This window comes from Nicotiana tabacum, chromosome 2 (genome assembly GCF_000715075.1).
Source record: "Nicotiana tabacum cultivar K326 chromosome 2, ASM71507v2, whole genome shotgun sequence".
Classification (NCBI taxonomy): Eukaryota; Viridiplantae; Streptophyta; class Magnoliopsida; order Solanales; family Solanaceae; genus Nicotiana; species Nicotiana tabacum.
In genome coordinates this window covers 123,809,185-123,881,273 of record NC_134081.1, presented here as the reverse complement: position 1 = coordinate 123,881,273, position 72,089 = coordinate 123,809,185, and the positions used below count along the sequence as shown (strand labels likewise).

The 72,089-nt window shown below is 36.5% G+C and overlaps 4 protein-coding genes across 6 annotated transcripts; 1 reads left to right on the top strand and 3 right to left on the bottom strand.

Moving 5' to 3' along the window:
• Nucleotides 1-160: 160 nt before the first annotated feature.
• On the bottom strand, nt 161-4,381 carry LOC107789130 (sucrose synthase). Its single transcript, XM_016610900.2, has 11 exons — nt 4,221-4,381; nt 3,529-3,810; nt 3,259-3,442; nt 2,848-3,183; nt 2,647-2,745; nt 2,372-2,545; nt 1,993-2,276; nt 1,391-1,615; nt 746-1,309; nt 508-652; nt 161-413 (listed from the first exon to the last, which is right to left on the bottom strand). The coding sequence occupies exons 1-11, from the start codon at nt 4,304-4,306 to the stop codon at nt 381-383; spliced, it is 2,412 nt and encodes an 803-aa protein (XP_016466386.1). The 5' UTR covers nt 4,307-4,381; the 3' UTR covers nt 161-380.
• Nucleotides 4,382-35,713: 31,332 nt separating this feature from the next.
• Nucleotides 35,714-41,518, bottom strand: LOC107789131 (sucrose synthase). Of its 3 annotated transcripts, none has more exons than XM_016610901.2 (14): nt 41,354-41,518; nt 39,859-39,999; nt 39,329-39,455; nt 39,063-39,214; nt 38,787-38,979; nt 38,352-38,687; nt 38,169-38,264; nt 37,895-38,068; nt 37,667-37,783; nt 37,390-37,556; nt 37,071-37,295; nt 36,420-36,983; nt 36,064-36,202; nt 35,714-35,932 (listed from the first exon to the last, which is right to left on the bottom strand). In XM_016610901.2, exons 2-14 carry the CDS (start codon nt 39,954-39,956, stop codon nt 35,903-35,905), a joined length of 2,418 nt encoding a protein of 805 aa, XP_016466387.1. In that variant the 5' UTR covers nt 39,957-39,999; nt 41,354-41,518; the 3' UTR covers nt 35,714-35,902. The 3 variants fall into 3 exon arrangements, with proteins under 3 accessions (XP_016466387.1, XP_016466390.1, XP_075095016.1); XM_016610904.2 differs by having other exon boundaries at nt 40,968-41,515; XM_075238915.1 differs by lacking the exon at nt 41,354-41,518 and adding an exon at nt 41,299-41,324.
• Nucleotides 41,519-51,912: 10,394 nt separating this feature from the next.
• LOC107789126 (uncharacterized) lies at nt 51,913-52,449 on the bottom strand. Its single transcript, XM_016610894.2, has one exon. The coding sequence runs from the start codon at nt 52,447-52,449 to the stop codon at nt 51,913-51,915; it is 537 nt and encodes a 178-aa protein (XP_016466380.1).
• A 7,215-nt stretch (nt 52,450-59,664) lies between these two features.
• LOC107789132 (kinesin-like protein NACK2) lies at nt 59,665-66,584 on the top strand. The gene is made up of 15 exons (XM_016610905.2): nt 59,665-59,882; nt 60,863-61,131; nt 61,228-61,317; nt 61,391-61,491; nt 61,588-61,701; nt 61,793-61,874; nt 62,038-62,105; nt 62,741-62,800; nt 62,882-63,006; nt 63,302-63,500; nt 63,745-63,882; nt 64,501-64,590; nt 64,694-65,602; nt 65,736-66,040; nt 66,122-66,584. Exons 2-15 carry the CDS (start codon nt 60,882-60,884, stop codon nt 66,450-66,452), a joined length of 2,862 nt encoding a protein of 953 aa, XP_016466391.2. The 5' UTR covers nt 59,665-59,882; nt 60,863-60,881; the 3' UTR covers nt 66,453-66,584.
• The last annotated feature ends 5,505 nt before the right edge of the window (nt 66,585-72,089 follow it).

Sequence of the window (72,089 nt, the reverse complement as noted above, 5' to 3'; positions counted from 1 at the left end):
GTTTTAGAGATTTATATCATTGTAGTTTGTGGTGTTGTGATTCGTCTAAGATATAGAGTTTCTCTAATTCATGGTATTATTGATGCTTTTGGCCAAAACTATAATTACTGGCTTTTTGAGATTAAAAAAAAAAGGAAGGCAGGAAGCAATAATGCATGAATTAAGTAGAAATTTAGACTTTCATTAATCAAAAAAGCACAAGTTGCAACATTGTTCCCCAAAAGTTCAAACAAAACATGAAAGATAAAACCCTCCATTGAAAGGGCATTTAGGACAAGGAATTGCATTCAGAATGCAAAAGATTTAAAAAAAAATTCAAAAACAACAATCTCTCCTTCATTATGTGTTCCATCTTCTTGTTGATGCTTTTGCCTCTTCAACTATTCATCAATAGCCAATGGAACTTTCTCAGCCTGAAATGCACAAGTCAACAAATATAGTACAAATTAGCAGAAGATTGCCAAACTTTACAAACAAGCTCAAACAAAATACAGAAGTGACACTTACTGATTTCTTAAACCCAAATTCATAAAACATTTCAAGATAGCGCTTCTTCGCACTAGCAACTTTGTCATTCTTGGTTGCATATTTCCAGAATCCATAAATCCCAGATAATGTGATCACTTTCTGTGAATAAATTTGCCATGTATACCTAGCAAAAGAAAATAAAAAAAGGGTTAGTTTTAGTTTGTTCATAAGTTAAATCTTGGTTGTACACTTGTGCTAATCAAATGCAAAAGCTTACTTTTCAAGAATACGCTGCAGACCACCCTTGGAAATAGTATCCCAATAACTTGGATCTTCTTTAGATTTTTCGAAGAAATTAACCAACATATCAGCAGCCTTGTCACCTTGATTAGGATCAATATGGAAACCAGATTTTCCATTCACTATAATCTCAAATGGTCCACCATTACAAGTAGCAAAAGTTGGCAAACCACAAGTCATAGACTCAACAACTGTCAAACCAAATGCCTCATAAAATGCTGGTTGAACGAAAGCACCCCTCGTGTCTGCAATGTATCGATAAAGTTCTCCGTTCCTCACACGATTCATTTGGGAAGAAATCCACCTGAATTGGCCATTCAGGTTGTATGTTTCGATAAGATCATACATCTTCTTCATCTCTGCTTGCTCTTCTAAATCTTTGGATTCTTTCCTTCTGTCTCCGCCTACAACCACAAGGTTAACGAGCTCCCTTAGCCTTGCATTCTTTGCATACCATTCCACGAGCCCTGTTAGATTCTTCACGCGATCTAGCCTTGCCATGGTAAAGAGAATTGGCTTGTTCTGGTCCTTCAACACACATCTGTTTACGTTGATAAGAACCAATCAATCAATCTGTTGAAAAAAAAGGTGTAGAAAAATGAATGAAATAAAGAAGACTAACAAGTGGTCCTTATTCTCAACAGGACTGTAGAGGAGTTCTTCAATTTCCGGGTGGAAGTTGGTTAGTCTTTTCTCCTTCTCAGTGTAAGGGAAGTAGATTGACATATCAGCCCCAGGGGAGACAATGTTGAACTTTGGATCAAACGAATTGATTCCATGGACTACTCGATACAATCCAGGCATGGTAAAAGCAGTATGACTCTCATACTGTCCTACAGTGTTCTTGCTGCAAAAATAAAAACATTCGAATATCAATTGGAAGTCGTATAAACAAACAACAACGACTACTTCTACACCTCAGTCCCAAATAAGTTGGGGTCGGTGAACGGAAATAGCATAAACAAACAACAACAACAACAACAACAACAATCTACGGCTCAGTCCCAAAGAAGTTGGGGTCTGAGAATGGAAATAGTATAAACAAACAAACAATAATAACAACAATTATGTCTCAGTCCCAAATAAGTTGGGGTCGGCGAATGGAAATAGTATAAACAAACAACAACTATGGTTCAATCCCAAACAAGTTGGAGTTGACAAATGGAAATAGTATAAACTAGGGTAAAAATATGAAATACTATGATGGTGTGCATTTGCTTTTACCTTCCAGCAATTTCTTGGAAAGTGCTGGTGATAATGAAATCAGTGTGATTCATGGCAAAAAGATCAGCAGTGAACTGACTTGAGAAATGATACTTGTCATCAAACTTCTTCCAATTAAGGTCAGAGTTTGGATACTTAGTTTTTTCCAAGGCATGAGCAATAGTACACTGAGTAGCCCCAAATTTCTTAGCAAGCAATGAGGCAGCAAGATTTCCCTCACTGTAGTTTCCAATTATCAAGTCTGGTTTAGCTTGCAATTCTTTGACAAGTTCTTCTGCAACATCCTGATGATTAATTTAAAAATGAGTCTTTAGTTAGCAAGACATTTTCAAATGCAGAAGAACATTCCAATGATTTTTATTTGTTTTTATGTTCCAACCTCAGTGAAAGTTTCCATGTATGGCCAGACTTCGAATCGTGAGATCCATTTGCGCAACATTCCTTTCTCAGTTCTAAATGGAACACGAATTATATGAGAATGTTCTGCCCCATATACTTTCTCCATCCACTCGCCACAAGTGGTTCCTACAGCATCAGGCAGCAGCCTAGTTACCTGATATAAAACAACAAAAAGATCAATCCAAAAAAGTTAGAAAGCCAGAAAATCAATTTCATTTAGAGGTAAACCAAACCAGGAAAATTAAGGGCACTTACAACAAGGATGCGAGGGATGATATCGTCGAGTCCTTGAAGCTTCATACGATGAAGCATCTCACGCTCCATAGCTGGAACTTGATCAAGAATGTAAACAACCTATTCAACATTTCACAACCAAAAAAAGAATGTTGGTTCAAATGGTATAAAGAACATGATCAAGAATGCAAAATTTCTTGATATGTTATATCGGACACAAACCTGGCCACCAGTGTCAGGATAGCCCAAGACATTATCTTGAGCAAAATAACCATGTGGGGTGAGAATCACAACATTGAAAACCAATGGGATTCTACCAAGGAAATTTTCCAAGGAAGACGCGTTAGGAGCCTCAAGGAGATGCAAAAGATGACTAATGGTGTCTTGCACGCGTTCAGCGGTGTTTCCCCACCCTCTTTCCAAGCCAATCTCTTCAAACTTGGATTCAAATTTGGAGTATGGAGTTTCTGGATTCAGTGTGTGCAAATATTCCTCTGCTTTTTTCAGAACAAGTTGGAAACTCTCCAGGCTTTGAATGCTTTCTTTCACCATCAATGACTGTTTTCAAATTGACATATTTAGAAATACACACATAATCATACAACTTGTTTAAAGAAACACTTTTTTTACTACCTTTCCTTTGTAGTTATGGTTTCTGAGAAAGTCAAGGAGGCACTTGGCAATCTCCTTATCAAGAAACATTTTCGAAGCAATGTGGCGATTAAGAAACTCCAAACCATTGCCAATAGAGTCAGAAAGTGTTTTTGGTGTTGTAACAGTTGTAAATGGCTCAAAATCCAACTCCAAGATGTTTCCACTGGTAACATAATTGATACACAAAACATTAAGAATCAAACAAAAAACTTCAATTTCACAAAGCGAAATCGCAGACTATTACTTTACCTTTCATCAACAGTATTCTCTTTCAATTGAAGGTACTCAGGAATGCTCAATTCAGCCACTTTCTTTGTCTTAAGATTCAGTGACAAGTACTCCCATACACCGGGCCTCGGACGTACAGCTAGTGCTAGTTTTGGTGGTACAATCACAGCTTCTTGGCTGCAACTGAGAACTTCCACAAGTGCACTAGGTACAACATTTACTCCATTTGTTTTACTAGTAACAGAAACCAAATGGTTCAAGAGATCAACTGGTTTCATTACCCCTTTCCCTTCAGTTTCAATCCTGTTCCAAAACCAAAACAATTACAAAACAATGGTACTAATGTATTTAGCACATGAGCTATAGTATTTTCGACATGGGTCATAGATATATATGTGAAAAATCAGTAAAATTCTAACAAGTATTAGATTACAACAACAACAACAACAAACTCAGTAAATTACACAAGTGGAGTCTGGGGAGGGTAGTGTGTACGCATAACTTATTCCTACTTTGAGAGTAGAGAGGTTGTTTCCGATAGAAACTCAGCTCAAGGAAGGATGAACAGAAACTAGTAGCAACAGGCAGTAACAACAGCAAGATAATAAGGAAACAAGCGATAACAAATATTAGATTCTAAACTTATAATTTCAAAAATGTAACAAAATCTTGGATCCGCTTCTAGGTCTTAATATCATTATGCAGTAATGTACCTTGACTTGAGAGCCAAAATTTCATCTGGATGAGCCAAAATGGATTCCTCCAAACTTTCCTTAATGCTAAGACCACTGCCTGCCATTTTTTCTTCCTATGAAACAGAACTTTGATTCTATTCAAGAAAATAGAAAGAACGGATTAAATGAATGGATGAGAAAAATGAAACTCATCTGGCCAAATTTATACTACTATCTTAACCATAGATGGACCAAATGAAAAGGAAAAAAGAAGATACTATTTCAATGATGAGATCTCAAGTTGCACAAAACATATTTCTAAGCAAGCTAGCTATAGCAATTGATTGGTGGAGCACCAAAAAGATGTAACACAACCACCAAACTTTAGTTGAAAGATTAATGATGACATTACACATAATTAACCTACATTAACTTTACATTAAAACAGCAAGAATAAAGAAGAAAAGAAGCATATACTGAAAAAATTTAAACTAATTTTTTTTCATAATATTAGGTTGAGACGGGTTTAAGTGGAACAATATGGACAGTGACGTACGATACACATGCTAACTTGCTTGAGACTGTGGCGTAATGGTTATTATGGTTATACTTTAGAAACTATTAAATTGCATGAAAAAGGTTATAAAGATGGTGAAAGTTGACCTTTATCCCAACAACATGAACTAAAGGAATGCTGAAAACTGAGAAAACAATAATGTGATGAAGGAGCAGCCCGCTGCACTAAGCTTCTGCTATGCGCGGGGTCCGGGGAAGGGCCGGATCATAAGGTATATTGTACGCAGCCTTACTCTGCATTTCTGCAAGAGGTTATTTCCACGACACATGGCTGCAACTTTACCAGCTACACCAAGGCTTCCCTTAATAATGTGATGAAGAAAAAGAAAAAGAAAGCAACCGAAAAAAGGACATACTTCTTTAATTTGTTTGAGGAATTATTAGATAATGGCAGTGGTGGGGATGGGTGGAATTTATAGAGAATAAACCGTTAGTTCTAAAATATTATAAATGGTAAGTGTAATAAATATATTAATAGACTATAAACCAAAAGGGAATTATCCTTTTTCTTTTTCAAGATATTATTTTCCATATGAACTAATTCTTATCCACCAAGAAAGTATCTTGTAACCATTTATGGTTTGCTAAATCTTCTATTTTTAGAGTTGATATTGTTCACTTTTTATTATGCAGGTAAAAGGCGGTGGCCCTTTTACTTTTTGTGTTTTTTTACCACTATTATACCATAGCCAAGCGCAAAATGGAAAATTGAAAAAAGAATAATAAGGGCCAAAGACAAGAGGACGTATATACTTTCGAAAATGCATGTAAGCATGCACGACATATACTCCTAACATATACTCCTAACTAGCAGTATGTACTAAGTAATCTTGCCACGGGAGCAAAGGGGAGAAAATAAAGAAGGAAAGAGAATTTTTATTTTTGTTAAATCAACGTATAGTATACGGTCAAATCCGAATTTGCCCTACGTGTAAGTTGGTCGAGATTGGAACATGATAAACCGAGAGTCGTCATTGTAACATCGGAATAAGAAGCAAAGTCAGATTATCGAGCTCAAGATTCAGGGATCCATCAATATCGAGTTCGAGTCAATATTGAACTCGAATCAATATCGAGTTGTGATATGAAGTAGTGTTATCGAGCTCAAGAGCCAGAGACAGATCAGTACCGAGCCCAGTTAGTATCAAGCTTGAATCAATATCGAGCTCGAGATCCAGAGATCGACCAATACCAGGACCGACCAAGATCGAGCTTAGAGACAAAGAGCCGTTGCAACCGCACTTAGGGAGAGAATCTCGACGGAAATTAAGGAAAAGCTAATTAATTAATCTATCATGGGATCTCCACTATGTATTTTTTTATTATATCCAAAGTAGAATTTTTTCACTATATTAAGAATACGGATCATTTCTGTAAAAGGATGGAACATCTAGTGGAGCAAACATTGATACACTCATATTTCAAAGATTATTACACTGATATATAGCAGGGATTATCCTTTTTGAGCTTTGACATTGATTCATCTTGCTTGTTTATAAATCATTCTCTACTCAATTTGGTTTGTATTTCATTCCTTTTTTACAGTCAATATTCGATATATATTTCTACTTACTTTTTTGATTTGTACCGAGTTACACCACGTATCGTTAGAACTACGTATAAATTTAACTCTATCCATTTTTCGGGTAAACAGTTTGGTGCCCACCGTGGGGCTAAAGATAATAGTGGTTATTTGGTGCGAATCTTTGTGAAACACACTATTTTACACTTTCTCTTGGAAGTATCTTTGATTTCAGGCTGAAAACAACGAATTCACAATTAATGGCCTTACCTATCGACAACGAAGCTAGCCTTCAAGATGAGAACAACAACTTAACGCCCGGGGATGAAAGGCCATTTGTCGATCCCGTTAGAATTCGGGTCGAAGAGCCAATAGATGTTAATTCACATGTGGCTATCGAGGCAAACCAACGTTCCGACCCTGAAAATAACATTCATGGTGGAACTCGATCTGCAGCTCGAAATACCCAAAATGCTGAGAAAAACGGAATCCGCTTGCGTATGATTTTCGAAATATTGCAAGCTCAACAAGTAGTAATAGCCCAGTTGCAGAGCCAAACCCAGGCACCAACCAGGCTCGAGCCCGGTCCACCCCAAGAAGTCACCCATAAAATGGGGCCAACTGTAGTGAGGTCAAATGAGCAAAAATCGGGGACTAATCCCGAAATTGTTAAGATGTTCGAGGAACTGACAAAACGAATAGAGTCACGAGAAAGGAGGATTGAAGAAAATGACAAAAAAGTGAAAACGTATAACTCCAGGGTTGATCAAATCCTGGGGGCACCACCGATATTGAAAGGCTTGGATTCCAAAAAATTCGTACGAAAGCCTTTCCCCCCGAGCGCAGCTCCGAAATCGATCGCCAAGAAGTTCTGCATGCCCGAAATTCCTAAATATAATGGAACGATGACCCCAACAAACACGTTACCTCTTACACATGTGCCATTAAAGGGAATGATCTAGAGGACGACGAGATCGAATCTATATTATTGAAAATATTCAGTGAAACCCCGTCAAAGGGAGCAATGATATGGTATCATAATTTACCGTCTAACTCTATCGACTCTTTTGCTATGCTTGCAGATTCTTTCGTAAAAGCACACGCTGGAGCCATAAAGGTCAAAACCAGGAAGTCGGACCTTTTCAAGGTAAGACAAAAAGATAACGAGATGTTAAGAGAATTCATATCTCGTTTCCAAATGGAACTAATGGACCTACCACCAGTCACAGACGATTGGATTGTTCAAGATTTCACTCAAAGTCTGAACGAATGAAGCTCGATAGCTTCACGACAGTTGAAATAGAACCTGATCGAGTACCCAGCTATTACCTGGGCCGATGTTCACAATCGGTATCAATCGAAGACGACTAGTTGAGTTCTGGGTCCGTTATTAAAAGGGACATCAACGGAAAACAAAGGCCGATCAAGGACCGATATCGGCCGTATAGTGGAGATTATAGGGGTAACGAACCAAGATGTAACCTCGTACAAAGCAATAAAAGAAGTGATCGAGGCTAGGGATCTCGGGTGTTACCCACGTAGTTTTCCCGAGCCCTGGCACAAAACATGAACGCGTGTATAATAACTTATAAGGAGAAATTTCTTCTTTACCGATATTTTAGATCCCAGAAATATTCCTATATTTCGTGATATATTATGCAAACAACCCTAAGGGCTACCTTAATTCAAGTTCGAGTAAACACTCACACGACTACAAAGCCCAAGGGCTACCTTATTTTGAGTTCGAGCAAGTCCTCACTCGACCACTAAGCCTAAGGGCTATTCTTATTTCGAGTTCGAGCAAATCCTCACTCGACTATAAATCCTAAGGGCTACACTAATCGAGTTCGAGCAACCACTCTCACTCGGGGACTATCTATCGAGCCTAAGGTCTACCTTAATTCGAGTACGAGCAAACACTCACTCGACTACAAAACCCAAGGGCTACCTTATTTCGAGTTCGAGCAAGTCCTCACTCGACCACTAAGCCTAAGGGCTACTCTTATTTCGAGTTCGAGTAAATCCTCACTCAACTATAAAGCCTAAGGGCTACACTAATCGAGTTCGAGCAACCATTCTCACTCGGGGACTATCTATCGAGCCTAAGGGCTACCTTAATTCGAGTTCGAGAAAACACTCACTCGACTACAAAGCCCAAGGACTACCTTATTTCGAGTTCGAGCAAGTCCTCACTCGACCACTAAGCCTAACGGCTATTCTTATTTCGAGTTCGAGCAAATCCTCACTCGACTATAAAGCCTAAGGGCTATTCTTATTTCGAGTTCGAGAAGATCCTCACTCGACTATAAAGCCTAAGGGATACCCTAACTCGAGTTCGAGCAACCATTCTCACTCGGGGACTATCTATCGAGCCTAAAGGCTGCCATTAATTCGAGTTCGAGCAAACACTCACTCGACTACAAAGCCCAAGGGCTACCTTATTTCGAGTTCGAGCAAGTCCTCACTCCACCACTAAGCCTAAGGGCTATTCTTATTTTGAGTTTGAGCAAATCCTCACTCGACTACAAAGCCTAAGGGCTACCCTAACTCGAGTTCGAGCAACCATTCTCACTCAGGGACTATCTATCGAGCCCAAGGGCTGCCATTAATTCCAGTTCGAGCAAACACTCAATCGACTGAAAAGCCTAAGGGCTACCTTAATTCGAGTTCGAGCAAACACTCACTCAGCTATTTTTATTTCGAGTTCGAGCAAATCCTCGCTCGACTATAAAGCCTAAGGGCTACCCTAACTTGAGTTTGAGCAATCATTCTCACTCGGGGACTATCTATCGAACCCAAGGGCTGACATTAATTCGAATTCGAGAAAATACTCACTCGACTATAATGCGCAAGGGCTACCTCATTTCGAGTTTGAGCAAACACTCACTCGACTGAAAAGCCTAAAGACTACCTTAGCTCAAATTCGAGCAAATCATTTCACTTGAACTCTATTCGTCGAGTCTAAAAGTTATCTCAGTTCGAACATTCGCTAGGGGACTACCTACAAAGAAAGGTCGAGTTCGAACATTCGCTCGGACCTTCAAGTAATTATCCCGTGCTAAGACAGTTTTTGGCCTTTGGAAAAAATAACAAGAAAGGCAAAAGATTCAGAGGCCTTAAAAGAAAGAATTTTATATATACCAGAAATTATTTACAAAGGCACCATGACCCGACCAAGTTTTTTTTTGCAAAAGACCAAAACGGTCTTAAAAGAAAGAAGAAAAATGCTAAAGGGACTTAGTCCTATACAGGAGCAGCATCTTCACCCCCGAGGCCTCCTTCGCTCTCAGAACCGCTCATACTCCCGATATCATCATCATCGGGAAAGGCCAACACTTTGGCTTCGGCCTCAAGCTCTTTTGCATTCTCGATCTCGACTGAAAGAGCGAAGCCACGAGCGTGAATCTCCTCTAGAGTCTCCCTCCGAGATTGGAATTTAGCATGCTCAGCAACCCAATTTGCTCGAGCTTGAGCAGCCTCGGCAACATCTTTTGCTCGAACCTGGGCAGCTTCAACATCGTACCGATAAACAGCCACCATTGCATCGGCATTAGCCATAGCTATTTCGGCCTCTGATTTTGCAGCTGCCAGTTCTGAGGCCAGTCTCTCTCGATCGGAAGTCATTGAGCCCAACCGAGACTGGAATTCCTCAATATTCTTGGCTTGCACCAAGGTTTTCTCTTTTAAGTTTCGGAGTTGGACCTCAGCCGAAGTCAGTTGTGTTCGGGCGGTCTCTTTCTCTGAGGGGAGGCGGTCCATGTTCTTCTTCCACTCCTCGGCCTCCGATTTCACTACATCCACTTCAGCACGAAGCTGCCTAATCACTTCAAACTTTTGCTCAACCTGCGGGACCGAGTTATTAGCCATCAATTCCGAGTCGATATCATTAAAACCAAAGATTCTTTGTACCTGCTCGGCCAGCTCAGTTTGTTCTTTCTGTGATACTTCCAGCTCGACCTGAAGTCTTTTTACTTCTCCTTCTCTCTGCCTACCGAGAAGATTTAAGGCATCTCTCTCCTCGGTAAGCCTTCGAACTTCGGCCTTGTACCGGCTCAGCTCCCCTCGGGATTGAAGAAATGCCTCATGATGAAGCGCAGAAGCCTACGAAAATAAGAAAGGATTATGCAAGGAAAGGAAAACACAAGTATGAAAGGGAAATATGAACTTACCCGGTTCAGGGCTTGTTGTGCCTCGTTAAAAAGGCAAGGCACTCGCACCTCGCTAGAGCTTTTTTTCGGGGCCTCCGAGTCACCCGAAACGATGATATCTTCTACACCGATAAAATAACCATGGAAAGGATCCTCCCCTCCATGAGCTCTTTCCCCGTGACAAGTTCCGACAGCTTGAGCATCACGTATCATCGATTGGGAGAAAGAAGGAAAAGAGGGGAAATCCCCGATCTCTATCGCCCCGAGTAGAACTTTTGAGGCACCGCCTCCGTCTTCGGGAGTCCAAAGCTCAGTTTGCGCACTGCCATCCACCGCCTCTTCGACGGTCTTTTTACCTCAAGGTAAAAGATCCTCGGTCTCCAAAGGCTCGGGAACTTGGGTCGTAGTCCCCTCCCCGACCTCCTTAAGCCTAGTCGGAGCGGTATCAACTCCCACCGATACCGAAGTATTCTGAGTATCGGTGCTTGCCCGAGCACGAGCTACAAGCCCGAAATCATTTTCTTCTTCTTCTTCTTCTTCTTCATCCCTTAGACTTAGGACCGACTCCATAGTCAAAGGGATTATGTTCACCTTGGGTTTTCGAGCCACTCTCTTTTTGGGTTTCTGACCCTCGGAGTCCGAGGCCCTTTTTCTCTTAAACGCCTTCTCGGGTTTTGAGATAGGCGGTAGAATTTTTTCATCACCTGATGGGGGTCTCATAACCGCTTCTTTTCCAAGACTTACAAAGAAAGGAAAGTGAGAAAAAGTTATGCCCGGAAAAATACTAGAACAGATCAGTGAGCCGAAATAAAAGCTTACCATAGGTACGAGCCTCCCATCGACCCTTCGATAAATCACGCCATGAGCGCTCGACAAATGATGACGTTAAGACCAGGTTTTTGACCCAATTCTCAAGGTGTGGAATCGCACCCGGCATACAAGTAACGGCTACATCGAGAAAGACACTAATAAGAAAGGGTGAAGAAGTAAGACAAACAGAAATTTAAAATGGGATCGTACTTACGTTTCATATTCCATTTCTCAAGAAACGGCATGCTCTCTGCCGGGATTAGGTCCTAGGTCTTCACTCGAACAAATCGGCACATCCAATCCCGATCCTTATCTTCATCTATGCTCGACGTGAACACCTTGGTGGTACGATGTTGAAGCTTTATCAGTCCGCCTCGGTAAAGTCGAGGACTATACAATCTTATAAGGTGGTCGAGGGTGAAGGGGAGCTCATCGATCTTACTCACAAAGAAATGAATTAAGATCACGATCCTCCAGAAAGAAGGATGAATTTGGCCAAGGGTCACCTGATATTTCTTGCAAAAATTAATGATGACCGGATCGAGGGGACCCAGCGTGAAAGGATAAGTATAAACACTCAGGTACCCTTTCACGTAAGTAGTGATCGATTCCTCCGGTGTCGGTATCATGACCTCTTTATTTACCCAATTACAATCTTTCTTCACTACATCAAGGAAACTTACTGGTATCGAGCATATGTATCTCGATACCAGATCGCATCGACCAGCAACCGAAGAGGGTTTATCAACTTTAAAATCAGAATCAATAACACATCTCCCGGAAACGAGTTCTTCAAGGCGTGGTTCCAGCACCAGTTTCTCACCGGCCGGCCGAGATGGGGAAGCAGCCTCTTTTTGAGGAAGGATTTTAGATATCTTGGCCATCTAAATTTTCAAAGAGCAAAGAAGACGAAAAATTGAAATATTTTGGTAGTTGGTGAAGAACAAGCAAGGAAATTTTCGGAACTTGAAAATAGGTAACTTTGCAGAAGACGAAGAACTGTAAAAGTTTAGAATGAGAAGAGTTGAAAGTAAAAGTTTGAGATGACGAAAGAAGGAGGCTATTTATAGGTTGCACAATGACAGTTCAAAACTGGCAGTGGCCGACATCGACTGACACATATTTAATGCCTTGGTAACTGAACTGACGGGACATTTATCAAGTACGTCATGGTCGGGCCCGATGCGGACGTCAGTGTATATCTACTCATATCGTTGGAAAGTCATATCGTTTCTCACCATATTATTTCCGAGAAACGAGGGGACTATTTGTATACGGTCAAATCCGAGTTTGCCCTCCGTGTAAATTGATCGAGATTGGAACATGATAAACTGAGGTTTGTCATTGTAACATTGGGATAAGAAGCAAAGTCAGGTTATCGAGCTCAAGGTTCAGGGACCCATCAATATCAAGCTTGAATCAATATCGAGTTGTGATATGAAAGTGTTATCGAGCTCAAGAACCAGACACAGATCATTACCGAACCCAGTCAGTATCAAGCTCGAATCAATATCGAGCTCGAGATCCAGAGATCGACCAATACCAGGACCGACCAAGATCGAGCTTAGAGACAAAGAGTCTTTGCAGCCGTACTTAGGGAGAGAATCTCGGCAGGAATTAAGAAAAAACTAATTAATTAATCTATTATGGGATCTCCATTATGTATTTTTTATTATATCCAATAATAAAAAATGGAAAGCGCAAAATAGTCGTGGCCCTTTTACTTTTTGTGTTTTTTTACCACTATTATACCATAGCCAAGCGCAAAATGGAAAATTGAAAAAAGAATAATAAGGGCCAAAGACAATAGGACGTATATACTTTCGAAAATGCATGCAAGCATGCACGACATATACTCCTAACTAGCAGTACGTACTAAGTAATCTTGCCACGTGAGCAAAGGGGGGAAAATAAAGAAGGAAAGAGAATTTTTATTTTTGTTAAATCAACTTATAATATACGGTCAAATCCGAGTTTGCCCTGCGTGTAAGTTGGTCGAGATTGGAACATGATAAACCGAGAGTCGTCATTGTAACATCGGAATAAGAAGCAAAGTCAGGTTATCGAGCTCAAGGTTCAGGGATCCATCAATATCGAGTTCGAGTCAATATCGAGCTCGAATCAATATCGAGTTGTGATATAAAGTAGTGTTATCGAGCTCAAGAGCCAGAGACAGATCAGTACCGAGCCCAATTAGTATCAAGCTCGAATCAATATCGAGCTCGAGATCCAGAGATCGACCAATACCAGGACCGACCAAGATCGAGCTTAGAGACAAAGAGCCGTTGCAACCGCACTTAGGGAGAGAATCTCGACGGAAATTAAGGAAAAGCTAATTAATTAATCTATCATTGGATCTCCACTATGTATTTTTTATTATATCCAAAGTAGAATTTTTCTACTATATTAAGAATACGGATCATTTCTGTAAAAGGATGGAACATCTAGTGGAGCAAACATTGATACACTCATATTTCAAAGATTATTACACTGATATATAGCAGGGATTATCCTTTTTGTGCTTTGACATTGATTCATCTTGCTTGTTTATAAATCATTCTCTACTCAATTTGATTTGTATTTCATTCCTTTTTTACAGTCAATATTCGATATATATTTCTACTTACTTTTTTGATTTGTACCGAGTTACACCACGTATCCTTAGAACTACGAATAAATTCAACTCTATCCATTTTTCGGGTAAACAACTATATAGAAAAATTACAAAGACAAAGAAGAATAAGATGAAGTCGGCAAAAGTAACAAAAATAAATGTAAAGAAGATTTTTTTAAAACGGATTAATAAAATGAAGTATGTGCTATCAATTAAATTATTAATACTTCTAATCTTTCAAAAGTATGAAGTTCTAGAAAGAAAATATTTAGTTACTCCTTTGGGAAATAATATATAGTTTCCCGTGCATTTGCATCAAATTCTTGTCAAATAATCCAATGTAAAAATAAAGAGCTTCATTTCCATTTTTATTTATGTTGGTTATATATGCTAGTTTCTTCGGAAACTAATAGTTAGTAAGTACTATTTTCAATAACTCATTAATTTCTTTGCCTAGCTCCTCATAGTATTGATTCAAGTTTTCTAATTTCCACCAGCATAACAACCAAGAATTAAATTTTTTTTTTTACCGTCTATTCTAGCTTAACAGAAACTAAAATCTCCTTGATTTTTTTAGCTTAATCCCATGCATTAGCAGTGTAAAATATATCTACACGGTCCAGGGGCGGCTCTAAGGCTAGGTCAGTGAGGCCGTCGCCTTAGGCCCCAAAATTTGAAGGCCCCAAATTATTATTATTATTAGTAGTATTATATTATATAATTTATATAAATAATTATTATAAATAAAAGTGTCACGGTATTTGTTTTGGTTACTATTTGATTGAGGTTATTTTATAAATTACGATATAAATTATGATATTTTCTTCACTCATTATTAGTATATTTGCTTCACTCTTCAATTTTAAATTTATCCTTTTTATATAGAAATTAAGTTATACATTGACAATATAATGAATTTCTTTTACAATCTTCTTTGAAACCGTATGAACACAAAAGCATTCATGCACCAATTTGTTTTTAGTGTAATTCAACATATTATATTAGGTTATTTATAATTTATTTTAAATATCTCGCTAATGAGTGCTACTTAATTATGAACTGCAATTAATATTTAAATTAATCAGAAGGTGTAAATATTTTTGACACTATTAATGCTCAAAACTTAAACTATTATGCTATGTACATTCATTTCTTTTTCTTGTTTGTGATGATAGCCAAATTAAAATTTTTGCTTTGAGTTCTGGACCTCAATATTTGATAATCAACCACTTTATTCTTTATGCTCTTCTTCCTAATTTTTTTAATTCGCTATTTTGTATCTTAAATGATTAATTTGGTGTTTAGAAAGCAAATTTTTTTGTTAGTGTTTTATAAAATAAATTTGAGGGTCTCTCAATATGGTTTCGCTTTAGGCCACGAGCTTCGTTGAGCCGCCCCTAACACGATCAAGTCACTTATAAGGTTATTACATGAATTTTAATGATAAGTATTAATTGGTAACCTAGCAAAAAGGATAACCTATTGTAATAGGTTTAATTATAACGATAGTGTAATAAAAAAAAATTACACTGTCGACATATATAATTAAATCTTTTTTTTTTCCTTTCTTAAACAAGTTTCCGGCTTCATCAATTCTGTTAAAAGGTATACAAAATTTTACAGTGTCAATATATCCTAGTAGACACCCTTTTAGGGCGAGTGAGAATTAGGCAGTGTGAGTGTTTAAAACACTTGTTTTTACTTAGCTGAGGTGTCGAGATGAAATCCCACGGAATATATAAGAGGATCGGAATATCAAATCGGTATAAGTACGAGCGTTTATTTGGCTATTTGACCTAATCTAAATTATTTTTTTCATAAAATATTAAGTCTTCTCTCCTGATTAATCATGTCAAACATAGACCACTAATGACTGGAAATAATTGGTTTTCATTTTTCTCGATATGACTGTATATAGTATAGTATTATTCATCTTTTCCAATTACTCACCGCACGACATGGAACTATTTTACCAAGATATATGTAGACCCTATTTGCTTTATTTAATGGGCTTCAGTACTTAATGGGTCGTAGCCGAAATGATTCTGGGCCCACAGAGAATCATGCTTTTTGGCCCACTGTAAATAAAATAGTTTCTCCTTTTTCTTAAAAATAATATTTCGGTGGTTAATTTCTTCTTAAATAAATCTATATATTATTAAGAAACCAGTTAAAGCATGTGAACATCATACTGCAATACAGCTATTTAAGTAATATATTTGTTAATAATATTATATACGCAAAACATGATTTAAGAGGAGGGAGATAATAATAGTGTCAATAATATTTATACCTTCTGATTAATTTAAATATTAATTGCAGTTCATAATTAAGTAACACTCATTGGCGAGATATTTAAAATAAATTATAAATAACCTAATATAATATGTTGAATTACACTAAAAATAAATTGGTGCATGAATGATTTTGTGTTCAATAAAACATAGTAAAGACGGAAGGACTCAATAACCCCTCTACACCCTCAGTGTAATCATATTTTATACTAAAAGTGGAAACACTTTTAAGTCAAGTTAATTTGTTAATTTACCCATAAAAAACTAAATGAAGATTTTAACCTTACAAGAAAATACTATTATGACAATATTAGTGCGCAAAGAGGTAAATATATACTATAATGAAGACACAAAAAAAAAAAGATAGAAAGTTAAATCATAAACCTCTCAAAGTATAATTACATGACAATTATAATTGAAAAACCGTTATCAACACTTAATGGACCAGTGTTGAAGTTCTTCAGAAGAAGAAGAAGAAGAAGAGAAGAGCTCTTGCAACAAAGGAGCCAACCTATATCAGTCAAATGGGGTCAATTTATTTATTTTTTAGTAATTCATTTCACTAATTAATTCTCCTTTTATTAGAATAAAACAAATGCACTGTTACCTTGAGAAAGTTAAATTATACTCCCTATGTTCATTTTTCTTTTTCGTACTTTGGGGTCAAGGTACATTCGGGCCAGTTAGCTATGCAACATATATATTTTTAAAGTACTGATTCTTTTATCATTTTACATAGCTGTGTTCGCATTTTTTTCTGTTTATTTTTATAATAATCTATTGCTTTGTACTTAATAAACAAATAACAATTTGATTATTACATTCTTTTAGAAAAATATAATATGCAGGAACAAGTTTTAATTTCTATTTTGTCTTGCATGTTGTTCTACTTTTGTCTTTTTTGAATTCTTCCAGAAAAATGTAATATGCACGACTTTTAGTTTCTATTTTGCTATGCATGCTATTTTGCTTTAATTTCAATTGCTTTGATTTTAATTGACAAAATTTCTATTACAATCTGTTGCTTAAATTCTTCCAGAAAAATATAATATCATAATCGAGTTTTTATTTTATTTTGCATACTAATTACACAATAATAATAAGGTTCAACTTGGGATATTGCTCATAAATTAATCTCAAGTTGTGATTGCATCAATATGTGAAGCAAATATAAGTTATAACAAAATGTTAAACAAGTTCCTTTTTTGAAAAGAAAAAAAACAAAGAAAAGTTGTACTAATTTATAAATGATATTAATAGTGAACTACTACTCCAGGTTATAGTTAGAAAATGGAACATAATTTTTCTTTTTGCAGGATGTAGTCAAAATATAAGCTTGGCAAGCTATTTATTACTCCATTCAGAACATGCCAGCGTGAGTTGAGGCTATCTAAATAGTTTTATACTACATCAAATAATATTACATCTATAAAGAAAACTTAGGTTTTCTATAATCATATTACATATTTGTGTCTCAAATAATTTAATTATAAAACTGTTTACCCTAAAATTCGAGTAACAGTTAAACTTATTTAGTGATTTTAAGGATACGTGATTTAATTCAATACCAATTGATAAACAAGGAATTGAATAGATAATTTGAATAGTAAAATTAATCAAACCGGTGTTCTAGCAGTGCTTTCGACCTCGATTCGGGATGGTCTCGAGATTGGGTAAGAAGAACAATAAAAAATAAAAAATAAAAAATAAACAATGATGAATAGTAATAGATAGTAAGTAAAATAGAGAGCAGCATTTTTGTAAGGAATCCTAATATAACGACCCGACCGGTCATTTTGAGTATTACAACCTTGTTTTCCCATTTACTGCTCAAAATGTACTTTACAGTTGTTGTGTGAATTGCCGGGGTAATTGGTTCGGGTCCGGTGAGGTTTTGAAATGAATTGGAACACTTAGTTCCAAGGTTTAAAGCTTAAGTTAAAATAGTGACCGGATGTTGGCTTATGTGTAAACGACCCCGGAATGGAGTTCTGATGATTCCAATAGCTCCGTATGGTGATTTTGGACTTAAGAGCGTGTCCGAAAAATTATTTGGAGGTCCGTAGTGGAATTAGGCTTGAAATGCCGAAAGATAAATTTTTGGGAAGTTTGACCGGGGGTTGAATTTTTGATATCGAGGTCGGAATTTAATTCTGGAAATTTTAATAGGTCTGTTATGTCAATTATGACTTGTGTGCAAAATTTGAAGTCATTCCGGATTGATTTGATATGTTTCGGCACAAAATATAGAATTTGAAAGTTTAAAGTTCATAGATTTTGATTTGAGGTGCGATTCATCGTTTTGATGTTGTTTGAGGTGATTTGAGGATTCAACTAAGTTCGTATGGTGTTTTAGGACTTGTTGGTATAATTAGTTAAGGTCCCGAGGGGGCTCGGGTGAGTTTCGGATGGTTAATGGATCAAATTCGAACTTAAAAGAAATCTGAAAAATTTCTGTCTTCTGGTATGATCGCACCTGCGAGGAATTGGCCGCAGGTGCGGTGCCGCAGATGCGGCCATTTTTAGGCAGAAGCGGAGCTGGGCTAGCCTGGGTAGGGCACAGGTGCGAAGGAGTTAACCGCATCTGCAAGCCCGCAGGTGCGAGTGAGGCTCCACAGATGCGGAGTTGAGGGAGAGGCAAGTTCGCAGGTGTAAACCTTTTAGCGCAGAAGCGCTACCGCAGGTGCGGTCCTTGGCATCGCAGAAGCGATTATGGCTGGCCAAGCTGTTCTCGCAGAAGCGAAATTTTTCCCGCAGAAGCGAAGGTCACAGATGCGACCTCTTATCCGCGGATGCGGAAATCGCTGGGACAGAACCTTAAATTCGAGGGTTCGACATTTTCACCCATTTTCGGATTTTGGAGCTCGTTTTAGGCAATTTTGGAGAGGAAATTTTTCACACAACATGGGGTAAGTGCTCTTAACTCCCTTGTGATTATATTCCATGAATTAATCTTCATTTTTTGTGTAAGATTATTGAATCTTCAAGAGAAATAGAAGGAAATTTCTATAATGTCACAAAACGAATTTTTCAAGTTTGAATACCGATTTGGAGTCGGATTTGAGTGAAATTAGTATGGTTGAACTTGTAATTGGATGGGTTGTTGTATTTTGAGAGTTTCGTCGGATGTCGAGACATGGGTCCCAGGGGTGATTTTTGGGGGCGTAATTTTGGATTTTTGTGGAAAATATTGGCATTTTGATATGGAATTAATTTCTATAAATTTTGTGGACTGAATCAAATTAATTGTGGCTAGATTCGAGCCGTTCGAGAGTGGATACGTGCATAATGGGATTTCTGGAGCATTGTTTAGCTTGCTCGGCATTGAATTTGGCTTGTTTGAGATAAGTAACTCTTCTAATCTTGGAGTTGAGGGTATGAACCCTGAATATATGTATTTCGTGAATTGTTGGGAGGTGACGCACATGCTAGGTGACGGGCGTGTGAGCGTGCACTATAAAAATTGTGACATAATTATTTCTGTAGAATTTTGTAGTTAAATGATCTTGGCATTTTCCATGCGATTTTATGAGTTAAAGAAATTGAGCTGAAAAGTATATTAAAAATTATGTTGAGGCTATGTGCCAGTATTATTGGGACTCACTGGGGTCATATTGCTGTGAATTATTTGTTTAAATTGAAAATTCATACTCTGTCATATTCACTTCATTGCATATCTTATCTCAGTCTCTGTTGTTATTTATTTATGCATCATATCATCATTTTTGGGCTATTCTCATGACATGGTGAGCCCATGAGAGAGATACTGGAGAGATTGATGACTGAGGGAGGTCGAGGGCCTGATTATGAGGATATTTTGGGATCGGGCTGCACGCCGCAGCATACCATGTTGGTTTTATGTATATTATTACTATTATATGGACCGGGGTTGCCCGCCTGCAGCAGGCCTTATTGGCTTATTATGGCACGTGAGATGTCCGTGCGGATTCTGATATGATTTTATAGCACGTGAGTTGTCCGTGCAGTACGTGACTTGTCCGTGCAGATTATAGCGCTTGGGCTGTAGGAGCCCCTCCGGAGTCTATACACACCCCCAGTGAGCGCAGGTACCTAATGAGTGCGAGTGCCGAGTGCTGAGTGACTGTGAGGCATGAGTGATTGTGAGGTATGCTCGAGTGGCAAGAGTGATTGTGAGGTATGCCCGAGTGGCAAGAGTGACTGTGAGGTATGCCCGAGAGGCATGAGTGACTATGAGGTTTGCCCGAGGGGCTGTATATTAGTGATATTCTGCCCGAGGAGTTGTTTATGATTTTATCACTGAGTTGCATCGTATTAGCATGTACACATGACATACAGGCATAGAGATGTATTTTTCTCATGCTGTACAACATTACATCATTCATGATTTCTTACACTTTTTTTTTTTACAGATGGGCATAGTGATACATTTGTTTTACACGGGTTATCCGAAAGGAAAATGAAATATCTTATTTATTATTGAAAATATTTTGGGAGAAATTATTATTTTCAAACTATTCATATTTTTGGCAACTCCGGCAAACGATTTGGGTTTTCACTGATGTATTTGAAAGGAAGAACTATTATTTTTGAAATCATGATTTGACTGAACATTTTATCTCTGAGTTACTTCTAGTATTATTTGTTTTATGTTGTTATGGATTATTGTGGACTATTAGTTGTGGACCTGACCTTGGTAGAAGCTCGTCAGTACTTTCAACCTACGGCTAGGTTTGTTGCTTACTCAGTACATGGGGTCGGTTGTACTGATACTACACTTCTGCATATTGCGTGCAGATGTTGGCTGTTATTGTTGTTGTGCTCGATGGTTGCGAAATTTGAAGATGTACATGTGTTCCTGTGTTCCTGTTATAGCTGCCTCTTGTTCAGGGTAGCCTTAGATTTATAAAAGCTCTGTTTAAGTATTATTCAAACAGACTATGTATTTATTTTATTTCCGCTTTGTATATTCTATTCTTAGAAGCTCATGATTTGTACTACCAGTTCTTGGAAATTGTATAAGATTAAGAGCTTTATTTACTTAGATTGCTTTAATAATTATTATTGGAATTGGACAGATAATAATTGGCTTACCTAACGGGCTGGGTTAGGTTCCATCACGACTAGTTGGATTTTGGGTCGTGATACCTAAATAAGGTACAATTCTAATAACGGAAACAAATCCCATAATTGGCGTCAATAACCGCTTGATTCGATCCGTTCCGGGATTTTCATCGAGATCTTCGGTCGGTTGCTAATATTTCGCCATTCTGTCATTATGCCTTATTCGAAGTCGGTCATGCTCGGTCTCGATCTTCAGCCAGCACTTCGATCTTCATGCTCCATACTCTGCCATTGAGCTCGAGCCTGGTCTATTACGAGCTTACTCTCGAGGCAGCTCTTCGTGCCTATGAAATCTGACATGCCCGATTTCGACCGTATACAGATAGTCCTCGCGTTTCTTGAAATAAAATGATAAGAAACGGTTTGAGCCTTGATTTTTCGAAACCTCGATCATGACGCCGTCCTTATAACGTAAGTGACGGATGTGATCGAAACATCCCGCCAGTTCAGTTCAGTTTCACAAATCATTAATGCATGTCAGTTAGCGGTCGTCCACTAACGCCACCGAACCATCGCTGTGAACCTATAAATACCCGCTCCTTCATTGAATCCAACTTTACTTTTGCTCTAATCAAACGTCTAAGTATTCTCAGTCTTTTCGTCCCCTACTTTTCGCCGTTTGTAGAGCCACCTTCGTTAGCACCGAAACCACCAGTTTTTCATTTTCCTTCGCTCTTCTTTACTTATACAAATGGCGAAAACCTCAAGGACCGTACCGCAGAAGGAGAAAGCTTCTTGCTCCTCTTCCCGGCTATCCGGCGGCAAGGCGCCGGTGGAGCCGCTTCCCCACGAATATGTTCCCGGCCCGTGTACTCTAAAATACGACTTCAAGGTCGAAAACCCTTCATTGATCCTGGGCCGATGTGAGAATGTGTCGATGTACATGTGCTCGATATCGAAGAGCCACCTCGAGGCCATGAAGAGGGACTGCAACTGGGGTCCCGAGGTCATGGTGCAAATTCCTGCTCCCGAAGAGAGCATCACTGCTTATGTGGAGGGGTTTCTAAGTGTTTACACTTACCCCTTCACATTGGGTCCCCTCGACCCAGTGATTATTGATCTCTATAAAAGATATCAGGTCACCCTCGGCTAAATTCACCCCTTTCTATGGCGCATAGTAATCATGTTGCGCTTCTTCTCTAGCAAGGCCGAGGGGCTAGAGTTTACTCTAATTCACCTCATGCGGTTGTACCGGCCTCGAATTTATCGAGGACTAATCAGGCTCCAACGTCGGGCAACGAAGGCCTTGATCTCGAGCATCGATGAGGACAAGGATCGGGGTTGGATGAGCCGTTTTATACGGGTGAGGACCCGCGACATTATCCCGGAAGAGAAGATGTCGTTCCCTGAGGAGTGGAACTTCGACCGTAAGTGATCTTTTAAACTTTGTTCTTCGTACCTTCTTCGACTTCGCCTGATATACCCTTTCAACATGCAGCTATTCCTTGGATGCCTCAAGCGGTACCTGCCTCGAAGATTGGGTTCGAAAATTAGCCTCAACTTCTATTTATGCCGAACGCGCATGGCATAATTTGGCAAAGGGCAGATGGGAGGCCAAGAACCACGGTAAGGATCTCCTTTTTCATGTTCTGAAACACTTTTTATACTTCATTCGTCACTAATTTTATTTCATGCAAGCCTGACCAAGGATGCCAATTTTAGGCCTTCAATTGGCGAGGAAGAAACCAAGTCCCCGATTCCAAAGCCGGGGGAAGACAAGAAGAGAAAAACTGCCTCGCAGTCCGAGGACCCCAAGCCCAAACCTCAAAGGGTGAGGAGGAAAGTAATCGCTCTCACTCGGTTCAAAAACAGAGAGATGAAGTAGAGGAAGAAGAGGAAAATGCCTCGGCACTGACAGTTTGACCTAGGAAAGCCGTCGAGGTCACCAAACCTTCTGAGACGACGGTGGCTGCTAAAATCAAGCCTCGTGTCGAGGAGGCTTCCAAAAAAAAATTGGGTGAGGATCCCGAATTACCAGAGGTCGAGAGTGTTTCTCGGCCATCTGCAACTACACTAGACAGGGCCAGTTCTGAGACCCCGAAGATCGATCAGAGCATCCCGAGCGACTTGCTCGGGACCATGAAAGCAGGTCACTTGCCTTCTCTTCCGACTTTTTCTGAGGAGGAACTAAGGGAAGCTCTAGAGTTGAAGACCCCTGATATAGGCGGAGGCTCTAGTGTAGGGGATCCCTTTTGGGATTGCTTTACTGGAGTCGATGATGCCTCTGAGATCAGTGACGCTTCTAATCTTTTAGAAGAGGCCCAACGTCTCTTATCTCGAGTAAGAATTAGTTTACTACACTTCTTTTCTTTACTCTTTTTTTTCTTTTTCTCTAAATCTGACTTGTGTTTTCCTTTTTTGTATAGGCCTTCGCCAAGTTTCGAGCTGACCTCAGCCAGTGTGAAACCGAGCTCCAAAAGGTGTCGGAGGAGAGGAACGCTCTGAAGCTTCTTTGCGGCCAAAAAGACGAAACTATAAAGGACCTTCAAGCGAATTTGGCCAAGGCTCGTGAGGAAGAGGCCGAACTAGATAAGCAAGTGAGCATCCTTTTGATAAAGTACGGACTCGACCCAACTGTGGAGGCTAATACTTCATTATCTTAGTTGTAGCAAAAGGTTGAAAGGATCGAGCTGCTTCTGGGAGAAGTCGATCAGGTAAAGGCCGATTGTGATCGGTGGAAGGATAATATGGACCGCCTGGCTGTGGAAAAAGAAACTACCTTGGCCAAACGGTCATCGGCCGAGGTTCAACTTCAGGGCGTCAAAGAGAAAAGTTCGACCCAAGCCAAGAGGATCGAGGATCTTGAAATCGGGCTTGTTGAGGCCAAGGCGGATATCGAGAAGACAATGGTCATGGCGGCCAAGTCCATTGCCATGTACCGGGCCGATGTTGAGGCTGCTCAAATACAGCTAAGGGAGGCTTCTGACTGAGAGCAATGGATCATTGACTCGGCAAAGTGTCAATCCCATAGGGAAACCCTCGAGAAAATCCATACTCGAGGTTTTGACCTCTCCGAGGAGATAGCCCAAGCCAAGGTGCTTGAAGCTGAAGCCAAGCAGCTTGCCTCCTTCGATGACAAAGGTGATGATGAAGAAGGCAGTCGAGGCGGATCCGATGAGGGGCCTGAAGGGGAAGTTGCTCCCGGAGAAGAGGTCAAAACTGATCGTAGTTAGGGCTTAATTTCTCTTTTTGTAAGACCTTGATCGGTCTTTTGTACATAACCTTTTTTACCAATATATAATAGAAAAACTTCTTTTGAATGTCTTCTCGGTTTTATGTTCAAACGTGTTTTGTGCTTTTGCCTTGTGAAAATTTTGTTGTTGTAGTCTCTGTAATCGAGTGAACACTAATTCGAACTTTAGAATAAACCCTTAGGTTTTTTAGATGCGCAAGGGCGAGTCCCCGAGCTCAATAATATGCTCGAGCGTTCGGATGGCTTGATCGATACCATGACTGCACTGTTTTTATAACTAAGTTCGAGTATGTTTCGAACTTAGAATAGAGCAAACCCTTAGGTTTTTTATCAAATAATGGGTAATTTTCGAACTTATAGTAACATACCCCTTAAGGTTTTATGGCGGATCCTTGAGCTAAATTCAAGTCAACTTTATTTGAACTCGGAATAGTGGAACCCTTAGGTCCGAGTTGAGTGAGAACAAAGTCTCGAACTCTAAATGTATTGGCCCTTAGGACCTTTTAGGTTGGGCCCATATGGCCTCTAAAAGACGGCTATTATTTTCCCCTTTCGTCTTAAAAGACTTAGTAAAAATTTCGTTATGCCTTAGCATGTATTTCTTTTTTTTACCCATTGGGTTGTTTGAGGATCTGATGTCGGTTGAAACCCTTTTGCTTTTTGTGCCTTAGCACATTTGTGTTAAAGATAATTTGATACCTCTTAAGGTTTTTCGAGGGCTGATTTTATCGAAGCCCTTTTGATTATTTGCCGAGGGTAACCTTTTTTAACCGGTTTTTCAGAGAATTTGAAGGCCTATCGTTATTGCGGAATTCGGACGTCTCTGATCCACGTTATTTAGGTCGTAGCCTTTAGTTTGGTTGTGGCCTTCGGGTATGTATTTTGGTTGTAGCCTTCGGGTATGCCTCTTGGGCTTATTTCCCAATAACATTTCGAACTAGTTTGAAATGTAAGTCCCCGAGAATGGTTACCTTAGCCTATAGATCGAGGAGTGCCTCTTTGAGGTCTTATGAATTTGAGTTTAGATAACTCGAATATGCCTATCGTCGATGGTAGTCCCCAAGTGTATATTTGCATTTTGGCTCTTGAGCCATTTCTCACAATATCATAAACATGAGGTTTGTATAGTAGAGGATTTTTTTTGAGACACAAAATGTTTAAATGAAGAGAGAATGCTTCTTTGAATAGTTTATACATGCGCACATGTTTTGCCATCGAGGCTCGACTAATTTATATGGACACGGTTCACTTGACCGTTTGGCCCATTACAAAGCTTCCCTATCGAGGCCCTTTGACATGAAGTACTATTCTCGAGAATACAACATCCGAGGGTGATGACCTCCAGTATTCGAGGTTGATTGCAAAGAAGCCTTGGATACTGTTGAATTGTCCTCAGGTAGCACATAATTGTTGCCTCATTAAAAACCTCGCCGGAAAAACCCATTTGGGATAAAAACCGATCTAAGGAAAAAAGAGTGCAACGCGTACTTTAAAACCCGAGGTCTCGATGTCTTTGGTCGAACTCCTGCAATGAGTTAGTGTCGAATATATATAAACGAAAGAAGGGAGAAAGTCATACCTTAACAATAATATCGTTTGAGAAGTGATATGTTCCAGTTGCTTGACAGTGGTTCGCCGTCTATCGTAACGAGTTTATAAGACCCTTTTTCCGACTATATCGAGGACTTGATAGGATCCTTCCCAATTCGGGCCGAGCTTCTCTTTATTAGGATCTCGAGTGTTGATGGTGACCTTCCTTAGGTCTAAGTCCCCGACCCTGAAGTGGCGAAGGTTGGTTCTTCTATTGTAGTACCTTTCGATTCGTTGCTTTTGTACAGCCATTCGAACGAGTGCCGCTTCTTGTTTTTCATCTAATAATTCGAGGCTAGTATTCATAGCCTCATGGTTTGATTCCTCCGTTGCATGTCAAAACCTGGCGCTGGGTTCTTCAACTTCGACTGGAATCAAAGCTTCGGAGCCATATACTAAGGAAATTGGAGTTGCCCCTGTACTGGACTTCGATGTTGTTCGATATGCCCAAAGGACTTCGGGTAGAATTTCTCTCCACTTCCCTTTAGCTTCGTTCAACCTTTTCTTCAGGTTTTAGATGATAGTCTTGTTCGTCGATTCGGCTTGTCCGTTCCCACTTAGGTGATACGGTGTTAACAATATCCTTTTTATTTTATGGTCTTCGAGAAATTTCGTCACTTTAATGCCGATAAATTGTTTACCATTGCCGCATACTATTTCTGCGGGTATCCCAAATCGACACATAATGTGATCCTAGATGAAGTCTATAACCTCTTTTTCTCTCACTTTCTCGAACGCCTGTGCTTCAACCCATTTAGAAAAATAGTCAGTCATAAATAAAATAAATTTAGCTTTACCTGGGGCCGATGGAAGAGGGCCGGCGATATCCATCCCTCATTTCTTGAATGGCCATGAGGATAGGACTGAATGAAGTTGTTCTCCGGGCTGATGGATCATCGGTGCAAACCTTTGACATTTATCGCATTTTCGAACAAACTCCTTAGTATCTTTTTCCATGCTATCCCAGTAGTATCCTTCTCTAATGATTTTGTGAATCAGTGATTCGGCACCGGAGTGGTTCCCACAAGTGCCTTCATGGACCTCTCATAAAACATAATTGGTGCCTCCTGGTCCTAAGCACACTGCCAATGGTCCATCGAATGTTCTTCTGTATAATGTTCCATCTTCAGCCAATGTGAATCGAGCAGCTTTGGTTCGTAGGGTTCTCGACTCTTTAGGGTCCGATGGGAGCTTTCCATTCTTCAAGTATTCAATATACTTATTACTCCAATCCCAGGTTAAGCTTGTAGAGTGTATCTCGACATGACCTTCCTCGATCACAGATCTCGAGAGTTGAACGACAGTCCCCGAGCTGATCTCATCTTCCTCGACCGATAACCCCAAGTTTGCAAGTGCATCAGCCTCACTGTTTGTTCTCGAGATACATGCTGTAAAGTCCATTCCTTGAAACGGTACAAAGTTACCTGCAGCTTGTCCAAATACCTTTGCATTTTATCCTCTAAAACTTTGAAGGTTTTGTTTACTTGGTTCACCACCAGTAAAGAGTCACACTTGGCTTCAATGACTTCTGCCCCCAAGCTTTTAGCTAGCTCGAGACCTGCAATCATGGCCTCGTACTCGGCCTCATTGTTAGTCAACCTAGAAGTTTTGATAGATTTCCTAATAGTGATACCCGTGGGCGGCTTCAAAACGATGCCTAGCCTGGACCCCTTCACATTTGAAGTACCGTCTGTGAAAAGGGTCCATACCCCCGATGACGTACCCGATTTTAACAAGAGTTCCTTTTCAACTTCGGGTACGAGGGTTGGTGCGAAATCGTCCACGAAGTTCGCTAAAATTTGAGACTTGATGGCCGTCCGAGGTGATATTCAATGTCGTACCCACTGAGTTCGACGGCCCATTTGGCCAATCGGCCCGATAGTTCGGGCTTGTGCAAAATATTATGAAGTGGATAAGTGGTTAATACACATATTGGGTGACATTGAAAGTATGGTCTTAACTTTCTAGAGGCGCTTATCAGTGCAAGTGTTAATTTTTCTAAGTGTGGATATCTAGTTTATGCTTCTCCTAAGGTTCGACTTACATAATAAACGAAAATTTCATACCTTGCTCTTCTCGAACTAGGACACCACTTACCATAATTTTCGATACTGCCAAGTACAAGTAAAGCTTCTCATCTGCCTTTGGAGTGTGAAGCAGTGGTGGGCTCGATAGGTATCGCTTCAACTCTTCCAATGCCTTTTGGCATTCTGGGGTCCAGGCGAAATTGTTCTTCTTTTTGAGTAAAGAGAAAAATCTGTGGCTTCGATCCGATGACCTCGAAATAAATCGGCCTAAGGCAGCTATTCGCCCAGTTAGCCTCTGTACGACTTTTACACTATCCACAATGGTGATGTCTTCGATGGCCTTGATTTTATCGGGGTTGATCTCGATTCCCCGAATCGATACCATGAAGCCAAGGAACTTGCCCGAACCAACCCCGAAAGCACATTTCTCGGGGTTGAGCTTAAAATCTCGAACGTTTCCTGCAAATGAGCCAAATGGTCCTATACGCGCAGGGTGGTCCTATACGCGCAGGGACTTAACTAGCATGTCATCAATATAAACCTCCATTGATTTACCTATTTGTTCTTCGAACATTTTATTCACTAGGCGTTGGTAAGTAGTTCCTGCAGTTTTTAGCCCGAAGGGCATTACATTATAAGAATATGTTCCATACTTGGTGATAAATGAAGTTTTTGCTTGGTCTTCCGGGTTCATTTGGATTTGATTGTACCCGGAATAGGCATCGACAAAAGTAAGGATCTCGTGGCTGGTTGTGGCATCGATCATGCGATCGATGTTAGGCAGTGGAAAAGAATCTTTGGGGCACGCCTTGTTTAAATCCTTATAATCTACACACATTCTAAGTTTATCCCCTTTTTTAGGGACTACAACTACATTGGCTAACCATTCGGGATATTTCACCTCCCGATTGGATCCTATTTTGAGAAGTTTAGTTACCTCGTCCTTTATGAATGCGTGCTTTACTTCGGACTGGGGTCTTTTCTTTTGCTTCACCGGTTTGAATCTAGGGTCCAGGCTTAGCTGATGTGTCGTTACCTCTGGTGGAATCCCTATCATGTCTAAATGGGACCATGCAAAATAATCTATGTTATCAACAAGAAATTGAATAAGTTTTTTCCTGAGTTCGGGGGTTAATCCCGTTCCCAGGTATACCTTTCGCTCGGGCAGGTACTCGATCAATACAACCCGTTCCAGCTTTTCGATTGTTAATTTGGTGGCGTCAGTATCTTCGGGAAAAACAAAAGTTCGAGGGGTCAGAAAATCCTCCTCTTCTTCTATCTCCCGCTTCCTCAATTCGGTCGAGGCTGGTGGCTGTGATTGTTATTTAACTTCCTATTTATATTTGATATTTGACCTTTCCGAGGCTGATAGTGTCAATATCGGTGTTACTTCATCGACCGCAAATATTTCTTTTGCAGCATGCTGCTCCCCGTATACTGTTTTTACACCGTCTGATGTCGGAAATTTTATCATTTAGTGGAGAGTCGAAGGGACTGATCTCATATTGTGGATCCAAGGCCTTCCGAGTAGGGCATTGCACCTCATGTCACCCTCGATCACGTGGAACTTAGTATCTTGAATGGTTCCAGCCACGTTCACCTGTAGAATAATCTACCCTTTAGTTGTTTCACTGGCCATATTGAAGCCGTTTAGGACCCGAGCTGCGAGCACGATTTGATTTTGTAGGCAGAGCTGCTCCACGACCCTCGATCGGATGATATTCGCCGAGCTACCTGGATCCACTAAAACACGTTGAACTTGAACTTTATTTAATAAGATAGAAATTACCAGAGCGTCATTGTGGGGCTGAGAAACGCCTTCTGCTTCTTCGTCGTTGAATGATAAAGTAATTTCGGGCACATAATCTCGGGTTCGTTTTCTCTAGTGATTGATACCTTAGTGCGTTTGAATATGGGTCCCTGTGGAATCTCGACCCCACCGACGATCATATGAATGACATGTTGGGGTTCCTCCTGTTCACTTTTCCTGTTGGCGTCTCTTTCTCTGAAATAATTCTTGGCTCGATTGCTGAGGAACTCTCGAAGGTGGCCCTCATTTAATGGACGGGCTACCTTATCCCTTAATTGCCTGCAATCCTCGGTTTTGTAACCATGCATGCCATGATACTTGCATATCAAATTTGGGTTTCTTTGAGAAGGATCAGTTTGTATGGGTCTGGGCCACCTAGTATCTTTGATCCTTCCGATTGCCGATACAATGCTTGATGCATTAATGCTGAAGTTATATTCCGATAACCGAGGTGCTTCTGTGGGATCGGCGTACTTGTCAAAACCACTCTTGCTCATAATTCCCCGAGAATTCTGTCCTCGATCACTTCTCCGATCGTTCCGAGCGGAATTACGTCCTAAATCATTATCCTTATTGTTCCTTCGATCTGCGGTATATGGGTGATATCGGTCTTTGTTCGACCTTGGCTTCCTGTCGATGTCCCTCTGATTTTTAACTGCTGACATGTTAGGATGTGCTAAACCAGAAGGAGCTCCCAATTGATCATCCTCGACCCTGATCTTCGATTGGTATCGATTGTGCACATCTGCCCAAGTTACAGCTGGATATTCGATCAAATTTTGTTTCAACTGACGTGATGCTACCGAACTCCACTCATTCAACCCTTGGATGAAATCTTGAACGGCCCAATCATCTGTGACCGGTGGCAACTCCATGCGTTCCATTTGAAATTGGGACACGAACTCCCTTAGCATTTCATTATCCCTTTGTCATACATTGAAAAGGTATGATTTCCTCGTTGCGACCTTTATGGCCCCGGCATGTGCCTTTACGAAAGAATATGCTAACATGGCAAATGAGTCAATTGAATTTGGTGGCAGGTTGTGATACCAAATCATTCCTCCCTTCGAAAGGGTCTCTCCGAATATTTTCAACAGCACAGATTCGATTTCATCATCCTCTAAATCGTTACCCTTGATAGCGCATGTATATAAAGTAACATGCTCGTTGGGATCTATGGTACCATTATATTTGGGTATGTCTGGCATACGAAACTTCTTTGGAATAGGCTTCAGAGTCGCACTTGGAGGAAAGGGTTTTTGTACAAACTTCTTTGAATCCATCCCTTTCAAGATTGGCGGTGCCCCTGGTATCTGATCAACTCGAGGGTTGTATGTCTCCATTTTTTTTATTGTTGGCTTCGATTCTCTTCTCCCCTGATTCAATTCTTTTGGTGAGCTCCTCCAGCATTTTAATTATCGCAGGATCAGTCCCCGATTCGTTACCATTCGGCCTCTCCGGTACTGGCTCGGTACGGCGAGTAATTTCCGATTCGACCCTATTCGGAGCTCTATGCTGATTTGGTAATTGAGAAATAGCGGCTTGCTGAGCCTGAAGCATCTCGAATATTACTTGTACACTAACTCCCTCATCTCCTCTGCCCTGTGTTCCTTGGCCACTAGATCGGCCTTCTCTGCGTACACTCCCATCGAGATCTACGCCTAGGTCCGCATTTAGAGCAATGTACGAACTGACATCGATGGGGTTGGAAACCGGTGCTCCCCCGTGATTAGCCTGTGGCACTTCGATTCCTAGAGCAATCACATTTTCATTTTCACCATGGAATCCGAGGCCATTGTCACCGTGTGTGGATGTGTTTTGTGAGTTTGACATGTTTTAACCTGAAAGCAAAGATACTTGACAAGAACGAGCGCAAAATAGTGTGTTTCACCAGAATCAGTACCGAAAAATCACTATTATCCTTAGCCCACGATGGGCGCCAAACTGTTTACCCTAAAATTCGAGTAACAGTTAAACTTATTTAGTGGTTTTAAGGATACGTGATTTAATCCAATACTAATTGATAAACAAGGAATTGAATAGATAATCTGAATAGTAAAATAAATCAAACCAGTGTTCTAGCAGTGCTTTCGACATCGATTCGCGATGGTATCGAGGTTGGGTAAGAAGAACAGTAAAGAAAAAAAAATAAACAATGATGAACAATAATAGATAGTAAGTGCAATAGAGAGAAACATCTTTGTATATGTTTTTCAGTGAATCAAATAGGTAAATTAATGGAGGTTTATATTAATGACATGCTAGTTAAGTCCCTGCGCGCAGAGGACCATTTGGCTTATTTCCATGAAACGTTCGAGATTTTAAGAAAATACAACACGAAGCTCAACCCCGAGAAATGTGCTTTCGGGGATGGTTTACCCTAAAATTCGAGTAACAATTGAACTTATTTAGTGATTTTAAGGATACGTGATTTAATCCAATACCAATTGATAAACAAGGAATTGAATAGATAATCTGAATAGTAAAATAAATCAAACTAGTATTCTAGTAGTACTTTCGACCTCGATTCGGGATGGTCTCGAGGTTGGGTAAGAAGAACAGTAAAGAACAGAAAATAAACAATGATGAACAGTAATAGATAGTAAGTGAAATAGAGAGCAGCGCTTTTGTATATGTTTTTCAGTGAATCCATCCCTTTCAAGATTGGCGGTGCCCCTGGTATCTGATCAACTCGAGGGTTGTATGTCTCTATTTTTTTATTGTTGGCTTCGATTCTCTTCTCCCATGATTCAATTCTTTTGGTGAGCTCCTCCAGCATTTTAATTATCGCAGGATCAGTCCCCGATTCGTTACCATTCGGCCTCTCCGGTACTGGCTCGGTACGGCGAGTAATTTCCGATTCGACCCTATTCGGAGCTCTATGCTGATTTTGTAACTGAGCAATAGCGGCTTGCTGAGCTTGAAGAATCTCGAATATTACTTGGAGACCGACTCCCTCGTCTCCTCTGCCATGTGTTCCTTGGCCACTAGATCGGCCTTTTCTGCGTACACTCCCATCGAGATCTGCGCCTAGGTCCGCATTTAGAGCAACGTGCGAACTGACATCGATGGGGTCGCCAACCGGTGCTCCCCCGTGATTAGCCTGTGGCACTTCGATTCCTAGAGCAATCACATTTTCGTTTTCACCATGGAATCCGAGGCCATTGTCACCGTGTGTGGATGCGTTTTGTGAGTTTGACATATTTTAATGTGAAAGCAAAGATACTTGACAAGAACAAGTGTAAAATAGTGTGTTTCACCAGAATCAGTACTGAAAAATTACTATTATCCTTAGCCCCACGGTGGGTACCAAACTGTTTACCCTAAAATTCGAGTACCAATTAAACTTATTTAGTGATTTTAAGGATACGTAATTTAATCCAATACCAATTGATAAACAAAGAATTGAATAGATAATCTGAATAGTAAAATAAATCAAACCAGAGTTCTAGCAGTACTTTCGACATTGATTCGGGATGGTCTCGAGGTTGGGTAAGAAGAACAGTAAAGAATAGAAAATAAACAATGATAAACAGTAATAGATAGTAAGTGAAATAGAGAGCAGCATTTTTGTATATGTTTTTCAGTGAATCAAATAGGTAAATCAATGGAGGTTTATATTAATGACATGCTAGTTAAGTCCCTGCGCGCAGAGGACCATTTGGCTTATTTCCATGAAACGTTCGAGATTTTAAGAAAATACAACACGAAACTCAACCCCGAGAAATGTGCTTTCGGGGATGGTTTACCCTAAAATTTGAGTAACAATTGAACTTATTTAGTGATTTTAAGGATACTTGATTTAATCCAATACTAATTGATAAACAAGGAATTGAATAGATAATCTAAATAGTAAAATAAATCAAACTAGTATTCTAGTAGTACTTTCGACCTCGATTCGGGATAGTCTCGAGGTTGGGTAAGAAGAACAGTAAAGAACAGAAAATAAACAATGATGAACAGTAATAGATAGTAAGTGAAATAGAGAGTAGCGGTTTTGTATATGTTTTCAGTAAATCCATCCCTTTCAAGATTGGCGGTGCCCCCGGTATCTCATCAACTCGAGAGTTGTATGTCTCCATTTTTTTATCGTTGGCTTCGATTCTCTTCTCCCCTGATTCAATTCTTTTGGTGAGCTCCTCCAGCATTTTAATTATCGCAGGATCAGTCCCCGATTCGTTACCATTCAGCCTCTCCGGCACTAGCTCGGTAAGGCAAGTAATTTTCGACTCGACCCTATTCGTAGCTCTATGTTGATTTTGTAACTGAGCAATAGCGGCTTGCTGAGCCTGAAGCATCTCGAATATTACTTTGAGACTGACTCCCTCGTCTCCTCTGCCCTGTGTTCCTTGGCCACTAGATCGGCCTTCTCTGCGTACACTCCCATTGAGATCTACGCCTAGGTCCGCATTTAGAGCAACATGTGAACTGACATCGATGGGGTTGGCAACCGGTGCTCCCCCGTGATTAGCCTGTGGCACTTTGATTCCTAGAGCAATCACATTTTCGTTTTCACCATGGAATCCGAGGCCATTGTCACCGTGTGTGAATGCGTTTTGTGAGTTTGACATGTTTTAACGTGAAAGCAAATATACTTGACAAGAACAAGCGTAAAATAGTGTGTTTCACCAAAATCAGTACTGAAAAATCACTATTATCCTTAGCCCCGCGATGGGCGCCAAACTGTTTACCCTAAAATTCGAGTAACAATTAAATTTATTTAGTGGTTTTAAGGATACATTATTTAATTCAATACTAATTGATAAACAAGGAATTGAATGGATAATTTAAATAGTAAAATAAATCAAACTAGTGTTCTAGCAGTGCTTTCGACCTCGATTCGGGATGGTCTCGAGGTTGGGTAAGAAGAACAGTAAAGAACACAAAATAAACAATGATGAACAGTAATAGATAGTATGTGAAATAGAGAGCAGCGTTTTTGTATATGTTTTTCAGTGAATCCATCCCTTTCAAGATTGGCGGTGCCCCCGGTATCTGATCAACTCAAGAATTGTATGTCTCCACTTTTTTATCGTTGGATCACTATTATTCTTAACCCCACGGTGGGCGCCAAACTGTTTACCCTAAAATTCGAGTAACAATTAAACTTATTTAGTGGTTTTAACTTTTAAGGATACGTGATTTAATCCAATACCAATTGATAAACCAGGAATTGAATAGATAATCTGAATAGTAAAATAAATCAAACCAGTGTTCTAGCAGTGCTTTCGACATCGATTCGTGATAGTGTTTTAGCAGTGCTTTCGACCTCGATTCGGGATGGTGTCCAAGTTGGGTAGGAAGAACAGTAAAGAACAAAATCATATCTACATATTCAATTATTTTGAATTTAAAACCATATCGCTTACCCAAATCATTTTTCACGTGGCATTTATCTCCTTTATTTAAGTCATTTATTTGTATTGTAAGACATGAGTTTGGAACACAGTCCAAAAACTAGTTAGACTAATAATCCCAAGTTTTTATATCCATTCTTTTTCTCCTCATCCACATTTTTCTCTTCTAACGACAAAATTATTTCTCTATTAGAAAATATACCAAATTAATAAGGTTTCTCGTCAAGGACTCAATGTTGTCAAAGTTATAAAGTTTGCCTTTGATTCTTATTTTGACCTTTGTCAATATAGGGCAGGAAATTCAACATTATCCAATATAGTTGTCTCCAGTGTGGTTGGCAAAATTGACCTTATAATAACATAGGGTAACAAAAGTCATTCTCTAGACTCTAGAGTGAATATGTTTCCAACTGGAATAACTAGGAAATAATGCTATCTTTTTGAGTCAATTCCAATAACAGAATGTAAAGTCTTAAGAAAGCAGGATAAACAGATTGAAATTTGATATTTTTATTCGCACTTAAGCTACAGAATGTCAAATTTGCAATCCTCTTGATAACTACAGACAGAACAAAATGCAAATAAAAAGACAAGTAGAAAAGCAAAAAGATACAAATGAGAAATAAGGAGAACTAGACAACATATTCTAAGACAATGTGGATAACAACCAGATCAATTTACTCAACAGCCAACGGGACAGCTTCAGCCTGAACCAAAAACAAAAGATAAAAACTTCATTAGCAGCTGCTTAACTGAAGATTTACAACAGCTTTAGCTACAGTTTAAATGAGTGCACTCAACTAACAATTGGAAGAGTGCAGAAAGCAGTGAAACTCACCAGTTTGCGGAATTTTAGAGCATAGAACATTTCAAGATAACGACGAATTTCAAGACGATCAAGTTTGGAAACATGCTTCCAGAATCCATAAACAGCAGCCAGTGTCAACAACCGATCCGAGTAGATTTGCCATGTGTACCTTTTAATTAATTCGCAGAGAATCAACAACAACAATAATAACAAACGCAGACCTTACCCCTACCTTGTGAAGGTAGAAAGCATGTTTTCGATAAAACCTCGGCTCAAAAAACAGGGAAAAGGAAGCAACAAAGAATAACAAGTAGGTTTTGCAAAAATGAGCTTAATAATGATCATGGTAGGTTTTGCAAAAATGAAAAGAGTAGCAGCTTGCTTACTTCTCCTGTATACGCTTAAGGCCGCCCTCGGAAATGGCTTCCCAGTGTGAAGGTTCTTTCTTACATCTCTCAAAGAAATCAGCTAGAAGTTCAGCTGCCTGCTCGCCGTGGTATGGATCAATGTGAAAACCAGACTTCCCGTGAACGATGATCTCAGCTGGACCACCGTGATTAGTTGCAAACGTAGGCAAACCACAGGTCATGGCCTCAACAACAGTCAAACCAAAAGCCTCGTAAAATGCAGGCTGCACAAAAGCTCCCCTAGTATCGGCAATGTACCTGTAGAGTTCGCCATTCCTCACGCGGTTCATCTGGGAAGAAATCCATCGGAATTGGCCGTTTAAATTGTGCGTCTTTATAAGTTCATACATCTTCTTCATCTCTGCCTGTTCTTCCAAATCTTTGGATTCCTTCCTTCGGTCTCCACCAACCACGACAAGGTTAACCAACTCCCTTAGCCGTGGGTTCTTGGCGTACAACTCCACAAGTCCAGTTAAGTTCTTCACTCGATCCAATCTAGCCATGGTGAATATAATTGGCTTATTCCTGTCCTTCAGCACACACCTGATAGAAGCACAAATCTATTCAGTAAAAACTTTTTTACATAATTAGCCACAATTTTGCAGCAGGATTGCTAGTTTAGTAACATACATGTGTTCGTCATTCTCAACATCGCTAAACAGCAGCTCCTCAATTTCAGGGTGATATGCTGTCAATCGCTTTTCCTTCTCGAAGTAGGGGAAATAGAGATTCATATCAGCTCCTGGTGACACAATGTTGAATTTGGGATCGAACACATCAATGCCGTGAACAACTCTATACAATCCAGGCATCGTGAAAGCCATGTGGCTCTCGTACTGTCCAACAGTGTCCTTGCTGGGAAATTTAGAAAAGTTTTAGGATCAAACACAATGAAGTAGGATTAAATTAACTAATTTAATCATATCGGAAATCCATTGTGATGTAATACCTTCCCGCTATCTCCTGGAAAGTGCTGGTGATTATGAAATCGGTGTGATTCATTGCAATAAGATCGGCAGTAAACTGGGCTGAGAAATGGTATTTTTCATCAAATTTCTTCAAGTAGATATCAGAATCAGGATATTTTGTTTTCTCCAAAGCATGAGCTATCGTGCACTGCATAAGGCAAAATAGACGGAAAAGATAAAAGAGAGAGAACTCTTAACTTCTAGTTGCAAATGAAAGGAAATGCAAAGTTGAAATAACAGGTGACAAACATTACAGACCTGAGTTACACCTAACTTGTGAGCCAACAAGGAGGCAGCAAGGTTGCCCTCGCTGTAGTTGCCGATTATAAGATCTGGCTTTGCCTGCAGTTCTGCAGCAATTTCTTTTGCCACATCCTAATGTAATAAAATCCGAAGTTTTAGCGAAAGCCAAAGTGTTAGTAAGTGAAAAATTGCTGCCAAAACAGATTGGAAGATTGAAAAATGAATAGAGAAAGCTTGCTTCACCTCAGTGAATGTCTCCATGTAAGGCCAGACTTCAAAGCGAGAGATCCATTTGCGAACGATGCCCTTCTCGGTCCTAAAGGGGACCCTAAGAATATGTGAATGCTCTGTTCCAAACACTTTCTCAAGCCGCTGACCACAAGTGGTACCAACCGCATCAGGCAGCAGCCGAGTAACCTGAGGGAAAAAAAAAAAAAAAGGAAAATCAGTCATTAGATTTGAACAGATCAAATCCTGCACAATCATAAGTTTAAACGCAATTATTGGAGATACGAACAATAAGAATACGCGGTTTGATATCAAGTCCTTGCTCCTTTATGCGCTTGAGCATCTCACGCTCCAAGGCCGGAACTTGATCCAAAATATAGACAACCTGCAAATTAAGGAAGGAGGACCTTAGAACTTGCCGCAAATAAGTTTCAGAGGGAAAAGCGTAAGGTGTTACAAATAAGCAGTGCACCTGGCCACCAGTATCGGGGTAACCCAAGACATTTTCCTGGGCGAAATATCCGTGAGGTGAAAGAATGACCACATTAAAAACCATAGGAATTCTACCAAGGAACTTCTCAAGAGTGCATGAGTCTGGAGCCTCGAGGAGATCCAGGAGCATGCAGATCATCTCTAGAACACGCTCAGCATTGTCACCCCAGCCCCTCTCTAGGCCAATTTCTTGGAACTTGTGCTCAAATACCGAGTATGAAGTTTCAGGGGAAAGGGTAGTGAGATATTCCTCAGCCTTCCTTAGGACATTTTGGAGAGTGTTTAAGTCCTGAACTCTGTCATTCAGCATCATTGTCTGCACAGAAAATCATAAATCAGTTGCCACTAAAAAATTCACGAAGCAAAGCAACTTTCAGAAACTAAATTCATAGACAAACAGGAAAAACAAGTTTACCTTGCCCTTGTAGTGATGAACTCGAAGAAACTCGAGAAGAGGGGTCATGCTTTCCTTGTCATGGAACATTTTGGCAGAGAGGTGTCGGTTGAGGAATTCAACTCCATTTCCAATTGATTTGGTGAGGGTTGGTTTGGGAAATGATGCAGTGAAGGGCTCAAAATCCAGCTCAAGAACAAAGTTATCGTTCGAGCTGCATCAGGGGAAAACACAACATTAATCAAAAAGTTCAGAACATATTATTTAACAAATCATCATTTCGAACCTAAAACTTACGTTCCATTAACAAGTTCTTCCTTGAATTGCAAATATTCAGGCACAGTCAGCTCCTCGACAATAAGTGCATTGACATTCACACGAACATATTCCCACACACCAGGCCGCAGACGAATGGCAAGCGCAACCCAAGGGGACAAGACAATTGCTTCCTAGTATGACAAACCACACCAGACTTTTCAAATACTAGCCACAAACTGACACATATATGATCTTAGTAAGACAATAAATGCTATCCATCACCTAACACTAAAACCACAAATTACCTGAGTAGATTTCAGGACTTCTTCAAAAGCATGATCATTCAGTTTGTTTTTGTCTTCTTTGTGAATTGATTCAAACTCAGCCAGCAACTGGTGAGGTTTCAATATCCCTTTTCCGTGGCTTTCAATCCTGCAACCGGCAAAACCAGCATGAATAATCCATGATACACATGTTTAAACTAAATTTTTGTGCTGAAGACATAAAAAAGGACAGCCCAACCGGTGCACTAAGTTCCCGCTATGCGCGGGTCCGTGGAAGGGCGATCTATTGCACGCAGCCTTACCTGCATTTCTGCAAGAGGCTGTTTCCACGGCTCGAAACCGTGACCTCCTTGTCACATGAGGTCAACTTTACGAGTTACGCCAAGATACACTTCCTATGCTCAAGCCATAATTAAGTAAATAAACGTGTATTCTCTCAAACATTTTAAGTTGTCAGTTGAAATGGTCGCACTTTGTTCATATATTAGTCCATACATTAGAACTGGCAAATAACACCAACTAAATCAAAGAACAATCTGCTAAGACTATACCTTGAAAGAAACAGCAAAATCTCATTGCGATGAGCAGCCAAAGTAGCATCAAGACGTTCGCGAAGGCTGTGAACACGAGTTAGCACACGTTCGGCCATTGCAGTTGAATTCAGCAGCTGGAAATTCTCAGATGACTTTCAACTGTAACAAACCAAATATATCACTGTTAACTTTTAAAAAAATTAACATAGTACTATTAAAAAAAGTTGAGATTGTCAAAGAAAGTCATCTAATCACCCAAATTTTCAATGATCTGGAATATACTACAACAAATTTCAAACCTCACCTAGTACTATATAGTAAAACTAGTACACCTACCAAAATAGTATAGTAACATTTATTACTGTACTTAATTGAATAATTATGTGGAAAAAATACTATGCTATGCGTGACAACCAATATGACTATGAGAGTTAATAAATAAATTAATCTGCCCCAATAAAAACACAACAGAGAGAAGCTACAGCGATCTTCCTATTATAAAATATGTTGTATTCTTTTTCACCTTTAGTTGAACCACAATTGAAAACCAATAAATAATTAAATAAAAACACGTATATATGAGCAACACCTTTCGTCATATTTTAAAAGGAATAAAGTTAAAAGAATATGCCATCTAGAATTTAGTAGACATCTCACTCGGAAACAAAAAGAGGAAAAACTTGTGACGAAATCAAATACTAAAATATTTTTCTTGAAGATAGATATGTCTTGAATAGGAACTACATTTTCTTTAATCTTCCAATATTCTGAAACTTACGGTTAAGTCCAACTAAACCGTAAAATGTTTTCTGTCAAAAAAATTATTTATTTCAGTGATCCAACTCGAAACCTTGGTCAAAACGAAAGGACCACATCCTCAAAACTACTTGATAAAACAAAGACACGTGTAACACAAATATGGAGTAATTTCTTAAGGAGAAAAGAATAGTAGATAGAAAATTTTGATTTGTCTTCTAGTCAACCTTCACCAGCCAAGTCAAACTTATGTGCTATTTTTAATGAATAATCCGTAATATTCTAGCGGTGACGGTTATGAACAGACTTTTCTACCAATAAAATTTAGTTATCTAATTTTTCTATCACTAAAAAAAGTTGAATTTGCAGACCTTTTTTTTTTAATGTTTTGACTAGCTGAAAAACAGACTTTTCGACCAAGAAATTTCTCACAATCTGATCGTCTTTTCAGTCAACAGAAAAAAAAATGGTTAAGATTTTGAAACTGATCATATGGGTTCTTTTTTGCAGCTAAATCTGGACGATCATCTAACAAAAAAGCAGAAATGACAAAAAAAGCAGAAAATGAAGTAATCAAGAACAGTAGTTCAAGTAAATGCTAGTGGAAAAAAAGATTAAAAATCCAGATATATTCCTTTTTCTGGGGATGAGAACAACGTCAAAAGATTTATGATAAAGACTGGAAAACAAATTCTTACGCACCGACAAAACAGAAGAAAATGACAGTAATATTGCAAAATGGAAGTTGCAGCTTTACCTTTTAAAGAAAAAGAAGAGAGAGCAAAAATGAGAGGAATAAGGAATGGAATAATGAAACTAATGGAAGAAAAAGAGAACAAGAATAAGCAGCAAATGAAATGAACGAAAGGAATGGAAATCAAAGAAGCAAATGAAAGAGGTTTGTTTATGAATGGTGAGTGAGGAATGGAATGGCTAGAGCTCCCTTTTTATACAAAACAAAAGTGTACTTGTATACGTGTCCTTTAAATGATTTAATTAACTACTTACAAAATGCTACTAGTACTATCATTTATATTTGGAGCAATTATAAATGTTTGTATTAAATTAGATTTCTGAACCCTACCTGAATGCAGGTATTTTATACATAGTACTACCTTTCTGCATGGGTGGCTCGACTATAAGACGAGTGAAGCAATCCCTTGGGGCCCGACCTGTTTTTTTCTTAAAGATATATTGTGTATGTATTATTATAAAAAATGTGTGTACAATTAAATTTTAAAAAAAATTAAAACGAAAGTATAATAACTTTAATGTGAGTATCGTTGTAATAATTAGAGAATGGAATAATTTTTAATTAATTGTTTCTTTTACACGAGTAGGGTAGCTATTTTTTTGCTTCATTTATATACTAACAATTAATATGGGCCCACACTATTATTTATATATTACCTTTTTCATTCTCTCTTTTACTATTCTTATTCTCAATATATTGAAAAGTCTCTCAATCGGTAATTTACCGCGGTTTACAAGTTGTCTTCTTCAGAATATCAAGCATTAGAACACTTTCGATACTAAAGCAATGCAACACTTTTCGATATCATTATATCAACTTATCTTGCTCTATAGTTTTTAACCCTTTGATTTCTGGTACTATCTATTGTTTCTTGTACATCGATTATCTTATTTATCTGTGAGAGTTACTGTTCTTTTTTAGACTGTTTTATCATGACTTATTCGCTTTCGTTACTTTTATTTTCTTACCGCATTGAATAGATTGTCCTTATCTTACTTTTTTTTTTGCCATGCTTTCTCTTGAGCCGAGGTTCTTTCGGAAATAACCTTTCTACTTTCCAAGGTAGAGGTAAGATTTGCGTAAACTCTACCTTTTCTGATCCCAGTTTGTAGGTTTTTACTGAGTATTTTATTGTTGTATCTCAATTTATCAAATTCTTGAACCGATTTTATTATTCTATCTTATTTTATATTTTTTCATTAAAAATTTATCGTTGATATTCTTACTTAGGGTCTCTGAAATTTGGCTTTAGGCCTCAATCTTTTTGAGATGGCCATGCATTTTTGACTAGTAAGTTGTGTTAGAAAGGCAAATCAGTATTAGTATTTACTTATTTCTGTTCTAGTTTTTCTCAAATCAGTACTAGTATTTTCTTATTTGTCTGTTCTAGTTTTTCTTTGGTCCTTTGGGCTTATTGAATGACCAATTGCCTCTTCTCCATCTTTTTCTACTTTGGAAAAAGAAGACAAATTAGAATTCTCAAAACCTTGTGTTAAAATCACCTTTTTTTTTATAAATAGTTTATAACTTACTTATCTAAGACGAATTTAAATGAAAAATATTATCAGTGAAAATGTATATAGTTGACTCTAAATTTGTTCAGGATTAAGGCGATTGTTGCTGTATTTGTCAACAAATTATCCCCATTCCTTATCCTATATTTCATATGATCATTATATGTCATTAAACTTTCCCCAAACACATACAGGTTCATCCGTTAATATATTAAACTGCTATTACTCTATGGGTCGTTTGGCTGAGAAGTAAGTTATTTCTGATTAATTATTTCGGGATTAGTTATCCTTGTTATCCTACCATCCTATAGAGATAAAAATAATACTACAATTCCGGGATCGGGATTAATTATACTACGATTTTATCTCAACCAAACGTGGGACAAACTCATCTCAAACTTAATCCCCGAATTAATTATTTCTTGTCCCTCTTACCAAACGACTCTATAAATTTTAATAATAAAATAAAATCCGACACAATTTAAAGGACAAGTCTGCAAAATATTACTCCAATAATGTACGTAGTTTCACAAACCACAAGCAGTTTTGTACATTCAGAGTTGTTTTTACCAAAACCACTTTTGTGCTTCTGTATTTAGTACTAATCCAATGGACCCATAATTTGTGTAATAGGTGGGACCCTTTTCGTTAATGATGGCTTATTCACTTTTATTTACTTTTTCTCAATTTGTTGGAGCTACTTTTTTTTCATTTGTGCTCAGCATTTGACCTTTTCTATTTTATTTGTTAGTGTGTTTAGAATTATGGCAATTTTCTATTACCTGCATAGGGAAAGAAAAAGTTAATTATACAAAAGGTGCAGAGGAGGTGTACGTGTATGTGTGAGGATAATATATGTTATGTTTTGGTTGTATGTAGTGTGTTTCTGGATTTCTTGAATTTTCAAAGGTTCCTATTCTTTTTTGAACACGGATGTTCGTCGATCGGTACGGTACGATATTTAAATATTTCGGTTCGCTATTTATTCGATATTCTATTTCTTAAAATACTATACCTAATTAAATTCGGTATGGTTTAATTTTTCTCCTTTCGGTTTCGATTTGTGCGATTCGGTAACTTCGGTTTATTCGATTTGAATATTAACTAATGCATAGAGTCATAAACTTTTATATTCTTAATTAAAGTACTCAAAAGTACAAAATTAAAAATGTTTGTTCACAAAAATTTTATCCAAAACCAGCAAATATCAACCCAAAGAGAAAAAACTCTACATAAAGGAATAAATTTGATCAATATAAATATCGTGTTACTTGCTTAGAGTTAATTGATGAACTTGGAGAATAAAGAAAAGTAAAATTTTAGATTTTTTATATTTATATTATAATTAATAATATGTGTATTGTGTAATATAATATATATTTCGGTACGGTATCAGTATTTCATTTTAAAATACCACATATCATACCTAGTACTAATTTTTTTTAAAAACTTAAACCAAATATCATATCGAGTACCAAAATATCAAATATCAAATACTAAAATTTTCGATTTCGGTACAATAATTCGATATTTACCAAATCATGCACAACCCTATCTTTGACTCCATCATCCTTAAACCAACTATTACATGTTATATGACGCAATTTCCTTAGCCCCAACTTGTTCTTTAACCCGGTATTTGATATCCGCTTCTAGATTTTATTAATTTGAATGTATGATGTAAAGTCCATTAAAAAAATTTATTCCATACCAGGATTTTTTCTTTTCTTCCATTTTCTCAACGTAGGAAAACGGTTCTAGTCGTCCCATAACATGTTTAATTTTGTGTTATCTGATCCATGAATTTAGAACTATTACTTTGTTTCTCTCCTCCATTTTAAGTACAAGCATATCTGATCCACCAAGGAACAAGAAAAGATAAGACAAGATAAGACATGAGTTAACAGGATTAAATTAAAGTCATTTTCCCTTTAAATTCATATTTTTCGTCATTAAATATGTTTTTTTTTTGTCCAACTGAAAAACAAGATTAAATATGAAAACTAAGTAGAGTAAGATATGTAATCTAAAATATCTTTTAGGGAAGTTGTTACTTGTTACACTCTTCATTCTGTTTAGTTGTCATGTTTACTAAATATAGTAGTTCATAAATACTCTCTCTGTTCACGGTAAAAAAACGTGATAAATAAAATTGAACGGAAGGAGGTAGCATGTAGTTTCACAAACCACAAACAGTTTTTTACATTCACAGTTGTTTTTACCAAAACCACTTTTGTGCTTCTGTATTTAGTACTAATCCAATGGACCCATAATTTGTTTAATAGGTGGGACCCTTTTCGTTAATGATGGCTTATTCACTGTTATTTACTTTTTCTGTCAATTTGTTAGAGCTACTTTTTTTTCATTTGTGCTCGGTATTTGACCTTTTCTATTTTATTTGTTACTTTCTTCTGTCTATAATAAATAATTTTTTTTGGTTGTTTTAACACAAATTAAAAAATTTATATTTTAATATTAATTAGCAATAAAATTAATTATCTTAACATTTACTATTTTTTCATATAAATATCCCTAATATATACTCCAATACTATTTACTTCAAGGGTAATATAAAAAAATAATTAATTCATTCTTTAAATCTAAAAAAAAATTACTTATTTTGGACCATAAAAAAAAATCAAAAAATCACTTATGAAATACAGTGTGTTTATAATAACGGCAATTTTGTATTAGGGAAAGAAAAAGCTAATTTGAACAAAGGGTGTAGATAGGAGGTGCACGTGTACGTGTGAGGATTATATATGTTTATGTTTTGGTTGTACTGTGTTTCTGGATTTCTTGAATTTTCAAAGGTTCCTATTATCTTTGACTCCATCATCCTTAAACCAATTACAACTTACAGCACGCATACCACTAAAAAATAAAAATTAACAACGAACAAATGCTATAGTTAAATAAAAAAATTATTACTATTTTTATTTAGCGACAGATTAGAGATGAATTATTAAAAAAATTATTAGATACGAGCGATTTAGCTATTATTATATACGAGCGATTTAACTATTGATTAGCAATGAAGATCATAATTAATTTCAATTTTTTTATAGTGACCCATTTATTTCGCCCCGACTTGCATTTCTACCTGATATTTGATATTTATTTTTGAATTTCGATTAATTTAAATGTACGTTGTAAAGTCCATTAAAAGAGAAATCGATTTGTACCAAAAACAAAATTCTATTCTTCTTCCGTGTTTTCAACGTAGAAAAACGGTTCTAAATTCTAATAGTCCCATAACGTGTTTTTGTGTTATCCGATCCATGAAATTCTAGAAGTAGGATTTAGAAATTAGAACTATTACTTTGTTTCTCTCCTCCATTTTAAGTACAAGCATATCTGATCCACCAACTACCAAGACAAGACGAGTTAATGGGAATTGAATTAAATCCCTTTTCCTTCTTTAAACTCGGGACTTCATCATTAAATATGTTACCTTTTTTTTCAACTAAAAACAAGATTAAATATGAGAACTAAGTAGAGAAAAATATGTAATCTAAAATATATTTTAGAAAAGTTGTTACTGTCTTCGTTTCATTTTAGTTGTCATATTTACTAAATGTAGTCGTTCACAAATAATATTTGTCATTTCAGAAAATTAAGAAAAAAAATCAACTTTACCCTTAGCATTAGTTGTTCTAGAATTAAGAGACAAGCAAATAGCGTTTCCTTATTTATTAATCAGATAATAGAATAGTCAAACTACTTCTCTTATTAATATTTATTAAAGGGTGGGTAAAAGCTTATCTTGACAATTACATGGGATAAAACTAAGGGAGTATTAAATTTGTTGAACATTTCTAGTATATTGATATTTTTTAAAGGGTGTGTAAAATCTTCTCATTTTTTTTATTTCTTTAAATGATTTTTATTTATATTTTTGTTTACTATAAACATGTATTATTGCATACTCCTAATAATGTACAACATATAATGGCATCCATTGAAAGAAAGACGTAGGAATTTCCTCTTCAAATCACATAGATTTAGATGTACGCATTTCGGATGACATAACGACAGTTCATGTTTAAATTCCAAACACTATTTTTTTCATGTTATAATTCTTAGCCCAAAAATGAAGTTTATAAGATGCAATAACAAAAGATAGTAGTACAAGTTTTTAGAACTTCAACTTCTCTTTTCTATTTTATTTATAGTTTTATGTTATGTTCTTCATCCCCGAGCTAGTCTGATGTACGATTATATCCAGTACACATTTGAATATACATTGTACGTTGAGCAATGTGGATTCGGTTTCAACCAACAAATCTATTGGCTTGCTTCTTTGGGTTTGAGAATTGAGGGAACACATAGTGCCTCGCTTTCATTGCATGTCACATGGCTGATCTAGCCTTAAACTTATATGTTTGCTTTTACGTGTCTAAACTTCCTATTTGTATTAAAAATTTAGCCAAATATTTATAAATATTTAATTATAAATTCAATTATTATTGTATATATAACTCATCAGGTCCTATAAACTTTAAATCCCGAATGCGTATCACGGCATCAGATTACATGCTATGGGTTTTATCATGGGCGGATCTATAGCCTAGTGTACGGGATACGTGAACTCATGGTCTCTCCGCCAAACTAAACTTTAAATCCTGAATGCGTATCACGGCATCAGGTCACATGCTATGGGTTTTATCATGGGCGGATCTATAGCCTAGTGTACGGGATACGTGAACTCATGGTCTCTCCGCCAAACTAAGTATTTTATGTAAATATATTTTAGAATTGATCAAATATTACCTACCGACATCCATGCTCCAAAAAAGCTAAATGATACACTTGGTTGAATGCTAATTTATTTACCTAGAGAAATAAGGATCAATTCTTACTTAATATTTTTATTTTTTCCTTTTTTTATTAGTGCACTCATATTATAAAAATCCTAGATCCGCTTTGCTTGAAGAGGTGAAGCCAAAAAAGAAAAAAACTTAAAAGCAAGATATGTTATAAATCTTAAAGAAAAAAGGTTTAGTTTCAAACATTAAATTATTGAAGTGGCTGAAATGTTTATTCGTTGGATAATTTCTCATGTCGCTCTGTCCGTCCTAGACTAATTCTTAGCCAAACAACATGCGTATCTATATTCAAGTCTTATTCCTTTTCCCTTTCCCATGGTATACTGGAATAATATAATTTAAAGTACTCCTAATGAGGAAAATAAGATTTTCTTTTTGCTATCAGAAGATTCCTTTACTTATCTCTACCTTTTCTACCAAAGCCATTATATAAATGCTCACAGCATCATTACATAAAAAAATTATTCTATTTATCATTACTTGAACTTTTTGCTTTGCGAAAACCTTTATGCTTAGGTATAAGTGAAGGTGGTGAATTAACGTGAATTTTGATGAAAATAGGCATATATTCACATCAGCACTTATCAATTCTTACGCCTTAATCCCAGATAAATTGGGATTTACGCTAGGTAAATTTTTATTGTTCATGGTTCTCCGTTTAAATTTATCTTATACCTACATTATATCAAATAAAATTAAATATACTATAAGTTCTTTATATTTTCTATTTTCATAAAAATCTTTAATAGAATTACAGACTCTTTTCATAAAAATCTTTAATAGAATTACAGACTCTTAAAAAATATAGGACCTAAAATAGGTACAATAGCCTCGGCACATAAAGTCAACTGATTTTTAGTTTTTTACAAAAATCAACACCCATGTACACCAACTAAGGGGTCTCTCTTTGCACTCTGAATGATATGAGCAAATGGATCTTGTTATTCTTTCATGAAATTTACTTGGTACTTGTTCCCATGTTATCCGAACATAGAAAAGATATTAGTAGGAGCACTTATTATTTTTTAATTTCAATTTCAATTTTCAGTAAAAAGGATTTTTTTTACAGAGTGACGAGGTTTTAAAAGTTAGAATAAATTCTCCAATTTATGTTTATTCTAACTTTTAAAATAATGTTAGGTCCCTGAAAGTTTTTCAAGAGTGTTAATTGTTAACAGTGAAAGAATCAACCAGAATTGAAGGTTTGTTAATGGAGGATTAGGGGTTCTAGAACTTTCCTGTTAGAGATTTACACAATGAAATAAAAAAATAAATAGGCTAACTATTACAAAGAGCTACTAATGCTAAGTGTTATAAGGATATAAACAATTAGGCCATGTCTCGTGCTTTTTTTTTTGGGCCGGATGTTGAGTATTCTAAAAGCCCAACACCCCCCTTCAAGTTGGAGGGGAGACCACCTTCAACTTGCCCAAAAGAACTGATGAGTAGCTCCAGGTAGTGACTTAGTGAACAAAACTGCAAGCTAATTAGTAGTGGAGACATGGAACAGTTGAATGAGACCTTCAGCCAGCTTGGTGCGAATGAAATGACAGTCGATCTCGATGTGTTTAATGCACTCATGAAAGACTGGATTCTTGACAATATGAATAGCCGCCATATTATCACAGAAGACAGAAATGGGAGAAGAAGATGAGACATCAAGATCAGCCAACAACCTAGATAACCAACATAACTCTGCCACGACCTTGCTTAGTGCGCGATATTCAGCTTCAGCTGAAGACAATGACACCACATGTTGCTTCTTGGATTTCCAACCTATAAGACTGTCACCCAGGAAAATGCAAAAGCTAGTAACAGATTTGCGAGTATTAGGGCATGCAGCCCAATCACTGTCTGAGTAGGCCTTCACAGAGAAATCAGAAGAGTTAGAATAAAAAAAGCCCAATATCAACAGTGCCCTTGAGATACCTGAGAAGATGAAGAGGTGCCGGTATGTGTGAAACTCTAGGAGTGTGTAAGAATTGACTTAAATGTTAAACTCAAAAGAAAATATCTGGACGAGTGTGAGTGAGAAACAATAGCTTCCCAATAAGACTTACATATCTCTCAGGATTGAGCAAAAGAGTGTCAACATCCGCTTTGAGTTTTTGGTTCAACTCCAAGGGGCTGACAACAGAATTAACCTCCAAACAATCATACTCCTTTAGAAGATCAATGACAAACTTCTTTTGATTTAAAAGAAGACAAGAAGGAAGAACAAAAACTTCAATTCCCAAAAAATAATGCAAAGAACCTAAATCTTTGATTTTGAACTCATTGTCTAGAAATTGCTTCAGAACTAAAATTTCAGACAAATCATCACCTGTAACAATAATATCATCAACATATACTACCAGTATTATCAAATGACCAGGAGACCCTTTGATGAACAGAGAATAGTCATTAGGGGAATGATGATAACTCCTACAATAAAGGGCTTGAGACAACTTGACATACCATTGCCTAGAAGCTTGTCTCAAACCATAAAGAGATATTTTTAACTTGCAAACTAAAGGAACAGAAGAATAAGAAGGAGAAACAAAGAGGCCAGGGGGTAATTTCATATAAACCTCTTCATCTAAATTACCATGAAGAAATGCATTGTTGACATCAAGTTGAAACAATGGCCATTTTTTTTTAACAGCAACTGCAATTAAGTATTTAACAGTGAAAAGTTTCACCGCAGGAGAAAAGGTCTCATTAAATCAACCCCTTCAACCTGTGTGTCTCCCCTAATCATAAGCCTTGCCTTGTATCATTCCACATTACCATTAGCCTTATATTTAAGTTTATAAACCCACTTGCATCCAATAGGTTTCTTACTCTTAGGTAGTTCAATAATATCTCAAGTATGATTAGCCTCTAAAGCCTCAAATTCTTTAGTCATGGCATCCTTCCAAGCTAGAATAGGAGCAGCTTAAGAATATGTATAAGGTTCAAAATCTACTTGCTGAGTAATAGAACCAGAAAAGGAATTGGGAAATTGATAGATATAATCTTTAAGATAGGAAGGTTGGGTATGAAGTCTAATAGACTTTCTGATGGGTAAGGAAGGAGAAGAGGCAGAAGGAGTAGGGGGAAAATCAGGGTTGAAAGGAGAAGGAAGTGTAGGAGAAAGTGAGGATAGAACAAGTGGAGAAAAAGAATTGGAATTGGAAGGAGAAGGAAGAGGTTCACTTTGGCTGGAAGCTGGTAAGGAGGCAGGAAGAGCCAGGATCTTCAAAGGGAAGAGAAGAGGAAACATGAGGGTACTCATCATAGGAGAAGGAAACAGGAGAATTAATTGGTTGTGGGGAGGCAGGTGGGAAAGATGCAGAGATATCATGAAAGGAAAAATCAAGAGAAAAAGGAAAATGATGCTCATGAAAAATGACATCTCTAGAAACAAAGTATTGCCTAGAGTATAGATTATACAGTTTATAACCTTTCTTAGCAAAGGGATAACCAAGAAACATACAAGGAATGGCTCTAGGTTTTAGTTTATCCCTATGTGGTATTGGTACAGTAGCAGAGCAAAGACATCCAAAGGTTCTTAAATGAGAATAACTTGGTGCTTTTTCGAACAACAATTCATAAGAGGATTTGTTGTGAAGTAAGGGAGATGGAAGCCTGTTGATAATGTATGTAGCTGTGAGTAAACAATCACCCCAGAATCTTATTGGAACTTTTGATTGAAAGAGTAATACTGTAGAAGTCTCAAAAAGGATTCTATGCTTTCTTTCTACCACACCATTTTGTTGAGGTGTGTGTGGGCAACTAGTTTGATGAATAATTCCTTGGTCAGAGAAAAAAGTAGTAGCAGCTTTACTAGCTCCCAATTCTAAGGCATTGTCAGATCTTATTTTCTGGATGGTGACATGAAACTGAGTTTGAACCATTCTGACAAAAGCTTTCAAAAGAGGAAAAATATTACTTTTAGAACCCATTAAATGAGTCCATGTACTTCTAGAAAAACTATCAACAATGGTAAGAAAGTATTTAGAACCAGAGAAAGTAGGAGTGTGGTATGGCCCTCAAGTATTAACATGTATAAGTTGAAAAGGTTTAGAACTATGAATTAAACTATCAGGAAATGGTAGCCTAGTTTGCCTAGTCATTGGGCAAATGAGGCATGGAAATGATTGTGTAGATGAGATAACAGAAGAAATTTCAGGAATGCATTTCATTTTAGCAAAAGGAATATGAGCAAGTATATAATGCCAGACAATATCAGTTGTATTCATAGCAGCTTTATTACAGGTGGAAGAGGCTGAACAGGTTTGTTTGCACCAGAATTGACATTAAAAGAGGCTGATTCACAGACAAATAGAAGAGTTGGATTAATTTTCCTCTGTTTTTCATCTTGGAGAAGGATATTGTAGACATTATCCAGAGATGGTAATGGTTGCATCATTAGCAAATTGCTTCTAACACCCACATATACCTCATTCAGGCCCATAAGAAATTGGTGGACTTTGTCCTCTTCTTTCTCCTTTTGAAGATCCTCTTTAGCTGCACAAATGCAGGAGTTTGCATGGCTGCTGCACATTATCCCTGGTTCATCCCATATCTTCTTAAGTTTGTTAAAATATGAGGCAATGTCTAGAGAACCTTGGTAAGTAGAAGTAAGTTCTCTCTTTAATTTAAACACTTTGGTCCCATTTACACTCCCATATCTACTATTTAATTGTTTCCAAATACTTTCAGATGTTTTAGAATGTTGGACGCTTTCAGCTATATCAGGAGATAATGAACTAATCAGCCATGATATAACCATGTTATTACATATATCTCATTGTTTATACTCAGGTGAATTTGCATCAGGTTTGACACATGACCCATCAATAAACCCTATCTTATTTCTAGTAGACAGGGATACTATCATACTACGTCTCCAACCTCCAAATCCAGTCCCTGAAAAAGGGACATATACCAAAGACACTCCGGGAACATTAAACGAAAGAAGGAATAGAGGGGAAGAAGGGTCAGGAGTATACTTGGAAGATCTACCAACGCTGATAGATGAATCAGTAGTACCAGTCATAACAAGCACAGTATAGTCACACAGCAATTCAAAGAAGAAACTTTAACCCAGTGAACGATTGACAACAATTATTAGTAGATAAAGCCACAAAATGCGAACTGACAATTCTCATGTAAGAATACGGATAAGAGATAGGAATACCAGCCTTCTTCGGACCTGAAGAAGTAAAGGCCTGGATATGTAGATAATATCTCGGATGAAGCTCCGAACAGTTTCGAAAAAAAACGCTAGGTCGAACCATCATTTAGGAGAAGAACTTCGATGAACACCAGAAATTTAGGAGTAAACCAGAATTGTAGCACTGTCAATGATGAGAAAATACAGACGAATCCAAAAAAAATGCATCATTGACCGGAAATCAGAAAAAAAACCTACAAAATTTCAGCAAAAGTGGAAACTTGACGAAATCGGATGGGGGGTAACACTCGATAGATGAAGATGAGGACAAAACGGATTCAACGCTCTGATACCTTGTTAACAGTGAAAGAATCGACCAGAATTGAAGGTTTGTTAATGGAGGATTAGGGGTTCTAGAACTTTCATGTTAGAGATATACACGATGAAATGAAAAAATGAATGGGCTAACTATTACAAAGAGCTACTAATGCTAAGTGTTATAAGGATATAAATAATTGGGCCACGTCTCGTGCTTTTTTTTTTTGGGTCGGATGCTGAGTATTCTGAAAGCCCAACATTAATACTTGATTTTATAAAGGGAATTTTACCTTTATATACACTATTTGAAACTTTATTATAAAAAATATCCATGTTTAGTTAATTACCGAACCTAAACAAGTTTTGTTTATAAAATATATACATTCCACCTTAAAAGGCTCTCAATCCAATATTAGTGTCTTCAATCAAGGGATTTAGTTATACCTTTTTCCTTTTTTCTCTCATCTTTCCTCTTTTCTCTCCAGATCTTCCACCCTTGTAGGAATTTAGTGATCGGGTCAGTGGACAACTCTTTCATCTGGTTGATCACGTAACCATGTCTTAATAGTACTTACAATTTTGTGTTATTTCTTCTAATCCTTTTTCTTCTTCTTCTTTTTAACCCTTCAGTTTTACATTGGAATTTAGTAAGAATTCCTCTATAATTAAGGAAGATTAGGTTAATATTTGGGGACAACTTTTTACAAGTTTTTTTATCAGGATTTAGGATAAAATTAAAATTCTAATTTAAATCCTTAAAAGGGGATCAGACTCTATTTCCTGTCCATCAAGTCTATTTAATTATTATCCAATTAAGAACTTGTTGAAGTTGCTGTTCAAAATACAAAATCAGAAGGGCACCCATTTCCAAAAAATTATATCATATGCTTTTCACTTTCTTTAAGTAGGAGTAATAATTAATAGGACAAACCTAGTTGGATAGAATATATCTGGAGGGCATTATTCTACAAATCATACTCAACAATGGTTATACTTTTTCCTGCAAAATAAGATGGAATCCTTCTGGCATGTAATGCTGAAGATAGGTAAGTTTATGAGAAGTCGATCTGAATTAAGTTGCAAGGTATTTCATGAAATTAAGTAATATTTTAAACAGTTTTAACACGTTTAGGCAAAGAGCTTAAAAGCACAACTAATCTATAACTTATCTACAACTTTCATACATTATTTTTACATAGTTAAATACAACTATAATATCATACAACTAAAATATATTTTTTATACAAATTTTATACAATATGTCTTTTGTATATTTTGTATCTAATTTATACATAGTAAAAATAAATTTCATGCAACTAATTATATATTATACAACTTATCTACAACCTTCATACGTTATATCTACCCAGTTATATACAACTATAATATCATACAACTTAAATATAATTTTTATACAATATTATTCAACTTTCATACACTATTTAAATAAAAAAATATATATAAACAACAAAATATAATTTTTCTACAACTTTACTACAATTTCGTAAGTATAATGTATGTCATGTCTTCTTCTTCTTCTTCTTCTTCTTCTTCTTCTTCTTCTTCTTCGAGTTTCAATCTGAAATTCGGCCAAAATCAAGTCTAATCTTCACCAAAATACCCTAAAAAATGAGATATAAACTCCAAACAATATTCTCAATTATTTGCAATAACACTCAATCCAAACAAATAATGGTTTTTGAAAACCCAAATTCGAATTCAAAGCTTCAAAGCTTTTTAATGGTTGTCAATGGTGGAATTGCTGCTCTCTTACTGGAATTAGGGCTGGTCTTCGAAAGTGTTTTCTTCTTCATTGAAAGTTAAGCAAGCAACAGACGTTAATGGAGGTGTGTGGTAGAGTATTTAGAGCTTGAATCTATAAAAATGGAGAGAAATTTTTGAAAAAGAGTGAAAAAATATAGACTGATTTTTGAAGAAGAGTGGAAATAGGCGTTAATGGAGGGATACTGAAGTTTGTGGAGAGAGAAACGTGGGTGAGTGCAAGATATGTGGGGAGGGGAGGTTGTGGAGAGAGAAACGTGGGGGGAGTGGAAGATACGTTAGAGTGATTTTAGGACACTAATTATTATCATTAAATGCCTAAAAATGTACATAATTTATAATTCGGTATATAATATGTAATTGTATTAAAACTTGAGTAGGGAAGGTAATAAAGATTAAAATAGTGTATAGGAATGTAAAAATTCCTAAGAAATAATGCAAAATTGTGCTGGATATGAGTTTCATTTTCAATCAAAAGTTAATATATTATGAATGTAGATCATTATTTCACTTGAAATATTCTTTAAACACGTTTTAATATTTTACTAATTCTCATTATATTAAATTTAATACCTGCAATGAGAAAATTACAAACTGGAACATCGGAAAAAGGTTACAGACTATCAACCAAATTGTAAAGTAGTCTAATTTCCTATATAGTGTAACTAATTGCTACTACATATTAACATAACAATTGTAGAGAATAGTGTTTTTTTTTTTTTGCGACTTTAAATTTTCCCGTCATTCTGGCAATTCATTCGTTCATTCATTCATGCCTTAATTTATTTATAATAATAATAATAATTAGCTTTATTATATTTATTATTGTTGTTGTAATAATTAATTTTCACTTTGTTGTTATTATTATTATTATTATTGATGGGACCAAAAAGAGGGCCTATATGTAGTATGCACTAGTACTACTGTGCTTATCAGAATATTGACGGTAATATGTTTGTTGATAGAGCACTTCGCTTCTGCTTCAAGCATATCCAGCTATATGTACATTTTAATATATTAGATATGAATTAGGATGGATAAAATTATGATAACTTTAAAATTAAAAGAAAAGGGATAAAAAGGGTTGGGTTTTTGGATTTAGCTTTTCTTTTGCCTTTGGCTCGAATTTGGTATGGGTATATGACATAGTTGCAACTGTTTCTGCATATGCATTTATGTGTTAACTAGAGAATATATCCGCGCTTTGCGCGGTCAAAAAAATAAATAATGAATACACAAAATTATTTTTTTCATTAGTTTAGTTGAAATAGAAGAGATTAAAAAAGTTATGTATAAGAATATGAAATACAGACAAACCACAAATATAAATATTTATATTAGAAATACATACCTTCTCGAGGTTACGTTAATTGTTCTTTCCAAAATGTTCGAGTGCTAGTTTTCTCTATTTTTATATACATGTCAAGCACAATAACTTATATATTATTTATTTGCAGCATGTAATTGTTTTTCATTACTTGATACTTATGATGTATGGAAAGAAAATTAGGTAATTAAATGAACAATGTCATTCATCTAAATTGGACGATATCTTATAGTATTTTATTAATAAAATGATATCACGACTTATATGATATAAATTTTCAAAAATAAATAAGTGTTAATTTGGTTCTTGTATATACTACTACAGCAAAGTTGTTATTCAACCTTATTTGTGAAATGAACTTGAATTTGTTTTAAAGAAATTACTCAGAAAACTTGAAGAGCCTAACGGTATGGATTCCTAGAAAATTCTTATCCAAACGATAGAGTTAGCAAATTGAACAAAGAGGGGATGGTGTGACATAACGTATTGCCATATTCATAATATAGAACTAAAAAACGGAACTAAAGTGAGGAATATTCATATGTCCCAAAGATATAAGACTCTCTTTACTAGAGTATTATTTTTTTGGGTCATAAATGAGAGTGTTAGGTACCATTAGTGGGGAATATGAATAGAATTCGTTCATGAATAGGTGCTTTAGTTCCTAGTATCAATTGATGAATAGGTGCCTATGAAACGTTTGGAGTAATAATTGTTAAACTTATAATTTTTACAACATAAATAGGGAAATATCAAAAAAAGGAGGAAAAAGATAAATAGGTTCCTTGGCCAAAGAGAGGTGTCAAGTCACCTTTTTCATTCCCTCCTTTGTATATATATACATTCCCAATTCGCATCCCCATTACATCTCTCACTCCACCTTTAATGTCTTTGTTTATGATGAAATCCAAATTTTGATAATAATCTGGACCAATTTGCATAATTCGTGGAAAATCTTGACCACTTTGCATTGTATAAGAGCAAATTTGATCATTTTTTCTCAAAAAAGCCTATGTATTAAAAATCTTATGTCATTGGGTGAAAATCATTTATATTCTCGAAGTTTGCTTTTAAAAATCAAACTCATCCTCCAACTTTGAACAATTATCATCCTTCTACACATATCAAATGTGGCTTCTTAAAATGCCTATTTTACCCTCTATAATTTTTATCTCTTATTTTAATTCTTTAATATTATGATTTTTTTTTTTAATTTATATTATCGACTTATCTCTAGTTTATAGACAAATAAAAAAAAACTTTTTTGAAACCAAAAAAGTGAGAAGTAGTAGTCAAGCATATAAGTTAATGATGTTCAATAATGAAATTAAAAAAAAATTACAATAAATAATTTACTCGTATCAGTAATTTTATTAATAGCAATCAAAACTCAATCTATTTACAAAATTGAGAATAAAAGAGAGTGAAAAATTTATAAATTATACAATGTAGGTAGTAAAAATATAATAGGCGAAAATAGAGGTAAATTTTATAATAAATTTGCAAAAATTATCTATTTATACTTTAATGAACTTTAATTATAATGTAGAAAAAATCTAGTAATAACAATCAGAACTCAAAAATTTATACACACTTAGAGAATAAAAAAAATAGTGAAACTTAAAATCACACACATACCGACATACATTATATGCATTTTAATATACATAACATTAAAATAATAAAAATAAAGTAGCAATACATTTTGTAATAAATTTATATTATGATTATTTTATTTATAATGTTAGTGAATTTAGATTAAATATATAATAAAATATAATATTTTTAACATATAAAATAAATACTTGCATTAAAAAATATTTAAATAATATAAAAAGGGATTACATATATGGGGAGTCGAAAATGTCAATGGTAAAATAGACATTGCTTAGGATGAAATGGTGAAAATGATAATTGTTCAAAGTTGAAGGATGAGTCTGATTTTTAGAGTAAACTTGGGGGATGTAAGTGATTTTCACTCTAATAATAAGGGTGAATTTAATCAATTTTAATAACGGCAAGGATAGGTTCAACTTCCATAATTAACGCATAAATTAGACTATATTGAAAAGTTATATGGCACATCTGACCCTTTCCCTATAATTTATAAAGTAAAACTTTCCCATCATACTTGAATTTTTTTTTTTTTTTTTTTATGTCGTTAAATTATATTCTTATATTCATTGAATGATGAATCTATCATATCATTCTCCATTCTCACATATTTTTGCTTAATTAAGAAGTTAAGTGAAAAGACGAATGAAGATGAAAATTGCAAAACAACGAAAGTAAAAGAGAATAGAGAGCCTTTTCTCAATTTGATTTTTTTTCAATTGATATAATTTAAAGAAGATTAGTGTCATAAATGAATTAGTTACATTCTTACGATGAAAAAATTAAAATAAAATAAAATTTGAAAAAGTATGAAAGAATGAAGTTCTCTATAATATTATGAAAATGTATCTTACAAATCCAGACGACTCATGATTTACACAAATGTCCTTTTGTATGCTACTGCTTAGATTTTGTTCCAATTTTAAAAAGTTGTTCAAAGAAAACCCTTGAAATATTATCCTTTCCGAAACTACGTTAGACTCAGGTCTAATTTTTTTTTATATAATTTTCAGTTTGCTCAGAATGTTAATCCAAAATTCTATCAACGTCCAGTGTATTGGTCATTCGATGCAACTTTTTATTTTTTGACTTTTCCAAATTTTGACCCTTTACCAAAAAAATTGAATGATCAAATTAAAGCCATAATTATCCATGCTTGTCCAAGTTTTAAAAATTAGCTTATTTTGAGATTTATTTTTTTTTTTAAAAGTGTTTTTTCAAAGGTATTTTTAGTGATAAACAGTTTGTGTTACACTAATTAATTTGAAAAGCACTTCTAAGCATTAATTTGTGTTTGACCAAGCTTTTAAAAATTGTTTCTAAGTGTATTTTTCTTAAAAGTGCTTCTGAGGAGAAGCTATTTTTTTTTTCTTTTCTGTTTCTCCAAAACTGCTCTTGCTTCTACTCAAAACTATTTTTTTTCTTCTAAAAGCTTAGCCAAACACTTGAATTATAAAAAAAATATTATTTTTGGCTTTGAAGAAGCTTGGCCAAATAGACTATAAGTTACATAAAAAGCTTTCGATGAGTAATGCACAAGTCTTCATGAATAATCCACCATCCGAATAAGTTGATAACGTGTAGAACTCATCAAAGAAGAGATTTTTCTGTTCTTAGAACTCGAATTCGAGACCTCTAATTAATGGTCGACAAGACTGAATAATTGTTTAGCGTTTGGACCAAAAAGGTTTTTCGGGTTACATTGTCACGAACATAAATTTGAGGGACTAAACTGTATATTCAAAGTTCAAACCAAACAATTTCAAATACACTTTCACGGATAACCCATCATCACCGAAGGGGCTCCGACCCAGATATAAATTAACGTCTTTCAGGTGCGCTAAGCGTACGGAAACGGAACAAAAAGAATATATTTGTTAAAAATAAATATTAGATTCAACTAGCCGTTATTCTCTCAAGTTTTCTCCCTGCAAAATCTTGTCTATCAATAATCTTTCTTTCCATATTTGATTTCAGTTTACTTCAACATTCTTCGCATTTCTTGGGGGTAAGTCTTCTTCTTTCCATTTCTATTTCCATTTCCATTTCCATTTCCATTTCTATTTCCTGTTTGTTATCTCAAGACTATTTACTTTATCTGGGTTTAGTTTTTTTTTTATCTGTTATTTGTTTTGCTTGAAATGCAAGGGATGATAATACATTATCTTTCACAAGATTGCTTATTTTTAAGAAACTTTTTTGTTGTTTTAAGTTTTGGGTTCAACGTTAATATTTTCTTGTTTAAAATTTTGGGTTAAGGAGCTTAAGTTAGTTTATGATTACTGTAAATTACGTTCTTTTTCTGTATTTCCTGGAATTTAATTGGTGATTTTGGTATATGGATAGATAATTTCATGTCGAGAATGTGTGTTTAATTTGATGCTATCAATCATGGCCAAATAGTTGATTTATGTATGTTCAAGAGAAACATTTTCTTGTTTAAAATGGTGGATTTTGGATTATTTTAGTACTTTACTTTAGTAGTGAAAGGATCTTAAGTTAGCGTATGATTACAGTAACTTATGTTCTTTTTCTGTATTTTCTTGGAATTTAGCTGGTGATGTTGGTATATGGTTGGACAGTTTCATGTCAAGAATAGGAGTTGTTTAATTTGATGCTGTTAATACTGAGCCCAATAATTGTTTTTGTTATGTCTGTTTAGTGATGTATAATGATGTTACATTTTATGATTGTTGAATAGGATGGTATAATTAACAAAGATGGTGATCGGAACACCAGTAAAATGGTGGGATTTTGGGGTTTTTAATGCTTTGCTTTAGTAGTGAAAGGAGCTTAAGTTAGTGTATGATTAAAGTAATTATGTTCCTTTCCGAATTTTCTTAAAATTTATTTGGTGATTTTGTTATATGGTTTGATAATTTCATGTCAAGAATGGGTGTTTCATTTGATGCTGTCAATCATTGGGCCAATAATTGTTTTTTCTAGGTCTGGTTAGTGATTTATAATGATGTTATGGTTGTTGAATAGGATGGTATAATTGAGAAAGATGGTGATAGGAACGCCAGTAACAACACCATTATCAAAGATTGTAAGGACACCTTCACGTGTACCAGGAAGTAGAAGGACGACCCCTTCAAAGATCCGTGAAGAGAAGATACTTGTCACTATTCGTGTGCGGCCTCTAAGCCCAAAAGAACAAGCAGCCTATGATCTTATTGCCTGGGATTTCCCTGATGAACAAACAATTGTCTCAAAGAACCTAAATCATGAAAGACACACTGGTCCTTATTCATTTGGTAGGTTAATTTAATGTGAATCTCCTGAATAATCTTTGGTTGTAGGTTTAGATTTTAGAATTTTGCCTACTTACATGGTTTTTTTTCCCGTTCCAGATTATGTCTTTGATCCGACATGTTCAACTAGCAAGGTTTATGAACAAGGGGCTAGAGATGTTGCTCTCTCAGCTCTAAATGGGATAAATGGTACTGTACATTTTATTTTAGTCCCAAAGTTTAGATTTAATTCGTTGAAGTAATCTCTCATTTTCTTTTGCAGCAACTATATTCGCATATGGGCAGACAAGTAGTGGGAAGACATTCACAATGAGGGGAATAACTGAAAGTGCTGTTAATGACATTTATGAGCGCATCAAATTGGTAAATCATATTTTCCCCAGAATCTTTTTGTTGTTCATCAGTATGATTGAGAAGTGGTTTTAATATTCGGATGCTTTGCTTTTTTCTGCATTACAGACTACTGAGAGGGACTTTGTGCTGAAATTTTCGGCTTTAGAAATATATAATGAGACAGTAGTAGACCTTTTGAATCGTGAGTCTGTCTCACTCCGCCTGTTGGATGATCCCGAGGTAAGCAAGTCTCTTAATTTATGAGTTCAAGTTTTTTAACTAGAATTCCTTATAAATAAATCTTTCCTGAAATTTTGGCCTTTGAATTCAGAAAGGGGTTATCGTAGAAAAACAGGTTGAAGAGATTGTGAAGGATGAAGAGCATCTGAAGACCTTAATTGGTACTGTTGAAGGTAAGTTACATACTTTTTGTGTGAAAAAATATTCTTTAATTATACATAATTGCGTCATCTTATATGGAGTAAAAGATATAGCCTTAGAAACCTCAGTCTTCTATATATTTAAGTTGAGAATTTTCGCTGACCTTGTGACTACAAATACTTGTGCTTGTTGCAGCTCACAGGCAGGTCGGTGAAACAACCTTAAATGACAAAAGCTCACGTTCTCACCAGATAATTAGACTGGTAAAAGATGCCGGTCCCTTTTCTACTAAGTTTACGAGTATTTGGCCGTGTAAAGTTTTCTTCTGCACGTTGACATGAGATAAGGATTATAGGATGTTGCCCTGAAAATTAAAGTTGGACTACATCATCATTTAGAATTCTTGCTATTTACTTGGTTGGACCAATATAACCCAATAACTGTGAAGACAAACTCCTTACCATTTAACAAGACATTAGTAATTTGTTGTATTTAGTTGGCGACTCTTTATATGCTGAGACCTGGGACTTCTGAGGTGGCATCACAAACAGTTCTTATTTTGGTGATTTATATAAATGGAATATTCTTCATACTTATTAGTAATGTTATTTTTGTAATGTTATGATGTATTATTATGTATCTTATCTCCTTCCATCCATAATGCTTTTACATGGCGACTCTTTATATGCTGAGACCTGGGACTTCTGAGGTGGAATCACAACAGTTCTTATTTTGGTGATTTATATAAATGGAATATTCTTCATGCTTATTAGTAATGTTATGATGTATTATTATGTATCTTATCTCCTTCCATCCATAATGCTTTTACATGGGTTATAGCATCCTATTCACACAGCTGATATCCTGTGCTTATTTTTTGTTGAAACTTTCTTTTCAGATGATTGAGAGCAGCATACGGGAAAACTCGGGATGCGTGAAATCTTTCTTGGCAACTCTGGTAAGACCTCTCGTACCTGATACTATATAATTCTAATCTCGTGCATGAAATGCCAATAAGTAATACTCTGAATATCTGTAGAACCTTGTCGATTTGGCTGGGAGTGAGCGTGCGTCACAAACAAGTGCAGATGGTACAAGGTTGAAAGAAGGAAGTCATATCAACCGTAGCTTGCTCACACTGACAAATGTAATAAGAAAACTAAGGTAATTAGTAAAAACATGACATTTAGTTACTTAAGAAAGTTTTTGCAACTTACAAGAAGGTGATCACATCGGTTTCCTTTCTCACTGTTATGCAACCACATCTTTGTTCTCATTATTGTGCATTATTTCCATATGCATTATATGCATAAATGGTAGTACTTCTTTAGTGGCTTTCCACTGCTATTGGTGATAAACCTTTCATGAATCTGACATCCTTGTTACTTGTAAGAACAATCCATTTGATGATAAATCAGTTAGTATCCTTGGGACATAAATTGTTGAATTTCATCTGCAGCGGTGGAAAAAGGAGTGGCCATATTCCCTACAGGGATTCAAAATTGACGAGGATACTTCAGTCTTCACTTGGTGGAAATTCGAGAACAGCAATCATATGCACTTTGAGTCCTGCTTTAAGTCATGTGGAGCAATCACGCAATACGCTATGCTTTGCAACAAGTGCAAAAGAAGTGACTACCACTGCGCAAGTAAACATGGTATGAGATCAGTGGTTATCTCGTAAAGTGAATTGGATTTGTAAAAGTGAAGTTATCTAGAAGTGAATTTTAAACTTCTATAGTACATACAGGTTCCTTTTTCTTATGCAAATGAAATACACCTGTATTACAAAAAAATCAGGGAGTTTGTAATAAGCTATACTTATTCTACTTAGTAATTCTGCAATTCAAAGACCTTCATGTTTGACTTCTTTTTCTTTCTTGTTTTCGTTTATTTTCTCAGGTTGTTGCCGAAAAGCAATTGCTGAGGCATTTACAAAAGGAAGTTTCCAGACTTGAAGCAGAGCTCCGAAGTCCTGACCCTGCTGCCTCCCCATGTTTAAGATCTCTACTAATCCAGAAGGAGAGGAAAATCCAACAGGTACCACTAATGCTTTTCAGTAGTATAGGTTTTGTCCAGCATTATTTTAGCTATAGCTAAAGAGGGGGGCGTGGGCGGGGGCGGGGGGGCGTAAGGTGATGCAAGCACTTCTAGTAAGCATAACATTGTCGTACCCTCTGGCATCTATTTGTCATGTACTGCTTCTCATTTTCTCATGTGTGAAGAGTTGCTCGTTTTATCGTACGATGCAATTGAAAAGTCTAGGTTAACAGAAGCTCAATGTAGCATTTCATTACAGCTTACATGCTCGCCTTACAAATTATAGCTATGCACCCAAATACTCCATTTGCCTAGATGCACCTGAACAGATGGTGAGATATGGGAATTACTTATTTAAACAAATGGTGAGTTATGGTAATAAGATGCTTTTTCTGATCCTATCAAAAAACTATGTATAAGAATCTGCTAAATTTGGATGTAGTCATGCAGATAGGCCCCTTTCCTTGCATCACATCTGAAACATGTAATGTTAAGTTCATGTTTTCTCAGTTGAAAGGAATAGCTAGTTGAGGTGGAATTGTGGTGTTTGCTGCAAATGTACCATTTTACATATGAATTGTTGAATATATCTTTATCCTAAAATTTTGTGAGGCACAGATGGAGGAGGAGATGAGTGAGCTGAAACGTCAGCGTGACCTAGCACAATCCCAGCTCGAGCTAGAAAGAAGATCAAAGAAAGAGCTCAAGGTACAAAAAATCGATGCATTTAGACAGAACTCCTAACTCTTACCATCTTTGTCGGTGGATTTCAGTCTTGGAAAGTATAACCGTTGGCATATGCTCATTTCAGGGTTCAGATCATCATGGACCTTCTCGTCAAGTAGTAAAATGTCTTTCATTTACACCTGAAGATGAAGAAGTTTCTGGTGCATCTCTTTCTACAAATCTGGGAAGAAAAAGTCTACTCGAGAGGCAAGCTGCCATTAGGAGGTCAACCAACTCAACCAATCCATCTATGCTAGTGCAAGAGATCCGAAAGCTTGAGATGAGACAGAGGCAGCTTGGTGATGAAGCAAATCATGCACTTCAGTTGCTTCACAAAGAGTTTGCATCTCACAGAATTGGCAGCCAAGGGGCCACGGAAACGATTGCAAAATTGTTCTCGGAAATTAAAGAACTGCAGAAAATAAGTTGTATTCCTGAACAAATTGAGATAAAAGATAAAGCTAGCTTGAAAGAAGAGATTGCACGGCTGAGATCGCAGGAAAGCAACATTGCATCTCTAGAACAGAAACTTGAGAATGTTCAGAGATCTATTGACGAATTAGTCATGCATCTTCCAAGTTGTCATGAATCTGCTGATTCAAGGACCACCCCATCTAAAAAGAAAAGGGTGCTTCCGTTTAACTTGAGTAACACCAGTAACATTCCAAATATAATTCGATCACCATGTTCTCCTATGTCTCCTTCATCCTGCAACATTGTGGAGGGTGAGATTGAGAACAGGGCGCCGCCGGACTGCAATAATGTTGGATCTGCTGGTGACTCATTCTGTAGCCAACTGAGCACTCCAGTTAAAAGTAAGGACAGTAACTGTACTCCTGGATCAAGGCAGTCAAACTCTGTTAATATGAAGAAGATGCAAACGATGTTTAAAAAAGCAGCTGAGGATAATATTCGGAGTATCAAAGCTTATGTCACTGAGCTGAAAGAAAGAGTGGCTAAGTTACAGTACCAAAAGCAGCTGCTTGTTTGCCAGGTTAGGATTTATTTTCACTCTCCTTGTCGCTTTTTTGACAACATATGCAACCTCTCCAATACAGGGTTTCTTTTTCTTTGAATAAATCAAAAATATCATTTGGATTAACTTTTGTGTAACGTGTAAAAACCAGGTGCTGGAGTTGGAGGCAACTGAAGCTGCAAGTGATGAAGCTGATATAAGCGATCAATCTCCATTGTCATGGCACTTGGTGTTTGAGGATCAAAGGCAGCAAATTATAATGTTGTGGCATTTGTGTCATGTGTCTTTAGTGCACCGAACTCAATTTTACATGTTATTTAAAGGGGATCCATCGGATCAGATATACTTGGAAGTTGAGCTTCGGAGGTTGACATGGTTAGACGAGCACTTAGCAGGGCTTGGTAACGCAAGCCCTGCACTCTTGGGTGATGACGCTGCTGGCTATGTCTCATCGAGGTCTCTGAACTTCATAGGGTCTTCAGTTGAAAATTACCAACTCTTGAAATCTAACCACTGCTTTGCTTTTGAATAATACAGTATTAAGGCACTGAAGCAGGAGAGGGAATATCTAGCGAAAAGGGTGAGTTCAAAGCTAAACGCAGAAGAGAGGGAAATACTTTACGTGAAATGGGACATTCCGCCTGATGGAAAACAGAGAAGGCGACTACAGCTCGTGAATAAGCTCTGGTCGGATCCTCTTAACATGCAAAATGTACGCGATAGTGCAGAAGTTGTAGCGAAGCTTGTTGGATTCTGTGAAACAGGAGAACATGTTTCTAAGGAGATGTTTCAACTCAATTTTGTTTCCCCCTGTGACAAAAAAACTTGGGTAGGTTGGAATCTGATATCAAACTTACTACACTTGTAGTAGTTCCAAATAGCAAGCTAATATTTTCATTACTGAAAAATGAATATGATATCATATTTGCCTGTACAGCTTCTTGCTAATACTACTCCATGATAATATTCAGCTCTCCTAGAGGAAGATTACTTGAGCATATGCTAAGGTGTTACTATTTGGTTCACAGAAAAAAATGCATGAAATAATGTATTACGTTGTTACACACTGACTGATAATAATCGTATAATTGAAAACATGAAAACTTTTATTTGACATCTTTAGTAGAATTTTAGAAGCAAACTGCAAATACTATTAGTATACATTAACGAGCGCTTATACAAGTAAAAAGATGGTAAACTAAATAAGTCATACTTTACATAATAATATAATACATGTATTAATCTTCTTAGGTGTATCTTATTGCAAATTGAATTTGGTGTAAGATCATACAGAGATTATCGCGTAAATTATGTAAGTATTATCTATGATCAAAAAATGGTAACCACAGTCCACACGCCTAATTATAATATAGAGTTTTTATACAATGTAATTAAGTATTTTCTCTCATACCTCAAAAAATGCATGAAATATAATGTATTACATTGTCATACACTGATTGATAATAATCGTATAATTGCTTTTATTTGTATAATGATTGGTTAAAATCTGGATATACGGGTTTAAACTATAAAACACGTGTTTGGTTTTTAAAAAAATTATCAATCTTTTGCATAATATTAAGTAATACATGAAAATTTTTATTTGACATCTTTAGTAAATTAATTTTAGAAGCAAACTCCAAATACTATTATCAACTAACGAGCGTTTATAAGGTAAAAAAGATTATAAACTAAAGTAAGTCATACTTTACACAATCAAATACATGTATATTAGTTTTCACAAGTGTATCTTATTGCAAATTGAATTTAGTGTAAGATCATACAAAGATTATCGCGTAAATTATGTAAATTTTATCTATGTTGGAAACAAAAAATGATAACCACACACCTAACTATAATGTAGAGTTTTTATACAAATGTAATTTTTTCTTTCATACCTCAAACTAAAACTAGTCCCTATAATAATTTTAATACTTTTGAATTTGTTAAGAAATAAAGACTGTAAAATAAAGACAAGTATAGAGAGAGACTGATATATTATTCAAACTTCAAACTTTTGTACATAATGAATTGAAATCTCCTCTATTTATAGAAGAAAGGAAGCTGATGTGTAAGCTGCTACTGCACCAGATATAGATAATCTTCTACCGGGGGTAATATTTATCCATAACGGAGTACCAAAAGGATAAGCTCATTGTACCAGATATAGATAATCTTCTACCGGGGGTGATGTTTATCCATAACAGAGTACCGAAAGGATAAGCTCATTGTACCAGATATAGATAATCTTCTACGGGGGTGATGTTTATCTATAACGGAGTACCGAAAGGATAAGCTTCTTCAGGAGGCTTATTTTCAATAGAGTACTAAATAGATAAACATATTTACGACGGAGTCTCATATAGATAAACTTCTTCATGAAGCTTATTTACAACGGATTTGTGATGACCCATAATGTCATATTTAAATTTAATGATTAATTATGTGATCTAAGCACTATTTGCCATTACTCGACTTGCATGTGCAGACCGTAAAAAATTTTCAGGTGAAAATGGATTAAAATGTGAATTAGATGTTTAAAACACAACTAAGTTGACTTTGGTCAATATTTTGAGCAAACGGACTCGGATCAGTATTTTGACAGTTCTGATAGGTCCGTATCGTGAATTGGGACTTGGACGTATGCCCGTAACCAAATTCTGAGGTTCCTAGTCCGAGATATGGAATTTTGACGAAAAATTTAAAGTTTAAGTTCAAATAATGACCGGATGTCGAATTATGTGTAAATGACCCTGAAATAGAATTTTGATGATTCCAACAGCTCCGTATGGTAATTTTGAACTTAGGAGCGTGATCGGAATTTTATTTGGAAGTCCGTAGTGGAATTAGGCTTGAAATGCCGAAAGTTAAATTTTTGGAAAGTTTGACCGAGGGGTTGACTTTTTGATATCGGGGTCGAAATCCGATTCAGAAAATTTTCATAGTTCTGTTATGTCATTTATGACTTGCGTGCAAAATTTGAGGTCAATCGGACTTGATTTGATAGGTTCCAGTGTTGTTTGTAGAAATTGAAAGTTTCAAAGTTCATTAGGCTTGAACCTATGTATGATTCGTGATTTTAGCGTTGTTTGTTGTGATTTTGATTATTTCAAATAAGTTCGTATGATATTTTAGGACTTGTTGGTGTATTGGGTTGAGGTCCCAAGGGCCTCGAGTGAGTTTCGGATGGTTAACGGATCAAAATGGGACTTAAATAACTGCTGCAATTCTCTTCTGCTGTGCAATCGAGCCCCATAAATCGAGCCGAGGATCGAAGGCAGGCTCGAGATCCATGATCGAATGCCACTGATCGAAGGCCCAGGATCGAGGGTTATGACCAAGGCCAGTGATCGAAGGCCATAAGGATCGAAGCCATGATCGATAGCCAGGATCGACGGCTATGATCGAGCCCCAGGGTCGAGGGCCATGATCGGACTCCCCATGATCGGACTCCCATGATCGAGGTCCAGGATCGGACTCCACGATCGAGGTCAGCCTGGACAGATCCGTAAGTTATAAAAAATAAGGGGGTTTCGTCCCATTCGCCATTTTTAACAACTTGGAGCTGGAGCAGAGGCGACTTTTGATATATCTTAAAGGAAAAACATTGGGGTAAGTGTTTTTAACTCAATCTTGGTGATTTAAGTTGGATAAATTTGAAAACCCTCTTGGATAGATAAGTGGATTTGAGGGTCGAATCATTATTGAAATTTAGTCATTTTAGTATGGTTAGACTCGTGGTTGAATGGGCGTATATATTTCGTAACTTTCGCCGGATTCCGTGATGTGGGCTCCACTGGCAAATTTTGAGCTAATTTCGAATTTTATTGAAAATATAATATTTTCTTATGAAATTGATTACTATAATTTTTGTTGACTGTATCGAATTAATTATGATTAGATACGAGTCGATCGGAGTCGAAAAATTGAGGAAAAAGCATAATACTTGATTAAATTGGAGCAAGTCGAGGTAAGTGACTTGTCTAACCTTGTGTGGGGTAATTTTTCCTAAAATTGATATTAATGTGATTATTGAAATGTGTTGAAAGTCGTGTACACGAGGTGACGAGTGTGTACACGGGCTAAATGTGAAAGATTATATTTTTAAATTGTGTAGATCATTGTTCCGCATTTATTAAATTATTTTATCTTGTTATATTCTTCATCATTGATCTGATATATATATATATATATATATATATATATATATATATATATCATTGATCTGTGATATATATATTTTAAATTTGTTTGCCTTTTCCTGCTAATTGTTTTACCTGTTTAATTGAAACTTGGTTTCTTTTATACTGTGCATTATTGAAGGTTGATTTTCTTTAAATTAAATATTATTAATATGAAGTATTTGACATTTTTAAATTTGATATTGAAGCAACGTATTAAAAAATTGAAATATTATTTTCCTGAATTATTTATTCTTGATTATTTTCGTAAGATTTTTTTTGGATTATTCTGGCATGAGCCGTGAGCTCTTTATTATTGAAAAATATTATTGTTGATTTTTTTGTGGAAAATTGAAATATTGGGCACTTGAGGTGCAAATTGTGATATATTGTGATATTGATACGCATGCGGTGGTATAAGGTCTGGGTGTTGAAACGCATGCGGTGAGATAAGGGTGGCTTGATACGCGTGGCTAGTAGGGGTGACTAGTAGGGGTGACTACTAGAAGTCATGCGGCGTGATAAGGGTGGCTAAAACGCGGGATGCTATTTCGAAAAAAAAATGCTTTCTTTAAATAAATTGTGAAGGCTCCCGCGGTGGTATAAGAAAATGAGATATTGTGAAATTATTTATAATTTGGGACTACGAGGCGGTACCTCGGTAGTGCCCTTGTTGATATTGATTTATGGCCATAGTTGCTTTCGATTAATTGTTGTGATTTTCATAAAGTTGAAGAAAATTTTGTTTTGATTCCACGAGATATTATTTGCAACTATTTGGTGTCATTAAATGTGACATACTATTTGATTCATTTTCAATGTCATTTTATTTTACTATATTGATAAATATTTTACCATGCCATTATTATATTCCAGTAGGGCCTCACCTGACCTCGTCACTACTCTATCGAGGTTAGGCTTGGCACTTACTGGGTACCGCTGTGGTGTACTCATACTACACTTCTGCATATCTTTTTGTGCAGATCCAGGTACATTTTACCAGCGTAGACGTCAGTGAGTTACTTGCGCACAGAGACTTCGAGGTATATCTGTCAGCGTCTGCAGACTCCAGAGTCCCCTTCTATCATTTTATGTTGCTTCCTTATATTTTATTTAGACCTTGACTTATAGAGACATTGAGAATAAATTCTTAGAAGCTTGTGATTTATTTCTACCGAGTTTTGGGAGTTGAAATTATTTGAATTGTAGTTTATCTATTTCAGATATTATTATTATTCCGCATTAATAGGCTTACCAAGTCTTAGAGACTAGGTGCCATCACGACATCCTACGGAGGGAATTTGGGGTCATGACAGGATTACTAAATGAACATCCGTAATATAATATATTTATAATACTCCCCCTTTGGATGCTCATTTAAAAGATAATGTGTCTCATTAAAACCTTACTAGGAAAAATCCTGTACGAAATAATCCTAGTGAAGGAAAAAGAGTACACATATTTACTAATATGTGTAACTAGTCGTCTCATTAAAAACCTTATGAGAAAAACCCTATGGGAAAAACCTTAGTAAAGAAAAAAGAGTATAGCGCGTATTTTACTCCCCCTGATAAAAACCTTGTTTCAAATATTTGAGTCTCCGCATTCCAATCTTGTATACCATCTTCTCAAAAGTTGAAGTTGGCAAAGATTTAATGAATAAATCTGCTGGATTGTCACTTGAACGGATTTGTTGCACATTAATATCACTATTTTTTTGAAGATCATGTGTGTAGAATAGTTTTGGTGAAATGTGTTTCGTTCTATCTCCTTTTATAAATCCTCCCTTTAATTGGGCTATGCATGCAGCATTGTCTTCGTATAAAATTGTGGATCTTTTATCACATTCCAAACCACATTTTCCTTGAATAAAATGAATTATTGATCTCAACCATATGCATTCCCTGCTTGCTTTATGAAAAGTTATTATATCAGCATGATTTGAAGAAGTAGCAACAATAAATTGCTTTGTGTAGCGCCATGATATGACAGTACCTCCACATGTAAACATGTACCCGGTTTGAGATCGAGCTATATGTGGATTAGATAAATAACCTGCATCTGCATAACCAATTAGATCTGCACTACCTTTGTTAGAATAAAATAAACCCATATCAAAGTGTTCCCTTTAAATATCGCAATATATGCTTAAACCCGTTCCAATATCTCCGTGTATGAGAAGAGCTATATATTGCTAGTAAATTAACAAAAAATATTATGTCAGGCCTTGTAGCATTACCAAGATACATAAGTGCACCAATTGCACTAAGATAAGGTATTTCGGGACCAAGGAGTTCATCATCCTCTTCTAGAGGTTGGAACAA

Excerpts from the sequence above, each read along its gene's own strand:
- LOC107789131 (XM_016610901.2), bottom strand. The coding sequence starts at position 39,956 with ATGGCCGAACGTGTGCTAACTCGTGTTCACAGCCTTCGCGAACGTCTT. Across the intron at positions 38,265-38,351 it reads ACCCCGATACTGGTGGCCAG|GTTGTCTATATTTTGGATCA; the intron begins GTGCACTGCTTA and ends CTTAATTTGCAG. Across the intron at positions 38,069-38,168 it reads TCAAACCGCGTATTCTTATT|GTTACTCGGCTGCTGCCTGA; the intron begins GTTCGTATCTCC and ends TTTTTCCCTCAG.
- LOC107789132 (XM_016610905.2), top strand. The coding sequence starts at position 60,882 with ATGGTGATAGGAACGCCAGTAACAACACCATTATCAAAGATTGTAAGG. Across the intron at positions 63,007-63,301 it reads AATGTAATAAGAAAACTAAG|CGGTGGAAAAAGGAGTGGCC; the intron begins GTAATTAGTAAA and ends TTTCATCTGCAG. Across the intron at positions 65,603-65,735 it reads AGCAGCTGCTTGTTTGCCAG|GTGCTGGAGTTGGAGGCAAC; the intron begins GTTAGGATTTAT and ends TGTAAAAACCAG.
- LOC107789126 (XM_016610894.2), bottom strand. The coding sequence starts at position 52,449 with ATGGTTATATCATGGCTGATTAGTTCATTATCTCCTGATATAGCTGAA.
- LOC107789130 (XM_016610900.2), bottom strand. The coding sequence starts at position 4,306 with ATGGCAGGCAGTGGTCTTAGCATTAAGGAAAGTTTGGAGGAATCCATT. Across the intron at positions 2,746-2,847 it reads ATCCTGACACTGGTGGCCAG|GTTGTTTACATTCTTGATCA; the intron begins GTTTGTGTCCGA and ends AATGTTGAATAG. Across the intron at positions 2,277-2,371 it reads ACATGGAAACTTTCACTGAG|GATGTTGCAGAAGAACTTGT; the intron begins GTTGGAACATAA and ends ATTAATCATCAG.